The sequence below is a fragment of the Chelonia mydas genome, chromosome 6 (assembly GCF_015237465.2).
Source record: "Chelonia mydas isolate rCheMyd1 chromosome 6, rCheMyd1.pri.v2, whole genome shotgun sequence".
NCBI classification, from domain to species: domain Eukaryota; kingdom Metazoa; phylum Chordata; order Testudines; family Cheloniidae; genus Chelonia; species Chelonia mydas.
In genome coordinates, this window is record NC_051246.2 from 52,962,570 (window position 1) to 53,019,937 (window position 57,368).

At 40.1% G+C, this 57,368-nt stretch overlaps 1 protein-coding gene across 2 annotated transcripts; it reads left to right on the forward strand.

The window, feature by feature from the left end:
• The first annotated feature begins 269 nt into the window (after nucleotides 1-269).
• EHF (ETS homologous factor) lies at nucleotides 270-39,529 on the forward strand. Of its 2 annotated transcripts, XM_007067967.4 has the most exons (9): nucleotides 270-384; nucleotides 18,664-18,763; nucleotides 24,366-24,611; nucleotides 26,173-26,232; nucleotides 28,707-28,775; nucleotides 28,867-28,935; nucleotides 32,683-32,742; nucleotides 34,103-34,298; nucleotides 35,159-39,529. In XM_007067967.4, the coding sequence occupies exons 2-9, from the start codon at nucleotides 18,667-18,669 to the stop codon at nucleotides 35,256-35,258; spliced, it is 897 nt and encodes a 298-aa protein (XP_007068029.2). In that variant the 5' UTR covers nucleotides 270-384; nucleotides 18,664-18,666; the 3' UTR covers nucleotides 35,259-39,529. The 2 variants fall into 2 exon arrangements, with proteins under 2 accessions (XP_007068029.2, XP_037755941.1); XM_037900013.2 differs by lacking the exons at nucleotides 270-384; nucleotides 28,707-28,775 and having other exon boundaries at nucleotides 18,478-18,763.
• Nucleotides 39,530-57,368: the final 17,839 nt, after the last annotated feature.

Genomic DNA, 57,368 nt, shown 5'->3' on the forward strand with positions numbered 1-57,368 from the left:
AAGACCTCGTCCATTGACTGGTTTCTTTTTTGTTCTTGACATACATGTGTAACCTGGTTAGACCTGTTTTGTTTGAACACTAAGGTGTGAGTTGGCTGTATGCAAATGTTTGCAGTGTTTCTTTTTTTTCCTCTCTCTCTCTCTTTTTATTGCTGCAGACCCAATCAAAAGAACAGGAAACGACGTAAGGAATTCCCCCATTGGCTGATTAAATGTTCTGCAAAATGTTTTAAAATTAATATCACATTCATTTATCATCACTCGTGTGAGGCTTTTGAAGTGCTAACCTAGCACCTGTGTTTACTTAACACCTGCCATTCTCTAGACAGCCTTCTCATTGCCTCTGCTAAAGGATTTCCCCTTCAGAAACAGCAGCTAAATGAGGTAAGTTTTATTTAACTTCCTTTTAAACGAACACCACTGAAGATAAAAGAGTGCAGAAGTGTGCACTGGAATCACTCCCATTCAACACCCATCTCAGCCCCTTTCCCCCCACTTTGAAACTGCAACTAACCTCTTTTAATCAAAAGTTTTTGAGCATTAAAATAATAAACGCTTTTACTCTCCTGGTTTGAACCTGCGTCCTGCCCTTGCTTGTGTTTAAGAACACGCACCTACTATTTGTATTTCCTTAGGGACAAATCAGCCAGCCTTACTAACTTTGAATAGTCCCATTGATTTCAATGGGGCTACTCATGCGAGTAAAGTTCTATACTCATGGCGAGTAAGGTGGTCAGCAACTGCCCCTTAGTTTTATGAGCGTGGTTTTTATAATAATGTATTTAATGATGTTTTGGGGCCTAATTGTGTCACCTTTACTGACATTAATAATACTTTTATCCCCTGAGTAACTGCAGTCAAATCACTGGGGCTAGTTATTTAATAAAGTACCATTCAATGTGAGCAAGGGTAGTGGAAGCAGACCCTTTAAAATTGACGGTGAAATTGGCATGGAGTCTCCTTAGTGTCGCAGCATGTGTGGGCACTATACAGATAAAATGATCTTGCTGGTTTTGTAGTAGTGATGGTGATAATTATGAGGATGATAGAAAATCCTACCTGACTTACTTTTTGCTCAGTCCTTGCTCAACTAAAACTCCCACTGGTTTCAGTTGGGGCTGTATCCTAAAGTCCTTAGCCCCTTCACAGTTAAAACTCTTCACTGTAGAGTCAATGCATGTTCTGTGTGAGTAAGGACTGAATAAAATCTCAGTAAAAGCTTTAAGAATTCGTCTCTCAGAGTTTTGCCTGTTGTACTCCCATTGACTTCAATGGTAGTTTTACTTGAATAAATACAGTGTATGGTCTTTAAGGTTTAGCCCATTCCAAATAACAGTATCTACTAAAGTCTTGTTGTAATATTTTAGTAGAAGAGATTGCACTGATTTTTACAGCAGGGCTGATCAGGAAATGACACTGAAAGTATAAAGTAGCAGTAATACATTTACTAGTATTTCACTGCTTGAGAGATTTAAAATATTATTTGTAGACCTCCTGGATATATATGTATATATATTTGCTTGTGTCTATACCATATGTTTGAATTATTTTTACCTAAAAAAGACATATCACATTGTCTTTCCATCTAAGTTTAAAGTGCATCCAGCTTCTTCGTTTTGTTCATGGGCTTTGGAAAACAGAAACCAGTTCATAATGATAAGAGCTATACCATAGCCAACTATAAAGTAAAACTGGTTTACTTAACACTATTGTTCTAGCTTTCGGTATATGTGCTTATCTTCAGTGTGTCTATCTTCCAGCAATATTTCTTTTAATCTGTGAATAGTCCTGGTGGGACAATGGATCTGTTCTGAGTGCTTTTTGCTGGTAAATTTGCTGGTAGCAGTTTAAGTCAGTTTTCTGATGTAAACTTTGCATTTTATAGTTACCAGAGTTGGAGAACAGAAAAGACCTATTGTTAAAATAAGTCTGACAGCCAAAGAAAACAATTGCAATTAAAGTCTTCAGACAAATATGACAAAGATGTTAAGCAACAAATCTCACCATAAAATGTCAATTTCAGCCTAGAGTTTCAATAGGCTGTAGCAGAGCAGACTAATCCTTTATTTTTCCCACATTGGGACATCATGACAAAGTAGGCAGTTGTGACTCAGCCCTTGTCAGTGTTAAAAAGCTTTGAGAGAGAAACAGCATTTCACAGCTAGTTAGAGGGTGGCAAGAGTTCATATTATTCCAGTTGTGGTAGGATCTTGTAATAGAACATGGTCCAGTGAGCACTGGAAATAATAGTTTACCTCTGTGTAGGAACAATCTGGTGTCATCCCAGTCAATTAAGACATTATCGTAACATCAGATATTTTCTCATCACTGAGTTTTTATGAGTGAAAAGAAAGTTCTGTGTCCAGTTCTGGTCACCCCACCTCAAAAAGGATATAGTGGAACTGAAAAAAGATTCAGAGAAGGGCAACAAAGATAATCAAGGGTAAGGAAATGCTCCCATACAAGGAGAGACTAAAAAGATTAGGGCTGTTCATTTTAGAAAAGAGACGACTAAGGGGGATATGATAGAGGTCTATAAAATCATGAATGGTATGGAAAAAGTGAATAGAGAAATGTTATTTACCTTTTCACACAATAAAAAAACAACAGGTGTCACCTGACAAAAATTAATAGGCAGCAGGTTTAGTACAAACAAGAGGATGTACTTTTTCACACAACACGCAACTAACCTGTGGAACTCATTGTCATAAGATGTTGTGATGGCCAAAAGTAAAACTGGGTTGAAAAAAGAATTGGAGAAGTTCATAGAGGATAGGTCCATCAATGTCTACTAGCCATGGTGGTCAGGGATAGAACCCCATGCTCATGAAGATCCTAAAATTATGATTTATGGATGCCAGGAGTGGAAGATGAGTGAATCGCTTCATAATTATCCTGTTCTATACACTCATTCTGAAGCTCTGGTATGGGCCACTATCAGAAACAGGATACTGGACAAGATAGACCATGGTCTGACCTAGCATTGTAGTTCTTATGCTCTTATGGACAGATAATTAGATATAGGAATTAGTGGAGAACTGTGAGATGACAAATTCAACTCTAAAATCGTTCAGATAACTGTAGAGCCTCTTTCAGCTGCTTTCATTCCCAATGAATACTCATCTAAACACTGGTACTCATTGTGTCTGGTGATATAGGAAGAGGAATTTAGGATGGAGATAAAATAGTAAAAACAAAACATCCAAAATCATAGATTAACAGCGATTAGAGACAGAAAAGCTCTGTCACTTTAGGTGATCCATTCTATCTCCTGCTCAGGCAGAATTGTTTGCTAGAGTATGTTACCCCATCCCATTTCAAATTATACAGTCAAAACTATGAGGACACAAAATAAAGAACATAACATAAATTAGGTGGGTTTTCCCTCCTAAAATCACACTTGTCATGCAGAAGTGAGCATCAAGTCGTTAATCTCAAAGCCGAGGACTACAGGCAATATCTGAAGGAAGTCTTTCAAGACAGTGGAGATATTAACACTGCACACATATGCACACATATTTGAGTCTGATCATGGAAACTCTTCCAGACTCAGTTCTTTACATTCACCATGCATCTTCATGCTCTCCCTATTAAAATATCCAGACCAAGGTAAGAGCCACAAATTATATTGATGCATTCAACTTTTCTGCTGATGATCCTGATCATTGTGATGTTTAGGGTCTCAGACAGATCTAATCGGTGCTTGAGCTCCTGAAGTAATTTAAGTGGAATGTGGTCTTTTTGAATCATGCTGGTTACACACAATGCTACATAGTCTCTGATGTGCCTTGGTTTGCAAGGTGGATGGCACAGAACACAACTGGCTGACTTAATATTGGTCAATGTGCCAAGACTGAGATGTAATTGAACAGCTGACCACTAACCAATGTATTTCTGATGATAACAACGTGATTCCCCTCAGTGTGATTCCCTCAGATCTTGCATTGCTCAACTTCTCTTCATGCTGCATACAGCTGAGGATTAGATTTTCAGTTGTTGGTGAGAAGAGCATACAAGGAAAGGAATCACAGGCAGAATTTTCAATCATGAATTTTATAAATGGTTTGCTGAAAAGAAGGTCGGGACATATTAAGTTAAGATGTACTTGGTGCTAAAAAGAAGTATTAGTGACTTTAATACCTGTGCAGCTTGCAATACTGCTGTAAAATTAAATCTGGGTCCAGTAACAGAACTTTGGGACAAAAAATGTATCGGATTTTGTTACTAATTTTAAAGACAGTGCAGTATTATTTGTAAACCTACTGTTAGCAGAGTAGAAGGCTAACAGCACCAGTGGCAAAGCCCAATGCTTTCAACTGCTCAGTGATCCTGGAGCTTAAGAACTCTCAAAAAACAGTAACACCAAAAGTATGTTCTTCTTTCTTCTTGTCTCTGAGTTAAGCCGGTGAACTGACATGGCAGCCTGCATATACCAAGGACCTGATCCAGTTTCTATTAATCTCAATTGTTTGAGGACATCAAGATGTCAATGAGAGGAGTTGTGACAAGTAGCTGCGAGAACTTTTGTTGTCCAAAAAATGCAGACGTGGGTAGACACTGTGTGAATTCATGTTGAATTTGCCAAATTGTTTGGATTAAAAAAAAATCCCCTGAAAAAAAAAACATTTTGTTCTGACATTTTGGAAACTAAATGCTTCATTTTTTAAATTTCAAATGACTCTTTGTTTTGAAATATATTTCAATTTACTTAAAAAGATTAAAAACTTTTTTGAAACTTGGAAAATAAAACGATTTTATTTTTGACTTTTGGGTCACCAATTTTTGTTTTGACTTTTTCAGAATGGAGTTATTTGCACAGCTCTAGTGATAAGTACATGAATGCCTATAAAGATTTAGTAAAGAAATATTTTTGGCGGTAGTGGCACTGGGACAAGAAGAAGAAGAAAGGCCCAAAACTAAAAAAGGGAATTGGTTAAGGGCTAATTCAGCTTCCATTGAAGTCAGTGGGAGTCCCTCAATTTACTTTCATGGGAGTTGAATTGAGCCTTATTAGGGATGAGCCCTGTACGAAATGCAATGATCTGAATACCCTTAAACATTGCTTTGCAGTAGTGGTATAGTCATGATAGTCCCTGAAGAGCTCTGTGTAGCTCAAAAGCTTTTATCTTCCCCCCAACAGAAGTAGGTCCAATACAATATATTACCTCACCTACCTTGTCTCTTTAAAACTTTGGGGAGTTTGGACTTGTGACTACTGAAAGGTCTATCCCTATAAATCAACAGGAAACAGTTTGCAACAATAGGGTTAATTAGTCAATGCAACTTTTCCCCATTGTGAGTCATTCCATGAGAAAGAGATTACATCATGAGCCCCCAAGCAAATTCCCCCAACATTACAGATGGCATTCACTGTGTGTTTTTCTGATGGCCCAGTGGAATGGACTGTGCAGGTCCCAGTAGGAGAACCTTTGGAATAACATACTATAGGGTACCATGCAATCACTATTAACGCCAATATTCAAATCAATATTACCCAGGGCAGTAAAAAAGTATTACCATGCAGCAATGGAAAGAGAACCTTTCCTAATAGCTATAAATCCACAAAAGAAATGTAAAGTCCCTGCCCACTATGCAGAAGATACAGACAGTGCTGTATGATCACTCCTGAGCTGTTTGCTGTAATAATCAGCTCAGATGCAATCAGAAAAGGCTCGGAGCCTAGAAACGTTTGTAAAGATTCATAAGCTATATGAAAAGTCCCCTTTTGTAGAGTGAGAACAACAAAAATAATCATTTTCTGTTTTTAGATATTGCCCTACACTTCTCTGCACTTGACATTCAATAAGTGATTATTTATATCACTGTATAATTACTTTCCTATTTAACAAAGCCACGTAAAATTGGCCAAGATGTTGTAGTTAGAAAATCAATGACTAGATGCATGATATATTTATCCCTCCCAAATTGTCCTAATGATTTTTACCAAAACACATAATTATTATTACACAGCAGTATGAAAGGAGCCTGCCTGTTGTGTCTCTGTGATGTATTATCAAAGGATATCTGTTTCTGCAATTGACCAATAGATTGGAATGACTGTGAAGGAGCATCACTGGTGTGTCAGGTACTGGGACATACTATTGGGATATTTTCATCTTTTGCAGAGAGATTACTGTTTGCAACACCCATACCCTGCAACGATACTACTCATAACATTTGCAAGACATCAAATAAAAATATATCCGTTAGTGTTGAAAATTCCCACCAAACTCCTATTGCACAAAAGCAAAATGGTTGTGAAAGTCTGAATGAATGATGGGTCTGGTCTCTAGATAAATGATTTATCATTATAAAACTGACCAAAACCAGGATGTCCAGAATGAAGACAGACACCATTCATCCTTCACTTAGTGACTTCTAGCTTTTTTGTTTTTGGACTGGACCCGTTTTATTTTGCTGATCTGATTGAATCATTCATTATGAGTCCATGAAAAAGTGCTTAGCTAGTCATTTTGCAATGTACTGCACTGGTATGTCTGACTCATGTTGCTCTGTAATGGAAGAATGGATATAGGAACTTTTACGACTTCCAGGAGCAGAAGGAAGATTACTCTACTTAGGTGCTACAAGACATTGGTTCTGGACCCAGCTTCCCGGTTGTAAAGGATTTATATAGTCACTGTGCCTATTTCTACAACACATAGCTTTACTATAGTATTACTCAAGAAGACATTTTATTGGAACACCTCATGTTAGGAAACAGGTATCACTGTAAGTGTGACAGCACAGTGAGGGTAAATCAGTTCTCTGGATTTTCTAGATAATGGCTGCCTGTTTTCAGGATCACTGATAGGTCAATGGCAGCTTGTTCTGATGATGCAATACTTTTACCATGCGTTTGATTGGTTGAGTGTGTTATCATTCAGTACCCTGCTAGGAGTATGATGGCTTTGAGGGGTGGAATGGTGTGAAAGCCAGTCTGAACTGGTTTCTTGTGTAGAGAACATTCCATCCCTCCCTACCTGTAATTTCAGTTAAGCTTGCTAGATAAAGCATAATCTTCCTAACTCACTTCCATACCGTAAATTTAGTGCAGTGATTACGGCATTGGAATGGGAGCCATGAGATCTGAGTTCTGTAAGATCTGCCAACGAGCTCCTGTGTAACTTTAAGCAAGGCACTTTACCTCTATGCTTCCGCTTCACCATTTGTAATATTGAACTAATGATAGTTACCTTCTTTGGTAAAGTGCTTCATGTAGTTATGGAATATTATTCTAAAACATCCCTTATCTCTTAGTAACTCAATGTTCATGCTCTTGGGGTGTCACCATTTCACTTGTTCTCCAGTCATCATAGAGTCTGGATGGGACTTGAGGGTCAGATTTTCAAAAGGAACCTAAAGGATTTAGGCATCCAAATGACAGTGAATTTCAATGGAAATTGGTTGTCTAACTCTCTTGGGCTCCTTTGAGAATCCTAGGCTGATTTTCTAATGTCGGAAGCACGACGAAAAGAGCCCTCCTCTTTTGAAAACAAATCCCCCAAAATTTCAGGTCTTTATCCATTATAAAGAAGAAAGAAAAGGGCGCAAGCTCAATCAGTTTCTTTTTCCAGTCACTTTTAAGTCCATTTTGGCTCATTTGACTTTTCATGGGTTTTGGCTGAGGGAAAAGTACAGGGCCAAATATTTGATTATGGCACTCCTTCTCTTGAAACTGGGTTATTCTGTAGCCAAGGCCTATTATGAAGCAGCAGGGATTCATTCCAGAACTGAAAGCATACATTTATATGAAAAGTAATAGGAAAAGCTCTATCGTCAAACCGGCCCAGGCTGTTGAGGCAGATGCCTTGCTTTGCTCTTTTGTTTATATTCCAACAAATCAAAGCTGACCTGTAGTGTTATCGGAGTAGAGCAGCAGGTGCAAAAAAATAACTCTGCTGCCAACTCAAACGAAAGGGTAGGGCTAATACCCTCTGGGAGGTATAGTGAAGATAACAGAAAGCCATGCCAGCAACTGAATTAACGGCTCTATTTATGGTGGGCTTTACCTCAACAACCTGCTTCCAGCCCTCTGTCACATAAACACTTCATTGTACTGTTTAATTCAGCCAATGGAGAAATAAATGGAAACAGGATGGGGAGCATTCATAGCACCAGCTGAAGAGGAGGAGAGGGGCTGTGTAGGAGCACTGTTCCTCAAAGCCAGGGCTGGCGGGGGGATGGGAGGATGGAGAGAGGAAGCTGCCCTCTTCTTTTTTGCAGAAGGTGGAGAGCTGCTCTTGCTCACCGGTCCCCCTTTCCTTATCCTCAGAAGGAACCACAGAGCCAGACTCTTTAATGAGCCCTGGTGAATGTGCTTCTGGCTGGGCTTGACTGATGCAGGAGCATTTATGAGCTTTGTTGGGGCGTTAAGCTACAGACCTGCATTAAGCAGATACACTGCTGCGCTGCCTCAGGGGAGCACCATGGCATTGTGGCTCAGGAAGGCACCATGCCTCCTGGAGTGGTCTGCCACACTGGGTGAATGCAGCTGCTGTTGCACCCCATGAGAGGGGGAAGCATACGCTTCTGTGCAGCCAGGAGGTGGGATGCCAGGGCTATGCTCCTGCCACTTCCTTGTGTTGTGTCTTTTTGCTCTTTACACTGGAAAAATACCATGAGGAAACCACAGGGGCACAGCTAAGTCCCGAACAGCCATGCTTACTAAAGATATATAAACATGCCAGACCTACCTACATACATACTGCTGCTCTGGCTGGTTTCTGGCAGCTTCTAGAACAGTGGTGCCAAAACTTGTCCTGCCACACCCCCCTTTGCCGGTGAAGGAATCTGTCTGTCCCTGTCCCCCGCCCACTCCAATTACTGCACTTGGCTTAGCAGAGGAGCTTGGGCTGAAGGCGGAGCTGGGGACAGAACTGGGGATGGGGGAGGAGCTGGGACTAGAACTGCCTGGGGGCAGAGAGGGAATGAGGGCACAGCTGGGCTGGGGCCAGGGCTGGGCTGGGGCCAAAGCTGGGAGCCACGGTCAGGAGCTGGGGCTGGGAGCTGGAGTCGGGGTGGGGCCAGGAGCGGAGCTGGGGCTGAGGGCTGGGAGCAGAGCCATGGCTAGCGCCGGAACTGTGGCTGGGGATGGTGGGTGGGGCCGGGAGCTGAGCTGCTGCTGGGGCCAGAGCTGCCTAGTATAAACATACGAGCTATTTTCAACATTTAGCTCCAGATCCAGATTTGGAGATTTTGACCTGCTTCCCAAAATTTGGGAGTGTGCAAGGCTCTGAGATTAAATCTTTTTACATGATGAATAAGATTCTTCCCACCAATAGCAACCATTCCGCTCTGTAAAGGGAAGAGAAAATGAACTTTCTTCCTTTTCCTCATTCTGTCTAATTCTCATTTAGAAATGAACCCAGCAAAGAAGAAACCTCCAAGCAGAAGTTCTTACAGAAAGGGAGACTTGTAAAACAAAACAAAATAAATAAATAAACCCATCCTCATTTTATTTTGGGGGACTTACACTTTAAAAGACAATACAATGACACAATCATCAAAATCACAGAGAGCAGAAAGATATAACGAGAAGAAAGCGGAGAAGATTTAGAACATGATCGTAGATTTTTGTTAGCTTGCTCTTTTCTATCTAATTACAGACACGTGGCCTGTCATGTTTCTAGGGTGGTTTGGGGGACTTTTTTGCTCATCTTTGTTTTAGTTATTTTACATTGTTAGCAAGGGAGTAGCTGAACCCGAGTGTAAATCAGTGGCAGAAGGGTAAGTGAAAGAGAGAGAGTGTTCAAGAGGGGTTTGAAGGAGAGGGAGAAGGTGACTAAGTTCACAGGTGGAGGAGGTTACTCCAGGTAGATATGAGAGGTGTGGAGTTGCAGTGGGAGAAAGAGGCAAAAGGAACATGGTGAGGGGAAAATGGCTTCCCCTATTGTATATCCCATTCTATATCACTCAGACCAGATTGATATATCTGGCTGAAACTACTAAAAATTCTGGGAACACGGTTGACCCAAATTGTCATCAATTCTATCCTGAGACAACATGGGAGCCATATGTGCCAGTGAAAGTCCTGCCTTCATCTCCAGTTATTTTTCCCTGCCTTTCTAGAGCTGGTCAAAATTTTGCCATGGGAATATTTTTTGTGAGAATTTTTTTTTTTGACAAAATGGAAGTTTCCACGAAAAGTGCCCATTTTGGGGGTGGGGGGAAGAAAAAATGTAGGTGAAAATGAAAAAAAATGTTCATTGACATTTTTCACAAGAAATAAAATCATTCCCTGACTGGCTCTAGTCCTTTCCCTTTCAGCTGGAGTACTACAAGTTCTCCTAATGTACAGTGGTCTTGTACACGGAACTCCCTCTCCAGTAGAAGACACCAGCCCTTTCAAATGTGGGACAAATGACAATGTCTTGTATGTTATTAGAAAGCTGTGGAGGTGGGAGGAAGAGAATATCTGAGGAAGGTAACATTATTGCTGGGGGACTGTAGAGGTAAATATTGCAACACTGCAAGCCCTCTCTTGTCTTTGGAAGTTTAGGGCTATATCCTACTGTCTGATACATATACCCTCTGAGAGATCCCTGTCAAGGGCAGTGCTTGTGTTTTCTTCTGATTTAGGCAAAAAAAGTGTTTAAATTCTCTCTAACTACACTAATATACATCTTGAGCTTTAAGGCTGGCTCATATGAAGTGAATGGATTGTGAAAAGGGGATAGAGGAAAATTAGCATATTGGACTATGAGCAAATAATCAAGTAATTTTTCCCTTGCTCTATTAAAGTGAAACTCATGCTGTCTCAGAAAAAGGAGACTGGAGTATGGTTTTGTCTTCAGATTACGTAATCAGTGGTAGAGATAGAGCCAAAGCAAAACCTTAGAACATAGGAGAAGTGGACCAGGATCCTAACTTTCCCACTCAGTCTCATCTTAGTTAAAAGACACATGCAGGATTTTAAAGTCCGCCTGGACATGTTGAAACAACCACCACCTACACTTAGGTGTATCACACTGCATCACAAGAGTCAGGTCTTTAAATTTGGTGGACTCTTTTTATTAGTGATTTGCTTGTGTTTATAACAATCGTATCTGTTACAGTGTAAACATACTTAATGTTCCCCTTCTATTTAGATAGATTTTTTTTGTCTTTACGCTTACCTGCATGTATAAATTTAATAAACATGAAGCTAAAAACAAAAACACCCTAACCCCTTCCATCACACAACACAACCAAGGCTAAATGTTGAAAGAGGTCCCAACATAGCCTTTGAAAACGCCCACTGCTTTTGTTGCACGCACAAACTTGGTTTTGTGCACACAAACAGCAATTCTATACACCAAAGAGGTTGTTAAATGTCTGACAACCGGATTGCTGCATGCAGTTGCACACATAAATATAGGCAAGAAAATTCTGTACTAGAATTGCTGCTATACAACAAACTGTGGGTGCATGTTCAAGGGCATGCCCATCTTGTAATCCTCCTTGCTGGTCAAGCATGGCTCTGGTGAGGCCTACCTCAGTTTCCCCTTCACTCAGGGTCCTTTGAAAAGTCCACACAATCCATTCCATACAGTCAAACACTCCACCTTCCGAGGTCCAATTTATTAGGTCCTGCACAAAAGTCTTTCAAAAGAAAACTCAGACTTACAAAGTCTTCGTCCCTGTTCCAAGCTGGGTACAGCTCCTCTCTGAGGGTCTGTCATCCCTTCAGAGTTCTAACACTCTTCGGTGCCATTTCTAAGCTAGGTACAGTCCTTCCTCCCTGCTGCTCTGTCTTCCTGCTTGCCCAGCACCTCTTGCCTGTAGTTTGGCCTTCTCCACTGGTACCTTCCCCCAGCTGACTCAGGGCCCTGCAGTGTCAACAGCTGCAGCCATTGCTCCTTTGTAAGGCCTAGGTGTCTTCCCTTAAACCCTACTGCGCAACAGGTAACTGGTCAAGTTGCACTGGCTCCTTTAAGAGTCCAGTCACCCTGTGTCAGTGCAATTTTAGAGGCTGCTTTAATAAATTTGGTCCAGTATCAAAAATAATTCCTTGAACATTACGCTCAGAATATAATTTGATAAATATATCTATTACTATGGTGTAAGGCTACATGGGATGTAATCAATACATTGCCTTGAATATGTTACATAAGTAACAGTATTTTGCCCTTCAATGTCATCTTTCATCCAAGGTTGTCAAAGAGCCTTGGAAACAAGGTCATGCAGGATGAGAACCCAGGAAGTACTGGGAATCATATGGATTAAAGTGAAAAAAAAATACTGAGGCTGATTTACCAGGAAAGCAGAAGCTCAAGGTCACACACAAACATGCACTCAAAATTATACACCTAATTTGTGCATGCAGTTACTGTAAATGCATATGTAAAATAGGTGCTTGCATGCAAAACTCCTAATTCGTCATTTGCATGCACGAATACCCAATATGTTCATCTAAGTACAATAACCATGTGTGTAAATTAGGCCTTCTTCCTTTTCTGTGTGTGATGTTGGGCTTCTGACGTTTAGAAAAGCAGACCCGCTTGGTCATGTAGTCCATATCCTGACTCTTAGAAACAGTGTGCAAAATTCAGTCTCTCTTTACGCAGCAGCAATTATTTACAGATGCCATTTTAGTTATATTGATGTTTAAGTACTTGATTGAATTGCCAAATTCAGTCCTTAGATGTCCAAATTGCCCTACTCACTCCTGCTGTTACTTTATTGCATATATAACATACAGTTCCAGGTGAAACCTACACTTGCAGTTCAGCCATGATAGTAAAAGGGAAAAAATGGGGAATGATCCCATGTATATCAGCTATCTCAAATGAAGCAAAAGAAAGGCTTCTCCCTTTTGGCCAAACCAGGAGGAGCTGCACTGAGCTTGTCTCAGCTGGAAGCAGAGGTGCTGAAACAATTTGTATAGTGACAGTGCTGAGAGCCATTGAACCAAACTATAAACCCTGTATATGATGGAAACCACTTCAAGCCAGGGGGTGCTGAAACACCTAGTTCCAGCACCTACGGCTGGAAGCCACTTTTAGACTTTGCACAGTTTGGAATTTCTGAACATTATAGATGACAATTTCCTAACTCAAAATGTGTTTCAGCCAGCACTGGGGAATACCATATGAGACCTTGTCATGGGGGGGAGGGATAACTCAGTGGTTTGAGCATTGGCCTGCTAAACCCAGGGTTGTGAGTTCAATCCTTGAGGGGGCCAGTTAGGGATCAGGGCAAAAATTGGGGATTGGTCCTGCTTTGAGCAGGTGGTTGGACTAGATGACCTCCTGAGGTCCCTTGCAACCCTGATATTCTATGATTCTATGATAACACACATAGAGGAACTGACCACAGAACTAATAGTTATGATAGGGAGGGTACAAGTGCTCATAACTGGATTACATTTATAATGTGCAAGCAGAATAAAGTCCAGAGTAGTAATATATGTACTTGATGCTTTAATTTCACAAAGCTGAAAACAATTATGAACCAAATCAGCTGGGAGGAAGAATTTAAACAGAAAAATGTGAATGATAATTGGGAATCATTTAAGAACACCTTACTACATACCCAAAAAGCCACAATTCCACAACTGACAAAGAAGGCTGTGCTCATTAAAAAACTGACCTGTTGTAAAAAATTAAACAAAAATATAATAAATGGAAGAAAGGGGAAATGGATAGTAATTAATATAAATCAGAAGTTAGGAATTGTAGAAAATTGATAAGGGAAGCCAAGGGACACAAGGATAAATCTATGGCCAGCAGAGTTAAGGACAATAAGAAGGAGTTTTAAAAAATATATTAGGGACAAAAAGAATCCTGATAATGGTATTGGTTCATTGCTAGATGGAAATGGTAGAATTATCAGTAATAATGCAGAAAAGGCAGATGTGACCAATAATATTTCTGTTCTATATTTGGGGGAAAAAAGATAATACAGTCTCATCATATGATGATTACATTCTTTCCATTCCACTAGTAGCTCTGATGGATGTTAAACAGAAGCTACTAAAGTTAGACATTTTACATCAGCTAGTCCACATAACTTGCCACCAAGAGTTTTAAAAGAGCTGGCTAAGGAGCTCACTTAACCATTACTTTTGATTTTCAATGAGTCTTGGAGCACTGGGGAAGTTCCAGAAGACTGGAAGACAGCTAATATTGTGTCAATATTTTAAAAGGTAAACAGGATGACCCAGGTAATTATAGGATTGTCAGCCTGACATTGGTCCTGGGCAAGGTAATAGAGCAGCTGATACAGGACTCAACTAATAATGAACTAAAGAAGAGTAATGTAAGTAATGCAAATCAACATAAGTTTATGGAAAATAAAACCTGTCAAACTAATGTGATATCTTTTTTACAAGTTTGGTTGATAACAGTAATAGCGTTGATGTAATATATATAGACTTCTGTAAGGAGTTTGACTTGGTGCCACATGACATTTTGATCAAAAAACTAGAGTAATATAAAATTAACATGGTGCACATTAAATGGATTAAAAACTGACTAAATGATAGGTGTGAAAATGTAACTGTAAATTGGGAATCATTATTGAGCTGGTCTGTTTCCAGTGGGGTCTTGTAGGGAGTGATTTGTGGCCCTACACTATTTAACATCTTTAGCAATGACCTGAAAGAAAACAAAATAATCCCTGATAAAGTTTGCAGATGACAGAAAAATTGCAGAAGTGGTAAATAATGAAGAGGACAGGTCACTCAGAGTGATCTGGATTGCTTGGTAAACTGAGCACAAGCAAACCTTGTGCATTTTAATATGACTAAATGAACGTGTATACACTTGAGAACAAATAATGTAGAATGTGGGACTATATCCTGGGAAACAGAGACTCTGAAAAACATTTGGAGGTGGTGAATAATCAGCTGAACATGAGCTATCAGTGGAACACTGTGGCCAAAAGAGCTAATGCAATCCTGGAATTCATAAACCAGGGAATCTCAAGTAGGAGTAGAGAGGTTATTTTACTACTGCATTTGGCATTGATGTGACCGCTGCTGGATTACTGTATCCAGTTCTGGCGCTCACAATTCAAGAAGGATGTTGATAAATTGGAGAGGGTTCAGAGAAGAGCCACAAGAATGATTAAAGGATTAGAAAACCTGCCTTAAAGTGATAGACCAGAGGAGATCAATCTATTTAGTTTAACAAATAAACAATTAAGGTGTGACTTGATTACAGTACCTCCTTATAAGTACCTCCATGGGAAACAAACATTTAAATAAAGGGCTCTTCCTTGTAGCAGAGAAAAATACAACCCAATCCAATGGCTGGAAGTTGCAGGCAGACAAATTCAGACTGGAAATAAGGCATGCATTTCTGACAGTGAGGTTAATTAGCCATTGAAACAATTTACCAAGGGTCTTTGTGGATTCTCCATCACTGACAAGTTTTAAATCAAGATTGGATGCTTTTCTAAAAGCTATGCTCTAGGAAATATGTTGGGGGAAATTCTATGGCCTGTGCTCTACAGGAGATCAGACTAGATGATCATATGGTCCCTTCTGGCCCTAGAATCTATGAATAGCTTACAAGTAGAGTCATAGTTTAATAGTTTCTGTCTAATTTTGCTTAGTTTTGTTTTATTTGTCTTTTGCAGAGGGCATATGGTTAAACAAACAGAAAGCAGTGTGCCTCCTCCCCCTTAGGGCTTCATACCCTCTGATACTTGCTGTTTGCACATAAATTGCATGGTTTACCCCTGACTTATCTCAACTTTGCAACCCTCGCATCCCTACAAAAGGATTTCAGAACCACCACATGGATTAGAATAATTTGAAATTTGCTCATTTTTTTCCTGTGCTACTCTCTTCCCCATCGCACTATTTTTCAGCATTATCAATGACACCATTCAGGTCCAAAATTATGAGGACAGTTCCAGATTCAGGTCCAAACTTATGAGGACAGTTCACCATCTAGATCTGCAGATTCATTGGAACAAAATGTGAAAATGGGGATCAGAGTCATTCAGATTCAGAGCACAGCTGTTGTATAAAGAAGTAATTTGCATATGGTATGCTCTACAAGACTCAGTGGTTCTTTGTAAATGTGTTTTTCTGAAATGCTGGATCTTATCCATGGTCAGGCAACGACTGGTTAAAACTAAATTACAAACATCAGCTTGGAGTGGTCATATGGTCAAGAAAGAAAAGGAGATTTTAGCAAACTAATTCCTTTAGCACCAAGTGCTGAAGTTGAAAACACTTACTGAAGTCAATAGGACTTTTGACCAAGTAAGTCCTTAGGCTTTGGCCTTTAGACTGCACCTGATCCTCCAACTGTGGGTGAAACCAATATTCTGAATCCAAACACCAGAAGCTTTGGGAGAGTTTGGATTAGGTTAGAATCCAGACCCATACCTGTCCAGTCTATCTCCAGTGTTCTCTCCCATGTATAATTGTATTCCACAGATAATGTTAGAAAGATGATGCAATTGTTTTGTTTGAAGTAACCCTGTACTGGTGCTACTGTGAAAGCATAGCTTTAAGAAGGTATATATATTGGTTTGGTTAATTTGAAAAGCAAAATGCTTGCCAATCTCCATACGTTTTAATCTGCACACAAAGTCTGGTGCTCCTGCCTCAACTCTCATAAAATACTTGGTGCTGTAATGAGGTCTGATGTTACTCAGACTTCACTCATACAATGTTTAATGACTACGAAATATTTTCATAAATAATTAAAAATAAGATGACAAAGAACGATGCAGCGGCATTACTCAGTCAATATGCTCTCAGAGATACGTGCATATATGGATAAATGAATGCATAGCATGTGCTACATAAACCAATCAGTGCTTAAAAGAAACTCCAGATTTTCAGTGTTACATAAGATGAAATACTGCATGGGTGGCAAATTATTTTATAGTCAATTTAATTAAAAGAAAACCTTTCTCCCCCAGGGTAGCAGATAATGTGGCACTGGTGTGTCTTGAGAATCTGAGGCCAAAACCTGTCCTAACTTACTCCGTGCATAAACCTATTGGCTTCAGTGAAGCTGCATGGGGAATAAATCTAGACAAAATTTATTCCATTATTTGGCAGAGGTGTGATATTAGAAGTGTATTATCCAAATCCTGCAGATGTCGTAGATGCAAAGTTCCCTTTATGCAAGATAAAGTCTGACATGTGGATGGTTATAGAACTGCAGATTCACAGGAAACAGAAATGGAAAGCAATTATTATATTATCCAGGGTCCATTCCAGCAGTCCCTTATTCATACAAGTAAGGGCCTTAGTCCACCTCCTATCAGGGTAGGATTGTTCTCTATATTACATTTCCTAAGGCTTTGGTATTTAATACAAAATACCAGCAATATTTTACATTATACATATATGTGTTCTTATTGCTCCTGTAATATGTGTATTGGTAATTTTCTAATAAGGATTGTTATCTCATTCAATATACCCACAGTTGAGATACTGTGCAGTGTACTGGACTTTCAATGTTTAGTTTCCTGTTTCAATTATTTATAATGCAAAACTGCAGTGCACTTAATCATATTCACATGCTTATGTGACTTTTAAAGTTATAGTTCTAAAAGACAATGGGGCTCTAAAATCAGAAGACAATTTAGAATAACAAATCAGACCATATTTAACAATATATTTAACTAACTTGATAGAAATCAGCTGCCTTTATAAATCCTTAATATGCTGCTATAAAACTCCTCCAAAACATTACAGAATATATGTTTATGAAACAAACTTTTATGCTTTGCATCTTCCAGCCTGAGGTATATAATGTACCATATTAAGAACGCATATCAATGGAGAATTTCCTTACATTCACCATGTGTTCAAATGAATAGCATGTTTTTATATGTTATTACAAAGGGAACATTGCACAACAAATTTATAGCAGACATGAAAGACGCGGTTTTGTATAGCTGCTACAGGCTAGATTCAATTTTTTTTAAAAAAAGTCTGTGTGACTCCTTAATAAAATGATATTTTAGAATGGTGTTTTTAAGTAACTCTCTGTCCATGGATAATGGCACCTTTCTCTTTCCATTTCTATTATGTGTCCACCAATTGCTCAAGAGCTTTTAACCTGGACTTCTGAGTTTGCTGTGGTCTGAATCTTATCGTCTGCACATCTGTCAGATAAAAGTGGCTTAAAAATACTACCAACATAGGTTAGACAAGAACCTATGCCACGGTGACAAAAACATCCATATACCATTACCTCGTAGGGCTTTATGAATGAAGGATTTTCTGTGCATGTGTCTCTGGAAGTCTGTTACATTCATGGTTGCAAGTATCAGTTATTCTGAAGTCCAAAATAAAATAGAAAACTAGGTGTTTTTTAAAAATGACAGCAGTCAGAGTTTACCTTGTGAAATTTCATTTAAATAAAAAGAAACCGCTTTGTATTTCACTTCACAAAGCTTGGAGCTCTTCCAGCATTGCTCTGTCAGAAGCCGTGCATTTTCATTCTACTCCATTCCTGATCAGAGATTATTCATTTATGGATGGGTGGCTGTAAAAACTTGCCTCATGCATATGAAAATGGTAATGTTTACCACAAGGAGATTTCATTGCAGCCGAAAAGGGGTTGTGGCAACAAGTTCCTTAGCTGGGCTGTGTCTTCTACAAATGGACTTGGAATTGCTCACTTCACTCTCAATGGAATTTTTTGCCACTTGCCTTGTGGCATATACACCACTAGCTAAGCAAGCTGTTCGATTCACTTACAGATCATGATTTTGGAAGGAACTGGCAGAATGAGTATCAATTCCAGCAGCAATCTACTCCACCAGCAGCCTTCTTGGACAGATGGATATCCCACATGTAATGGTAGGAGGAATTCAACAATGGTGTATTGTCTATATTTTGGGAAGTGTGTGTGTGTGGGGGGGAGGCGGGGGGCGGGGACGGGGGTATTATGCCTTTAAATATACGTAGATATGATTTTTGACCTCTGCACTATCCAAACTCCTTTATACTCTATTGGAATTTCACCAGGAGGACGGTGTGCCTAGAAATGATAATAATTTGTGGTTTATTACTGGTTCTTTTTCTTAAAGTGAATTGAGTGCTGATGAAAAGTGCTGGATTGACAGCCCCAAAGTTCCCTCTTCACAGAAGAAGTACAACACAGGCAGCAGCACTGCAAGCTTCACACACACACTGCTCAGACATTATTCTTTGACCTTGACCTGCAGGGACCACTTGAGAAGGGAGTTCAGTTTTCCTGCTCTGGCACAGTATTTGCCTTCTCAGCTCAGACTACTAAAAAGACAGACTGACACTGAGGGTTATTGCCAGTGATAGGGATTTTTTGTGATATGGAAACCTGTTCAATTCATAATGGACAGAGCTGTCCAGTTCCATTTCACATAAGCCACTAAACAGCCATCCTATGGTGAGGGCTTTGGGTCAGTACCAACCCAAGTTCAAGCCTAAGCAGTGACTTAGAGCTATACCTCCTGTGCCATTATTTTCTGAATTCTGGATGGTGGTAGAACTGTGCACCTATATATTATATTAGATACACCTTTTAAGATCTTTCACCCAATACAATGTCACAGTAGCAGCAGTAAACCTTAAAATCAAGCCAGGCAAGCACCCTATATCACACACTAATCACAGTCCTGTAAAATGCTATAACAAAATGTACAGTGAAGATTCTCTCATTCAGAACTTAAAGGAGCTCTGTTTCTTTTCTCTGTGTGATTCCTAAATACCTTATAATATATAATAGTGCCCTTGATAAACACACAGGGTTGCCTTTCATTTTGTCTACTAGGATTCATGGTATGGTAAGGATTCATACCATGGTAGGATTCAATTCATGTTTGATTGAGAAGCGCTAGTTTCAGTTTACATGGGATTTTGCAAGCCTAAACTGGTGGGTTTTATTTTCAGGGATTTTTACCTTTGCAATCATTCAGGATTCACTTCCAGTTTTGAATTCACATGAGTCTGAAATTCCAAGTCAACCTGTATCTTCCTCTCTGCAATTCCCTCCACATGCCCACTCTCCTCTCTCAACAAGAACCCCCCTTTAACCTTTCAAGTCGTCTGGTTTGAGAACTGGTGGCCTACAAATGTCCTCTTCCCCTTTCTAAGACTGCAGCCTGCAGGGAAACAGGCCAACCACCTTTCTTAGGTCCTTCAGAGGGTGCCCAGTGGCTTCTAAATCCCATTGTTACTTTCTGAAGCCCCCTACATAGCAATTAATTCCCCACAATCCTGCAACTGCAAGCTGCAAATGGTTCTGCACCCACAGCAATCTGCTCCTGAGATACCCCTTGTTCCCTGGTAGCAGTAGCTAGGGAAACTTGGGGATTGTATTACTAACATTTCTCACAACCATGTTGGATATTCTTGTTTTTGGCTAGAATATGCAATACTGTATCAGTGCCTGGGATGGAAGGCTCATACAGTAAAGCTGGTTCTTGACAATTTTTTGACTTGCAGAGCAGGAGCTTGAAAATTCCCCCTGCGTTCCCACCGATCAGTCAAATATAGAGCTGGAATTTTAAAACATGGATGACATCTCAAATTTTAAAAATTTGAATTTAAAATTTTAGAAAAAAAAATCACTCAATTTCCCCCCCTCATCTCTCATGACCTCCAGAGTCCAGGACTGAGATGTGTGGGGGCTGAAATATGTTGTCCTTAGTATCACCTATTGGCACATCATTCCACTTGGTTTAGCTCAGTATGGCCGGGGCGAACCTTTATTAAGATGGGAGAAGGGGGATTCTCTGTGGGACCTTCTGGCCAATTTAATAATTCTAGCTAACACATAAGCCTTATCTGATTAATAAGCCATCTTTATATAGTGCTGCTTTGCTTTGCCTACACAGAGCTTTTTCATCGAGGTGGCTAAGCAGCCTTGCTCTGGTCCCTTTTTGACTATATATTTGTTTTTGTAGTGTTTTCACCAACATTTCAATTTTTAGAAATATATGTAAAAACATCAGGGGCCTGCACCACCATTTCGTGGGCCTTAAAGTTAGGATTCCCATTCTGTGCTATTATCAGAAATATCTGGTTTTGCTGTGAAATTCTGATAAAGTAAAAAAAGAGCATTTTGCCCACCTTCAGACAGAATTAGAGTTTTATTATTTTCAATCTGAAACTGGCAAAATTTCACACCCCCCCTTTTGGGGATTATTTTTTAACCAGATATAATTTATTCTTATTATAGAAAGCGAATAGAAAGGTATAGTATGTGCTTCTTATATCTTAGCTTTAGATTTTAAGCTTTTTGGAGCAAGGAACTTGACCTCCTCTATTTATGCAAAGTATCTAGCACACTCTTGGTGTTAAATAAATATAAATAATATAAATAGTAATATTTAGTTAAGCAATGAGAATACTGTATCAATGTTGTACATAGACACTGCCACATTTTCAAAGACAGAAACAAACAGATTAATAGAATTCAAGGTCATAAGGGATGACTATGATCACCGAGTCTGCCCTTGGGTACAACACAGGGCATAGAATTTCACCCATTAATTGCTGCATTAAGCCCATATCTTGTAGATGAGCTAGACCAGTGGTTCCCAAACTTGTCCCACTGCTTGTTCAGGGAAGCCCCTGGCGGGCTGGGCCGATTTGTTTACCTGCCATGTCCGGCGGAACAAGTTTGGGAACCACTGACCTAGAGCAATCTGGCCTTTCCTTATGCCCCCATCCTCCCCTGCTAAAACCTTATTCATATCCTAATGAACTTGACTGCTGAAATCCACACCTACTTGGCATCCCTGCTTCTCAGATTTTTGCCACTCGAGTATTCAAATTATTGCTGCTAAAGTCATCTTCCTCTCCTATTGCTCTGGCCATATGATCCCTCTCTTTGGAGCCCTCTTTTTGGTTTCCTGCTCCTTACTGCATCAAATTCAGATTCCCTATCCTCATCTCTAAGGCCCTATCTGCATCTGTTCTCATTTCCCACTACTTCCCCTGTGCCCTTTCCAATAATAGTTTGTCTCCTTTCCCCAAGTTTCACCTCATGCCTTTTTTCATACTATAGACTATGTCTGGAACCATCTCATTGTCCTCGTTTTCCAAGCACCCTCTCTCTCCTGCTTCAAATTCTTCCTTCAACCCCACCTCTTCAAGCAGTCCTGTTTTTGTTCTTTTCCGCACGAACAATCCAGACATATCATCCCCTCTCCTGCCTTGTGTGTGCTTGTCCTGGCTTATCTAGGTTGTAAACTCTTTAGGGCAGGAAATATTTCTCTTTCTCAGGGCCAGACTCTGATATGTTTATTCACTGAGTAGTCCCTGACACTGTGAATAGTCTCATTTACAGAAGAGGTTACTGGTCAATGTGAATAAGGTCTGGTGTGTGTGTGTGTATAAAGTGCTGTGCAAATTTACAACACTGCATACATATTAATACTAATATTTGTTATTACATATTAGGTGTATTACTATACATAATATAGTTAATATTTTCACCACTACATTGTGCACACTAACTTTTGCACACACAAGTCTCAGGATTCCCAAGCTGCCAGATGTAGAAATCAGGCTATGAGTTACATTGAATTACTTTCCATTCCAGTCCTTCTGCCGGAGATTAGACAGCCCACAAGTGGTCAAGTCCGTGCAGGATTGTTGCTCTCCTCCCCGTACCACATGCAGTACTCCCAACAATCACTTGTGGTGCTTGCGCTCGCCTTGGTAAATTAGGACATAGAATCATAGAATCATAGGACTGGAAGGGACCTCAAGAGGTCATCTAGGCACTCAAGGCAGAACTAAGTATTATCTAGACCATCCCTGACAGGTATTTTTCTAACCTGCTCTTAAAAATCCCCAGTGATGGAGATTCCACAACCTCCCTGGGCAATTTATTCCAGTGCTTAACCACCCTGATAGTTAGGAAGTTTTTCCCAATGTCCAGCCTAAACCGCCCTTGCTGCAATTTAAGCCCATTGCTTCTTGTCCTATCCTCAGAGGTTAAAAAGAACAATTTTTTCTCCCTCCTCCTTGTAAAAATCTTTTATATACTTGAAAACTGTTATCCTGTTCCCCCCTCAGTCTTTTCTTCTCCAGACTAAACAAACCCATTTTTTTCAATCTTCCCTCATAGGTCATGTTTTATAGACCTTTAATCGTTTTTGTTGCTCTTCTCTGGACTTTTTCCAATTTGTCCACATCTTTCCTGCGATGTGGCGCCCAGAACTGGACACAATACTCTAGTTGAGGCCTAAGCGTGGAGCAGAGCGGAAGAATTACTTCTCGTGTCTTGCTTACAACACTCCTGCTAATACATCCCAGAATGATGTTTGCTTTTTTTGCAACAGTGTTACACTGTTGACTCGTATTTAGCTTGTGATCCACTATGACCCCCAGATCCCTTTCTGCAGTACTCCTTCCTAGGCAGTCATTTCCCATTTTGTATGTGTGCAACTGATTACTCCTTCCTAAGTGGAGTACTTTGAATTTGTACTTATTGAATTTCATCCTGTTTACTTCAGACTATTTCTCCAGTTTGTCCAGATCATTTTGAATTTTAATCCTATCCTCCAAAGCTCTTGCAATCCCTCTCAGCTTGGTATCGTCCGTAAATATTGACATCTCATTACCCCATTGGCAGGCACAAATCCTTTTTGCGTACTCAGATTCTAGCATTTTTAATGCAAATTATTGTCATGAAAGAACATAATAGAGGCTGTTCTGGAGGATTTGGCCAATCAACAAAGAATTTAGATATTCAGTAAAACCTCTGAGGAACAAATTAGGGAGCCTTGCATATTAAGAGATCTCTTTGAGGTATCTCCAAACACAAGGCATGATTTGTTTCTCTGCCTTGGATGCCAGCTCTGCTATACAGCTGATGTTTGTTGGTGGTTATATATGATAGATTTTACTACGTAATAATATACCTTTAAATATACATTTATTTGATCATTATTGGGCTAAATACTGAAGTTCATATTCAGCATTTATTCAGTACTTATTCAAGCCAAACTCCCACTCATCTCAAAGGGAGTTTTGCCCAAACAAGAACTGCAGGATTTGGCCCATCATTATTATACATACTTCAAAGGTGCCTTTTCCCACGTGGGCGTCAATACATCTATGCTCTAATATTTTTCCCACTGGTAGAGCCTTCCACCCAAGAATTTGAAAGCATGTTACAAACATGAATGAATTAATCCCCACAATACCCCAGTAACCTACGTTAGTTTGATTCTTTCCATTTTACAGATCGAGAAGCTGAGTCAAAGAGCACTGAAGTGACTTGCTCAAGGACAATCAGCAAGTTAGTGTTAGGGACTGGGAAGAGAATTAAGATCTGCTGGCTTCCAGTGATGTGCTTTAAGGACTAGACCACGCTTTCTTTCCTGTACACGGTACATAGATATTCTATCTCGGTATTACTGTTGTGTTAACAGATACAGTAAATTCGTAACATTTCTCTTTCCAGTGCCTGGCAGTTTCTATGGAACTCAGTGGCATGAGATACACCCTCAATACTGGACCAAGTACCAAGTGTGGGAGTGGCTACAGCATTTCCTGGATACCAACCAGCTGGATGCCAACTGCATACCTTTCCAGGACTTTGACATCGATGGCGAACATCTATGCAGCATGACTTTGCACGAATTCACCCAGGCAGCTGGGAGAGCCGGCCAACTTCTTTACAGCAACCTTCAGCACCTAAAATGGAATGGTAAACATACACTAGCGCATGGACAGGACTGCAACCACAATTTTGTGAATTCTGGGTTGATCTAAGGCCACTTATGTTCCTCAGCCTTGCAGTGACTGAAGCTCTGCTTGTGAGGGGTTTAAGAGTTTCCCAAGAGTGCAACTTCATTGCTGCTGAGCTCCTAAGAGACACAGGACTGAAACTCCTGGTTATCCCCCACTTTACTAAGGTCTTACCTGATCTACAAGACATTAGTCAATTTAGCAGTACTGGGGAAAGACCATGAAAACAGATGGGATGTTTGATCAATAAAGACAAAGTTTTTCTTTATTAACAAGTAGCCCACATTCTTATATTACAGAAAGGAGCTCTGTAACCCACTGATTCTCAGGAGATTCATAGGTGTGCAGAAATGTAGAACTCCCTTCCATGCTTTTGAGGCCTCATGTAGCAAGAAGGCAACTCATTCTGTTAAATGACTGAAATAGATGTATGCAGGGTAGTTGTAGCTGTGTCGGTCCCAAGACATTAGAGAGGGTGAAGTAATATCTTTCATTGGACCAACTTCCATTGGTGAGAGAGAAATACATCAACTTAAAGCGGCACCAGTCCCTTCCAGAACAACAGATGCAAATCCTGTAGACATATCTCCGCTCTACAATGATCAACACCCCCCACAATACACCTTTCAAGATCCATGGATCCTACACATTCCATATCACAACATGCCGCGTACCTCATCCAGTGCACTAAATGCCCCAATAACAACTATGTGGGTGAAACCAGACAATCACTACCCTCTCGAATGAAATGACACAGGAAAATGATAAAAGACAAAAACACCCTATTACCTGTGGGTGAACAAGTCACAAAACACTCACTCTATATCTGACCTATGAGTCCTCATCCATAAAGGAAACCTGCACAACACTTTCAAAAGATGAGCTTGGGAGCTTAACTTCATAATTCTGCTAGACACTAAAAATCATGAACTGAACAGAGACACTGGATTTATGGTTTATTACAACAATCTATAACCCACTAACCCCTCTTTTTGTCCTATGACTTCTGGGGTGTTAATGGGCCACTCTACCTTGACTGGTCCTTTAGAATACGTGCTAACTACTTATGCCAGACAATCTGTTCCACCTTGCATTTAGCTGTGATGCTCAGAGTACCTTTCCCAGAGCTGAAGAAGAGCTCTGTGTGCCTCGAAGGCTTGTCTCTCTCACCAACAGAAGTTGGTCCCATAAAAGATATTACCTCACCCGTCTTGTCTCTGAAATAGACGTAGTAAGATAAAAATGACAGACTCTTCCTTCCTTTCTTCTATCCACCCACCTGACACTTCCCATTTCCAGTCATAGCATAGTAATTTAACAGATTCACACTAAGAAGTTAAATGAGGAGTTCACAGGGTGTGGGCGGAGGATGTATGTGTGCGTATGTATGTGTGTCCGTGTGTGTCCTCATGTCTTTTAAAAATTAGCCCTTTGGTATTGATCCCTGCTTGAAGCCCTATCTTTCCTTTGTGTGCCGTGTGCATAATTACACCTCCCCTCTCCCATGCAATCTCTTGCAGGTCAGTGTGGCAGTGAAATGTACCCATCACATAATGTCGTTGTTAAAACAGAACAAACAGGTGAGTAATAGCAATTGTTATGGTGTACCAGGTAACTTGACTTTACTTGGGTGTCAATGATCAAGGAAAATAGCTGCTAAGATAAAGTTCATAGTGGATGTTTTAGCAACAGCTTCACTTAAATACCAAAACAAGTCTGTTTTCCAGAGAAGAGGTCATTAAATAATGGAAATGAAATTAAAACTGAGCTTTTAAAAATGTCAGTAAATTCTCTTTACTGAATCTCTGAGGTCTCACATGGTACCAGAAGCACTAGATTGCATAGGGTTACTCAGTTAGGAGACCTTTAAAATGTCACATGTCCAGTGTCTTCATCACCTTCCTCCAAAGACAGTTTGCACAATTTGTAGTGGCTCATAACTTCCTCCCTTGGGCTTGGTTTCATTGTTAAAAAGAATTACAATGGAACAACACAAAATCAAGCTCAAGTTTTCTCCTCAACTTTGGCCATTTTCAGGGTTCCTTTCCAAGAATGGCTCAGCTCACATTCCAGATCTTCTCTCTACAGAGCCACTCTCAAGTCCCTTATATGTGGGTGTGTTAATGAGCCACTGGCATACCCACTTACTATTTCCCAGAAGAATCAACACCAGCTTATAGCGTGGAGTGTTTCAGACAAACACTGACAGCCTATTTCATTCATCGGTCTATTGCCTGTTCCCTGTGGCACAGAATACAGCTAGGCACAGATCAAGGCAGGAATTTAGGGTCTTTGGTATATGTTCCCCTTGGTCAGAGCTGGGTCAGACAGAACAATGAGACACAGAGGTAGAGTAGCAGGTAACCGTCCTGTGTATAGCTACAGGTTGGCTTTCTGCTGGAGGGGAGTTGACTGTATTTGAGATGGAGAAAGGAAAGGTCTTCTATATGAGAAAGAAAAAATCTCTGAGGAGGAATCCCCAATATCGTTGTGGATCTTGGCCTGATTAAGTCTTAATCCACCCCTCAGTAGAGATACACAAGGCCTTCACAAAGTATTCATCTACAGACTGTGCAAATTTTAAAGCCTTGTGTGTTCCCTTTTTTTTTATGGTGGCCACTTCTCCACTATTAAAAACTACTGCTGGATTGGGGCTGGTGCAGTGGGGCTGTGGTGATGCTCTACTCATTGCCACATGAAAAGCCCAGGTTCAATTATCCAGGCACAGTCAGTATGTCCATGAGCTGGCAGGGGCTGGGCGTGCTACTTTCTTGAGGATGGGAGAACTTGATATGGCTACACGCCAGCTCCTTGTGATGAGATAGAAATGAAGTTGGTGGGTTCAGAGGGGAATCCTATCTGGTCCTACTAAGTCAAGGAAGGTTGCCTCAGTGTGGATGCTGGCATAGCTGTAAGCATGAGGCCAAATAATCCCCACAAGCTTTAGCAACAGTCGGTGGATCAGATGTCCAGACAAGAAAAGGGTGTGTGCTACTGTAAGAACATGGGCTCAGGATGCCCCAACATGTAGCTATAAGTTTGAATGCCTGCTAAATTCCCATGTCATAAATGTTAATGCAGCCAAACAAGATGATTTAGCTAGTGACTCATTTTCAGTTTCCAATTGCATTAACTTGAAAAAATAAATAAATCCCAAATTTGAGTCTTATGCTTCATTGCCTTTGATTTGGAAAGAGAAAGAAAGACAAACTTAACTTCTCTGGCCTGAAAAGTTGTAATGCAAAAAGCATTATGATTTCACCAGCTGCTGACAAGAAAATCAAATGTATGCAGATTATGAGTCTGCTATTATAACATTCCATTGAATTTTCCTTGTATTGTATGGAGCACTATGAGTCTAAGGGTGGCTTTAAAAATCTTCCATATTCATGGGTTATGCATTTGGTGCCCAATAAAATGTCCTTTAGGTTAAGGATATATGTAAGTTTAGCAACAGGCCCTCAGTATGATCCTCAATAGAGATTCTGCATTGGTTTCTAATAATATAAAATGGGACCCACAAAGAAGATTGAACTTTCAGTTATATCATGTTTTTTTCACTGAACTGATATGTCACCTAACCAAAGGGAGCCCTGGCCTCAGTGAGGGCTTCTGGGAACCACCATAATACAAACAAAGAATAAACCTTAATTTCTTCAATTCTACTAGAATGCTGAATTGTTGAGGATGCAATCATTTCTATAGCAACAAAGCATAACATCACACACTTCACTGCTGGGTCAGGAAGAGGAGCTGATCTTCCATTGGAACACACATAGTTGAAATATTACCTGAGAGAATAGAAAAATTCAGGCCAAGACAAAGTATTTTTAAAAAATAAATATTCTGTATTAACAAATTTGCCCTAGTGTACAAATGACATGGGTGAATGTAATAGTCTATGGTGTAGCAACTTGCATGTTTTTTTCCCCATGGTCTTTTATTTGTCACCTTTCTCTTATTCCTACTGGTTCAGTGTCTCATTGTTACTCACCTCACTGCTGGATAGTATTCTTTTACTGATACAGACTTTCCTTTTGGTCCCTATCTTCAGATCCGTCTTTAATGGCCTCCTGGAAAGAAGAGAATTATTTGTATGACAGTGGTTATGGTAGCACAGTAGGTAACTAACATCACAATGCTTCAGGCATTTATAAAGTGTTTTATTGTGGTAAGAGGATGTTAACGTTAAACTTTTTCTTTTTAATCTCCAGAGTTATTGGACAGTAAAACTTTCTGTCGTGAACAGATTTCCACGACTACTACCAGTCACCAGCCTCTTGGTAAGAAGCTCTTAATTCTATTGCTGATCATTTGTGTCACACACCCTAGAATTACTGCTATATAAAAGTCTTCTGTTGCAGGTCTGAGTGTAGGTATCCAGTAGTTTTAAACCAAGCAATATTGATGTTGATATTAGTTACTTTAGCGATCCTAACTAAATAGTTATTTGAAAGGTGCACGGCTCTCCTCTCTTTGTCAAGAAAAAAGAACTTCAGATAATCAGTAACCTCAGGGTGACTCCCCATATCTTTTCAAGTGACTGACTCAAGGTGGAAGAGACAGTGTTAGAAAGATAAGATGTCCCTATCCTGTCATAACCTGTTGTGTAGTGTGGCTGTGCACAACTTCAGAAGTGCATTTCAGTGGTGAGCAAAGTGATTCATATACAGGTATCAATGGCCAGATATGGTGTTACATCAGCACAGAGCGGCCATAGGGCAGGCATAAGTCTCCCCTACTGAACTGCCCCAGAGCAGCGGGTGTTCCCGGACATACTTCCCAGGCAGCTTTCCCACAGCTTCAGCGGATCACCTACTCCAGCCCTATGGCACCTCTGCACATCATGTCCACAGCGTGCCATTTTACCCCTTTGATTGCCTCTTTGCACCTCCTGAGCAGTATAAAGAGGATGTAACAAGAATATAATCTGCCTTTTTGTAGGCAAGTGTGATAGTGGGTGAGTGACAGGTGCGTGGGGAGTAGAGATGGTAAAAGCATAAATGGGTGATGGACACATGAAAATGTGGCAAGCATGATTTAGAGGATGGTGTCTTAGTGGCAGCTGTGGGCTGGAAGTGAGGAAAGAGAAGAGAGAGAACTGATGAGAAGAGAAGAAAGGAAGAGTGATTAGAGAATTGGTAGAAGAAGGGAAAGAAGAGAGAGAAGGAAGGAGAAAGATGAGAAGAAGAAGTCGATATAGACAAGAAGCAAGGACTCTTGAGGGAACATGGGGAAGAAGGAGAGAAAACATAAGGAAAGAAAAGGGGGAAAAGAGAAAGTAATCCAAAGAGAAACAAATACTGAAAAAGAATCAAAGGTAGAAAACTATCAGGGTGAGAGAGAGAAAGAGAGAAAAGAAAGGTGAAAGAACCGGATATCGGGAAGAGATAGAAAGAAGACATGCAATGGGACTACACTCCTCCCACTGCCTCCGCAGCTCCCCACTGAGACTCATGCTGGGTGCTATCCAGTTCATTTGCCCACTGGGCCCTCGTCCTTAAATTCACCTGACACAATTAAAGGGCAGATTACAGTAACAGTATCTGCATAAAGAACAGGAGGACTTGTGGCACCTTAGAGACTAACTAATTTATTAGAGCATAAGCGTGGCCCTCACCTAGAAGCACAGCAAGGCTCGCCAAGGTGATGTGCAGTTTAAACAAATGTATTCAGCAATAAATGTTAAAAAACCCCACCAAATCCAATTGCTCTTTTTCTTGCCAATGCCCATTCTCATAAAATGGCTGCCAGCTCTTCAGAGCTTTCTGACAGTGCTGGGAATCAGCAAGATTCTTGGCTTGGTGTGTTTATACGCTGACTTGTTGAGCCTACAGCTAGGGTGTCTCGCCAAGGGCACAGCCTGTTGTAAAAACTAAATTTGTATATCCCGTAAAGAAGTAGCTCATTCTGAATCATATGCAAATAATGTGAAATCTTTTGTCACAAGTTTTGCAAGGTTGAAACTGCATCATAATTCTTTTCATCTGTCAAGCACCAGCCTTTTAATGGTGTGTCCTCAGAACAGGGCGCCGTGGAAGAGTAAAGGCAGAATGGGAGGCTGTTTACACAGGTGTAATAAGGAATAAATCACTAAGTAGAAGGCAACTGACTTTCATTGAATAAATTACCAGCTAAGTCGAGCACACTAAAGCCATTTTAAGGTAATTTAGGGGATTCTAAAATCAAGTGTTTTTTTTAATAATCGTATTTTTAGGTAAAACTACCCACAAATTAAGGACCTGACCCTGCAGTCCTTAAACAAGACAAAAGTCCCACTGACTTTTGATATACAGTTGACAAGCTCAGTGACTTCGATCAGTGGCTGGTGCTCTCTGAAAGTGGGCAGGATATATAAAATGAGCCCAGAGCTGATTTGCAGCTGTAGGTCAAGACCATGCTATATCAGACTTAAAACAGGGTAGGCAGGGACTGTCCTCTCTTCCCTGAGTAGAGCTGAGCAAAAGCTTGGATGAAAAAAATGTTTCACACATACAAAAATGCAAAATTGGGTTAACCGAAACCATTCACAAATTTAGACCCATTTTGGCAAATTGTTTTGGTCAGAATGTTTTTTTCCAGAAATGTCAGAAAGGGTTCATTTCAGCATTTATGAAATGAAACATTTTGACTTTGTTTTGGGAAATTTTAAAAATAATTTAAAATGTATTAAAAATACTCAACATTGAAATTAATTTTTTTGAACATTTTGGTTCACTAAAAATTTCACAACACTTTCATCCAGGCTGACCTGAAATGATTTCTTTTTCAATTTTTCAGGCCTGCACCCAGACCTAATATTCAGTTTTTTGGAGAATCCTACTTTTGAGTTCATATTTCCAATTGATGTAGAGTACAGTATGTCTGTAAATATTTTTGCACCCATTTTTTTACATGCAATTATTGCAGATGCATGTGCAAATTAGGCAAGATTTTATGCAAATAGATATTTACATTAAGTCATTTGCACATGTAAATTCCTGCTTTCCATGCAAAATTATGGTAATTGTGAATACTTAGCCACTGGAAAAACATGCATGGGTCTTAAGCATTTACTTTATGGAATTCAGGCACTAAATATCCTGTAGAGCAAGCACAAGAGGGACTTATAATTAAAATTGTCTCATAGACCTTGTGAAAGTTCTCAGCCTGATTATAAGAAACCTTTTGTGTTAATGTCAGTAATAGATTCAGATTTTGTTAATTTCCAAGAAGGTGACTACTAAACACAGAAATATCATCTTCTAGCTAGGTGATAAGAAATGAATAAATATGACTTCTTTATTTTTAGTTTCTGAGGAATGGCTTGAGCTAGAAATCTGATGCCTTTTAAGAGTGTTTACAGGCAAAAATGTTGCACTGATGAGAAGCAGCATATTCTTGTGGCTTATAGCTGTAAAAATAAAATATATGTGCCCAGCTGTCAAAAATTCCTAACAACACTGGCTTGAGTTCTGGGACTACTCGGCTTGTATTTATTTTCTTAAGAACAATGCCTTGTCAGATAATTCTGCATTTAGGCAGGTGGGTGTACATTACATTTGTACCAGTGCATACAATTCACATTAGATCATCTATAGAACAAACAAACAAACAAACAAACAAACAAACAAACAAACAAACAAACAAAAAAGCCCCCAAAGTAACATGCTACAGCAAAGTCTGGGCCATAATGGGAGAATTCTGGATTGCTTTTATAGATATGATCCTCTTATTTTTCACTCTGACATACATGGTGCAAGGGACATGTGGTGAGGTATTTGTTAATCTAATTAACATTTCCAGAGTCAACTGTATACCTCTGTATTTGTCTTTTATTCATCAATGATCTCTTTGTGACGTGTAGCCTGGCTGATTAAAATATAACTCAGAACGCAAAAATATCCCCCTGGATTACTCATTTACTTTTTGAAAGCTGATTATCTTTAAAACAGGCACTTATTCATTTTTGAGGTTATGTTTTAATCTGCTAGTCTACAGAAAACCTTTAGCCAAATTTATTAGAATGGTTTCATTTTCATCCTCTGCAGAGTCTTCAGATGAGAAAAAAACACAAGATCATCCCCCAAAGTCCCACACCAAGAAGCACAGTAAGTCAACTGCTTATGGCAACACTGGTGGCTTGATTAACGGCCCAGAGACAGTATAAGCTTAGGTTCAAGTTTTGGGAAGGAAGGAAGCAATAAAAAAAAAAAAAAGCCCAGTTTCAAAGCATATGGGTCAAATGGAGCTACATTGATTTACACCAGCTGAGGATCTGACCAACTGTTTCTCTCTGTTATACTTTGCTCCCATTGTTTGAGTTGGCTTTGTCCAGGGTACAGTAGAGGTTCGAAATAATGCTCTAATCAATAAGGACCTTTCAGAAACACAGAATTAGATGAATGTTTATTGTGTCCTCCTTTAAGACATGATTGCTGTGTTGAAAAGAAGTTAGAAGATGCCTTGGCCACCAGAACGAACTCCTCTCTGAGAAATTCAATCCTTGCAATGCCCTGGGCTTGTCCCTCCACTAAGGAAGGATTCATTATCCACATCCATTATGGAGATTTAAGGGAAGGTTACACCATGGGTGTGCAAATATTTCCATCCAAATATTTTGGCAAATGAGTCATGAAAATCTCCTTCTTAGTCTTTAGTAGGGGAGAACGCCACAGCTTTCTGGGCAAATCACTCCAAGTGCTTTTCCTTCCTTCCTTATAAGTGCCAAAAGTCATGGTGTAGAAGGATTAAGCAACAGAGCAGTGGTCTGAGGTATGTGGCTTCAACAGGGTACACACTTGATAGGATTAATGCAAAGAGCTGAGCTTTGAAATATGAAATAAAGACTGGCTTAGGCGCCATTTCTCTGTGTTGCATGCAAGTTTCTGAGGGTGAGTTGGTGCAGTATTTTGCTGCAACCTTACTGAGATATGCAAATCTGTGAGTAGCTATTCTGAAGATAACCTCAATTTGAGAAATGTCAAGATTACTGCTTTATGCAGTGTAGTTGTAGCTGTGTTGGTCCCTGAATATGAGAGACACAAGGTGGGTGAGGTACAATCTTTTTGGGACCAACTTCTGTTGGTGACAGAGACAAGCTTTCTACCTTGAATGGTCCCTTAGACTATGTGCTAAGTACTTATGCTAAACAATCTGTCCCACCTTGCATTTAGCTGAGACGCTTAGAGTACCTTTCCCAGACCTGAAGAAGAGCTCTGAGTGGCTCGAAAGCTTGCCTCTCTCACTATCAGAAGTTGGTCAAATAAAAGATATTACCTCACCCACCTTGTCTCTTAGATTACTGCTTTACACATCTCAGACAACATACATGGAAGTCTGGAGGCATAGTCAGATTATGGTTTCTTTGCAGACAAGTCATTTTCTGTGAGCAACCTACCATACCAAAATAAAACAAAAACAAAAAAATACCCCAGAGAAAGTCTTTCTGTTTCTTCCATCTTCTTGCAGATCCTCGAGGAACTCACCTCTGGGAATTTATCAGAGATATTCTCCTGAATTCAGAGAAGAACCCAGGATTAATAAAGTGGGAAGACCGATCTGAAGGTGTCTTCAGGTTCTTAAAATCTGAGGCGGTGGCTCAGCTCTGGGGAAAGAAGAAAAACAATAGCAGCATGACTTATGAGAAACTCAGCCGGGCCATGAGGTAGCATGAGTTGAGAAAACATGAATCCTGGAATAATTAAAGAGATATTGCATCCATCTGGAATTTTGTTTATTTTAAAAAATTAGTTAAAAGTAGTTTCATTGGCTACACCTGCCATCTGAGTTCCCTTATTGATTTTGAGGCAGTTATAAATACATTTTCTTATTTTTTAAAGTATTTTTGTCTCCCTTGTTGCTGTGTGAACAAGCCACACAAACAGGTGAAACTAACTGATATAGAAGGTAAAACACAAAAGGTAAAACTCACCCCTCTGCAAAGGAACCAGCTCAAGGACTTGTCACTGCTAAACCCAAAGGGTTTAATTTGGGCCTAAGCAATGCCTAAGCAGTATTGCCAACCTGAACATAAGTCAAGCCCACCAAAATAATAAGACTGGCTTAAGAATCATGGGATCCTTTTGATTTTCACATTTTCAAGCTTTTCTTCACACCCAGTAGGGCTAGAAACTTCTTTTTTGTTTTAAATGAAAGCTGAGATTCTTACCTGATCATGGGATTCCAGAAGCTGGCACTTTTACAGAAACGTCAAATATCATGAAACTTGCAATACAATTACAAGAGTTGGCAACACTGAATAAGCTATGAGCTGGTGTTCTGAAAAGTGGCAGAGTCTGCAAGGTGCAGTCAAATGTATAAACTAAAACAAAGTAAAATAAAAAAGAGATAAGATGTTTTCTCTAATCTCTTTCAATCACAATAACGTTAGATATTATTTGTAATAATAGTAGGTAAAACATGTTCAGTTACAAGTGTGATTTCTTAGTTGACAGTGTCCCTTAAAGACTATTCTTAACTCCAATGTCTAGTATCAAATCTATTTCTGTGTTTTTCTTTTGACAGATACTATTACAAAAGAGAAATACTGGAGCGTGTGGATGGCCGGAGATTAGTCTATAAATTTGGAAAGAATGCCGGTGGCTGGAGAGAAAATGAGAATTGAAGATGTCAACAAAAACAGCAGCAAAATCTTCTGGATGTAAATATTTCAAAGACTGTTCCCTTCTATTTATGTACCAAAATGGGGGAAAAAAAACTACTTCTAACAGGAAGAAGGAACACTATCATTGGTGTCAAAATTATTTTAGTCGAAGTATGTCCTTTATGGGGAAAAAATGTACACAGTTTTCTGTGATATATGGTAACTATGATTGTGATTAATTTTCCCATTTTATGAAGTTTTTTTTTATATAGTGTAGGAGTAATGTGATTTATGACAATGCTGTGAGTCATGCAGATAAAGGGGGGAATCATGGGGCATTACGTATTTTTATGAGTAAAATAATTTAAAATAAGGCAGCCTGTGAAAAATAATGATTTCCAATGTTGCTTATCTTTGTAAGAGGACTCCCGGGTGATTGTTCAGTTCAGATCATATTATTTCAACTGTGGATACCTGTGGAGTATGAAGTAACATACGACAGCATGCCTCATGTAGCTATCCCACAACAGCTGCACATGCTGGAGCATGTTAGTACACTTAGAAAGTGAACTTTGAGTGGATAACATAGTAAGCATCTCTGAGCCATGCGGTGGTTTTAATAGATTCCTAGGCCAGAAGGGACCTTTGTGATCACCTAGTCTGACCTCCTGTATAACACAGGCCATAAAACTTCCCCAAAATAATTCTTAGAGCAGATCTTTTAGAGAAATACCCAATCTTGATTTAAAAATTGTCAGTGATGGAAAATCCACCACAACCCTTGGTAAATTATTCTAGTGGTTAATTACACTCACTGTTAAAAATGTACACCTTATTTCCAGTCTGAATTTGTCTAGCTTCAATTTCCAGACACTGGATTCTGTTATACTTTCCCTTTATTAAATGTTTGTTCCTTGTGGAGGTACTTATAGAAGCAAATGTTCCATAATCACCTGGGTTGTAATTTTGTTGTCCAATAACAAGTGTTCCATCTCTCCTATCAATTTCTGAGTACCTTAACATTCGGCTGGCCTCCCTTTGCTTCAGTTACTTCAGATGCTGGGTTATTCTTCAGTTAGTTTATGACAGTAACAGTAGTGAACTGCAGGGAAAGCATTGTGTGACTATGAGCATTTCTTTGGAGAACTTGTAATAGCTCTTATATTGGTTAGGACTGGATCCTGCAAGGTGCTAAAGTACTTCCTGCCTGGTGCTGAATGCCCTCTATCTTCATTAACGCCAGCGAGCACGCAGCATGTCCCATGATAAGGGCCCTAGATTTTTTTCCTACTTTGAGGTGGACTGCTAGGCTGACATAGCCTCAAGGATCAAAAGCCATAAAAAAAAGACACATCTAACAGGCAAACTTATTTAAAGGAAACAACTGTTCAAATTGCAGATGCGTCAAAGGTTACCGTATCCAAGTAGAAATAGAGAAAAATGTTTTCCAGTGGTGGTTTAAAACATTTGAGAGCATATGGGAGAAACTGGAGAGGGATTAGACAAGCATTGAGGGTGGGCTGGTGGGAACAGTGCAAGGCAGGAAAGCTAACTTGGTGGTGAATGAGTGCAGGGAGGGAGTCCTAATTTCTTCAAATGAAGGCCCGCTGTTCCCTCTGGCAGGCAAAAGTTCACCTGAGAAGGAGCTTCCAGAACACTGCCAAGGAATGCAAAGCACCATTGCACTTACTCTATGATTTCACCCAGTACTTCCCAAACACTGCTAGCAAGGGAGCGTCTACTTTTTTGTAATATCTGTCACTTCTTCCTGTGATTCTCAGTTGGATGAAAAACTCTCTCTACACATTGTAATAATCAGAAACTAGCTCATACCAATCATATTCAGACTGGGGAAGTTCAGGTCTGGGTCTTCTGGCCCTTCTCTCGTGGCAATCATGCCATACAGGGAGTGAGCATGCACTTCTAGCTCTCATTTGCTCTTGGTTAAAATCTCTTCCTTAACACATCAAACATTTCAGAATGCAGGGAAGTAAAAAATATGGAGGCAGCCCTGTATCATGGCATTGGGAACAGAAGGGATGCTGAAGATCAGGATTTTGTAAAAGGGTGAGGTTAGGATCCAATCTGAGATGATGATGGAGGAAGTAAGAAACTGAGATAGATTCTAATTAACGTTTTTTTAGGGGTGGGGATATTGCAAAAAAAAAAAAAAAAAAAAAAAGTCAACGATGAGAGTCATACAAAGCGTGCAGAGGCTGGACAAAAAAACATAACAAAACAAAAAACAGTGAGACAAGAATGCTACCACAGCTGTGTTAATGTAGAAGCAAGAGCTATCGGGAAAATAGCAGGAAAATTATTAAGGTTACATCTGCCCGGGCAATATCTGTCTCCCTGGGCATCCATTGGGTCCAAATCCAAACATGCTTGAAACCCAACAGGGTTGAGCCTCAGGTACTAGTTCTGCAGGTTTCTAGTTTGAAGGGAAGAAGGCTGTAAAAGAATATAGAGTTGAAACCCAGAGTTAAGGGAGGATCAATAGAAAAGGCACTAAAATGTGCTTACCAACACCCTACAGAAAACACAAGAGCCCAGTTTGTTACCTGTATGCACAGGATACATCAAACCATTACACCACCTCCTGCACAGTGCATGCCAGAGCTGTCAATATCAATTATCTGTACATGGCAATTTTTACTTTTCATTAGTTGGGTGGAGAGAAGTTCGTCTTATTTACAAAATTGGGTCATAAAACTTCAAAGCAATTTTTTTCTAAACATATTTTTTTTTTTCTAACTGGGCATTTCTCCTAGCATTGTTTGCTTTTGCTCAGTTCATTCATTTCCTCTTTGTTTTTTAGCTTGATTGGTTGCATTCTGTCCTCTTTATCATCATATGTGGTCTGAATAGCTATAGATATTAGGCTATCAAATCAGAATGATACCTTCAGTGTATAAAACGCGTGTGCCAGAAACCTTCAATGTTACTTTCTGCCATCTCCTTCATGCTTTTTGTCCTCCATGTCTCCAATGCAATCTTTAGACAAGAGACACTTTGGGTGAAAACCTGACCACACTGAAGTCAATGGTATAATTACTATTGACTTTCGGGGGTGGGGGGGTCAGGATTTCATTCATTTTGGAGGCATAAAGAAGTGGTAGGTGAGGTGTTGGTAGCAATATAATTATTGTTCTCTGCCTCAGGTTAACATAGATCTCATGGCAACCGAATGTAATAATATCCTGTAGTAATGCTGCTTTGCACCAGACCTGAAGGGAAACAACAATGAGATTGCAATATACATTTGTCACCCCTTCCATGGCACTGAATTTATTATTTAGCAGCAGCTAAACCTATCTGGGGAGTCTTTAGGGTTCTATATAGCAAAACACATGAACTATTAAAATAAAACAAATATTTTAAAAAGCTGACCTTTGCTTGGAGGTGTATTGTATAAAATTTAGGGAGCGATTTCTCCTGAGCTGCAATCTAGTCCTCCATTGGAATATTTACCAATAGGTGAGAATCATGCAAGCAAAATTTTCCACTGTTAAACTTGTCATTTGAGAGTGGAAACTTGTCATTTGACTTTGTAACTGCACAGATTTAGAAAGGAAGCCATCTGACACTTGCTGTTTTACAAATGTCAGCCTTTGCCTAACACAGATAAAGTGGATTTCTTAAGACTGATTCCTGCCATGTACAAATGCAGCCACGCAAAGGTGAACCATTTTAAGCAGTCCTAACCAAAGCAAGATAATGAAGATATGAATGTTTATATAAATTGCTATTTAAAGAAAAAGCATTTCTGAGATTGCTCTTTTTACTTTGTATTGCAAAGAGCTGAGCAGTCACTTTTTAAAAAGATGTATATTTTAGGTTAGCAGCAGCAGCAGAACTGCTAACACCATATGTATAGATTTTTATTGTATCATAATTTTTCATATGTACAAAACTCTATAGGAAAAAGTAATTATACTATATTTATATAGTTGCATGCCAATCAGTAATGTCAAAAGTGGTGTTATCAACAACAATCACTCTTAGGATATATTTTCTGTAGATAAGTAGAGCAAGTTTCTTAAAGAAACATCCTGAGAGCTGTATGTATGTTGGTGAAATATATAGACATGACAATGCTTAGTTAAATTTTCATCTCTCTCTTCATCAAATTGCATAATCTCAGCTTCCCTTTCATTCCATCTTCAGTGTTTAAATATGGAAAAATATATGTTATCAGGTATTTTGGTGTTTCTATTCATATTATACGTAGCATAGAAGTGCCACACAGTTCTAAACACTTTCTATGTTAAATGGATGTTATCAAATAAAAAAACTGAAACAAGTTTGCAGATGAATGTTTATTTCAGTGCTTTTTGAACTTTGAGAATAAGTAAAAATAATACAAAATTTCCCACTAACAGTGAAAGAAGTGATATAGTCAGTGTCTGAAATTTACAAAGATCATGGCTCCATCTACAATAGTGCATTCTTTATTAAGTCATATGTTTTCAAACTGTGGTCCATATCCCATACTAATCTCTGGAGCACTTGCTGCTGATCTGAGGAAAGCCAGTTGCTTACATTGGACTGCTTCTCCTTGTGTTCAGCTGCTAAACTTCACTCAGGCCCCAGTTCAGTACAGATCTTAAGCATATGGTTAACTTTATGTGTCATTAGGATTTTGCAAAATGCTTAAGTGCTTGGCTGAATAAGGATGAGATTACTCATAAGCATGTCCTTAACATTAAGCATACATACTTTGCTGAATCAAGAGAACTAAAACATATTAAATACTTTCCTCATATTATTTTTCCATTTAATAACTGTGATGGCTGCAAGAATATGTAAAACTTGTATTTCAAGCAGGAAAAGCAGTTTCCTACCACATTAGTGATGTCATGATTGATCCACAGCCAATACAGCACCTCTCATGCTTGTTGTTTGCACTTCTCAATTCCTAAATGATTCTTGTGGATCTTCCATAGCATTTCTTTTCAGAGGCTCATTGGAATAAAAACCTTATTTCCCTTGAAAAATCACCCCATCTATCGCAATAAGTTCATGTCTGCATTTCCAGTAGTCTCTTATACTTGGACAGCAACTGCTTATTTCTTCAGGCCACCCTTTAATTATCACTTCTTTAAGGATCCCCAATGATTCATCTTTCTCCATTACCTTTCTTATTTGTTGCAGTTTCCTGTTAGCTACGGGAATAGACTTCACAATCAGATCTACATAGGCTTGCATCTCTGTCTCTAAAGTCTTCTCTAGTTTTGTGAGAGCCCCTGCTCTGGAAAGAATATCTGCAATGAATATGAATTTACCGGGTGTGTAGGTCACAACCAAATCATACTTTTGCAACTTTATCATCATTCTTTGAATCCTTAAAATACAGTTGTTCAGCAGTTTCCTAAATAACGCTATCAGGGGCTTGTGGTCTCTTTCAACTTCCACTGTCTGGCCATAAATATACTGTTTGAATCTCCCAGGCAAACAATATTCCTAAAAGCTCTTTCTCAATCTGTGTGTATCTGGTTTCTGCCTCAGTCAGTGATTTGGATGCATATGCCACTGGTTTACAACAATCTTCATGCTTCTGTAAAATCACTGCACCTAAACAAGACGGTGAAGCATCTCCTAAGATTATAATAGGCCTTCCTGATACATAAAACTTCAACACTGGCTCTAATAGTTGCTGTTTTAAACCCTCCCATGATTTCTCCTGTTCTGTACCCCAATACCATTCATTTTTATTCTCTAGCAGTTTTTTGAAAGCTGCTGCTTTGGTAGATAGATTAGATATGAATTTTCCAAGGTAATTAACCATTACCAGGAATTGTTGAACATCATTCTTGGACTGGGGACATGGCATCATTTAAAGGGCAAAATCTTCCTCTTATCATGTTTTACACCTTCATTGGAAATAATGTCCATAACAAAAGTCAGTTCTGTAACCCCTAAAACACATTTCTCCCTATTTAGTTTGATGTTTGCAGCTTTAGTTGCACACAGGACTTCCCAGAGTCTATGACCATGCTCCTCTTTCGTTGAGCCCCAGATGATGATGTCATCTATTGAGGTGTCAACACCATTAATATGTTCATGCATCATACGTATGGTTTTGCGGTACACTTCTGGTGCTGAAGCTATGCGGAAGGGTAAGCGTAAGTGTGACGTTCCCCTGTGGTGTTATCTGGATCGGTGATCTGCTAGGCCACTCCAATCCTTGACTCTGGGAGCCAGCCTTACCCTGCTCGGCTGTGAAAACCCCCACTCCCTGGCTGTTCACGCACAGCCTCTGGCATGTAAGCTGCTCCCAGCTACTTACAAGCGAATGACACTAGCCAATATCTCCGGTCCCAGAAACAACCCTAGAACCTCCATCTTGCAGTGTCCAGTTATGCCTGCTGGACGCTGCAAGCTAATATGAGTTCGTCAATTTAACAAAGAAATTGACATGTACCAGGCTTGTTATCCCAAGGAGAGCCTCTGACCCTCTTCAAACCAAACACACTGCATCAGGGAGAATAAACAAACAGATTTATTAACTATAAAGATGGATTTTAAGTGATTACAAGTCAAAATATAACAAGTCAGAGTGGTTACCAAAATAAAATAAAATATAAGCATGCAGTCTAAACTCTCAACCCTATTAGACTGGGCAGAAACTAGATTAAGCAGTTTTTCTCACGTCACTGGATATTGCAGTCCTTAATATACAAGTTTGTTCCTTAAACTCGGGCCAATCTCCTGTGTTGGAGTCTTTTCTTCTCAGTGTCCTGGTTGCTTGCAGCAGAGGTGGGGGCAGGAGAAGGGCCCAGTATGTGTCCACTCTGCCTGTTTTATACTCTCAGTCTATGTGCTTGTAGAATACAAGTCCAGGCATGTCTGGGGGGTATTGCTGAGTCTCTCCAAGCAAGGTTGAGCAATTCCCCTGGTGTGGCCTCATTCAGGTGAGTCATCGCATTGTAGCTCCCTTGCTGGACAATGGCTGTTGATGGGTTGACACCCAGATGTTGGTTACTTTCCTTGCTGTTGCCTCTGGGGAGCTAATATGTGGCTGATTCCCCAATTTACAGCATGTTTTTGTGACCACCATAGAACACAATTCTCATATCTTCATATGCATTAATGATATACATATATGGATAGAGAAATGACTTTCAGCAGATCATGACCTTTCCCCTGATACCTTACAAGGCATGCTTTATATGTAAGATCACGATTATTTGAAAATGAGGAATATGGGGGTTACAGTACGCTCTCCCAAGGCACAGAATGTCACAGTAAGAATCTGTGTCTTCCAGATGGGGTATTAAACTTTGAGCTTTCTTCAGCTAATTTTAGCTGCCAAAAGCCTGAGGATGCATCCAATTTACTGAAATAGCGAGCATTTGCAAATTGAGCCGTAATTTCTTCTCTGGCTGGTAGTTTGAAATGTTCTCTTTTTTTATAGCCGTTTTGAGTTCTCTGGGATCTAAGCATATGCGTAGCTGGCCGTTACTTTTCTCCATAATGACTAGGGAGCTTACCCATTCTGTTGGTTCCTCAGTTTTTTGTATTACTTGCATTGCTTCCATCCTTGCAAGTTCAGCCTTAAAGTTATCATGGAGTGCAATGGCACCTTTCCACTGGATGGATAACTGGAGGGATCTGCTTGTTTAGCCGGATTGTGTGGTCACCCTGCAAGCAACCCAACCCCTGAAACAGCTCATGATATTCCCAGAAGTGTGCCTTATAGCCAGGTGCAGAATGTTCACGTAGTGAGAGTACCCGTTTTACCAGATTGAGTTTCTCACATGCAGCCAGGCTTAAAATGGTGTCACCTCCGAAAGGGAGCCAGTACGTGGTTGATGCTAGCAACACACTCTCCTTCACTGGTATATTTGTTCCAGAATAATCAGTTACTTTTATTTTTGTTCATCCTAGTTTTAGTCTTATTTTCAATCTCTTATAATCTTGTTCACACAGAATATTAACCTGAGCTCCTGTGGCCAGTTTCAGTGGAATAATTGTTCCATTCACTGTCATCGGCAGTATCCAGTCCCTCTCATCAGGCTTGCTAGATTGCAGTAAGTCTATGAAAAAGTCCTCAACTAGATTGTCTTTAACTGAATGTACTTGACTTTACTGCATTTGGGATCTGCAGCATTTTGCAAAATGATTATTTCCCCAATATTTATGACAAAATTTCCCAAAGGCAACACACTGTTTGGGGCCAGACTGTGAACCGCACCTTCCACATGACTGTCTGTAACCAGTGGTTTTCATAGCGAGTGGTTCCACTCATTGATTTAACCTATTCTGGCTATATTCTTTTGTACTTAGTACATGGATAACTCCTTCTGGTGAATTCAGCTCTTTGACTTGTGCTTTCACAGTTTCTGCTGCCTTGCTTATTTGGAGAGATTTTTCTAAAATCTCCTTCAAAAGCAGTCTCTCTTAACACATTTTCTTTAATACCACAAACGATTCTATCTCTGACCAGAGACTCTGTCAGCTCACCAAAGTCACATGTTTTACTGAGTTTCCTTAATTCCGAGACATATTCCTCTATAGTGACATCAGTTTTTTTGCATGCATGTAAAGATTTTGTCTCTCTCAAAGATTGCATGCCACAAAGGAATGAAATGTCCCTCAAATTTAGTCAATATTTTAGTTAACTTCATGCTTTCACCTTCTTCAAACTTAAAGTTGTTATAAATATCCAATGCTTTCTCCCCAACAGCATGCAAAAAGATTGATTTCACTTTATCATTTTTCTAGGGCTGTCAAGCGATTAAAAAAAATTAACTGTGATTAATCACACAATTAAAAAAAATCTTGATTAATCGCAAGGTTAATTGCACTGTTAAACAATAATAGAATACCATTTATTTAAATATTTTTGGATGTTTTCTACATTTTCAAATATATTGATTTCAATTACTACACAGAATACAAAGTATACAGTGCTCACTTTATATTTATTTTTATTACAAATATTTGCACTGTAAAAAACAAAAGAAATAGTATTTTTCAATTCACCTAATATAAGTACTGTAGTGCAATCCCTTTATCATGAAAGTTGAACTTACAAATGTAGAATTATGGACCAAAAAAACCTGCATTCAAAAATAAAACAAACAATGTAAAACTTTAGAGCTTACAAGTCCACTCGATCCTACTTCAGCCAATCACTCAGACAGATAAGTTTGGTTACAACTTGCGGGAGATGCTGCTGCCCACTTCTTGTTTACAATATCACCTGAAAGTGAGAATAGGCGTTCGCATGGCACTGTTGTAGCAAGATATTTATGTGCCAGATGCGCTAAAGATTCATATGCCCCTTCATGCTTCGACCACCATTCCAGAGTAAGTGCTTCCATGCTGATGACACTCATTAAAACGTGTTAATTAAATTTGTGACTGAATCCTTGGGGGAGATTTGTATGTCTCCTGTTCTGTTTTACCCACATTCTGCCATATATTTCATGTTATAGCTGTCTCAGATGATAACTCAGCACATGTTCATTTTAAGAACACTTTTACAGCAGATTTGACAAAATGCAAAGAAGGTACCAATGTCAGATTTCTAAAAATAGCTACAGCACTTGACCCAAAGTGCTGTCCAAAATCTGAGCAGGACGAGGTGTGGAGCATGCTTTCAGAAGTCTTAAAAGAGCAATATTCAGATGTGGAAACTACAGAACCCAAACCACCAAAAACGAAAATCAACCTTCTGCTGGTGGCATCTGACTCAAATGTTTAAAATGAACATGCATCAGTCCACTCTGCTTTGGATCGTTATCGAGCAGAACCCGTCATCAGCATGGACGCATGTCTTCCGGAATGGTGGTTACAGCATGAAGGGACAAATGAATCTTTAGCACATACGGCACGGAACTATCTTGGGACGCTGGCTACAACAGTGCCATGCGAACGCCTGTTCTCACTTTCAGGTGATACTGTAAATAAGAAGCAGGCAGCAGTATCTCTCATAAACATAAACAAACTTGTTTGTCTTAGTGACTGGCTGAACAATAAGTAGCACTGAGTGGACTTGTAGGCACTAAAGTTTTACATTATTTTGTTTTTGAGTGCAGTTATGCAACAACAACAAAAATCTGCATTTCTAAGTTACACTTTGACAATAAAGAGATTTCAGAGTAGCAGCCGTGTTAATCTGTATTCGCAAAAAGAAAAGGAGTACTTGTGGCATCTTAGAGACTAACCAATTTATTTGAGCATAAGCTTTTGTGAGCTACAGCTCACTTCATCGGATGCATAAAGTGGAAAACGCAGTGAGGATGTTTTATACACACAGACCATGAAAAAATGGGTGTTTATCACTTCAAAAGGTTTTCTCTCCCCCCACCCCACTCTCCTGCTGGTAATAGCTTATCTAAAGTGATCACTCTCCTTACAATGTGTATGATAATCAAGGTGGGCCATTTCCAGCACAATTCCAGGGTTGGAACAAAAACGTCTGAGGAACAGTGGGGCGGGGAGGGGGGGGTAGGAAAAACCACGGGGAAAAAGGTTACCTTGCATAATGACTTAACCATTCCCAGTCTCTATTCAAGCCTAAGTTAATTGTATCCGATTTGCAAATAAATTCCAATTCAGCAGTCTCTCGTTGGAGTCTGGTTTTGAAGTTTTTCTGTTGTAATATCGCAACTTTCATGTCTGTAATCGCGTGACCAGAGAGATTGAAGTGTTCTCCGACTGGTTTATGAATGTTATAATTCTTGACATCTGATTTGTGTCCATTTATTCTTTTACGTAGAGACTGTCCAGTTTGACCTATGTACATGGCAGAGGGGCATTGCTTGCACATGATGGCATATACGTAAAAAAATAAATGGACACAAATCAGATGTCAAGAATTATAACATTCATAAACCAGTCGGAGAACACTTCAATCTCTCTGGTCACGCGATTACAGACATGAAAGTTGCGATATTACAACAGAAAAACTTTCCACTCCTGAATGCCAGCCCTGCAACTTGCGACATCCGCTAAACCCATCCCGCTATCCGCTGGGGGTCATGACACCCAGTTCAGAAAAACTGAACCCGGAAAATATCTAGATGAATTGATGTACTCCCGTAAGACTTCTGTGTACCCCGGAAGACCTCTGTGTACTCCCAGGGGTATGCATAGCCCTGGTTGAGAACCACTGGCTTAAGAGATATACTGCTTGCTGCAGCTTTATGTCAATGTAACTTGCATCAACCAAAGTTTGTAGTATAGACAAGACCTCAGTATGGATAGGGACGTGACAGATTTAACAGTTTTAATGGAACTATTAATGATCCATTAACTAAAGCATTCATCAAAGAGGCTTTGGCTTAATGAGGATTTGAACCCATGAGAAGCCTCTAAAGAAAACAGGCTGTCCAAAGGAGGCTTCAATGGAATCACGCTGAAACAACCGAACTCTCCACTACTTCACTTGTTTAAGATCCCGCTCCACCCGATGGACTTTCTTCATAAATCCTTGAAACCCCATGAAAATAATCTGCTTTCATTTTTCATTACCAGCACAGAGCTCAGCTGAGATTCACTGAAACATTTCCTCAGGCTCAAGAATCTTCCAAGGGAACAGAGATCAAGCGAGGAGGCTTTTTATGTTGAAACCAATGACACAGGAATCCTCCAACATCAGCACTGAGGAAGACAGCCATGAGGCTGCCTCCCAAGGATCACTTTGCAAGCCTTGGTGTAGGGGGTGTAACAGGGGCAGGGCTGGGAGTGGAAGGGGCATGCCAAAGGCATGGCTGCATCAAGCAGTGCTGTGGCTCATAGGGCAGGCTGGGGAGGATGCTGTAATTTAGGCTCCCAGAGCTGCCTAAGTTAGGGTGAGGGCTTCTCCAGCCCTTGGAGCACCTCGGGATCTGGAGGTCACAAAGGTAGTTAAAAGCCACCATAGACTCCCCCCTCCTCCTGAGCTGCAAGTTTGGTGCTGCACCTTTTAGAAGTGCCAGCAAGAACCTTGCCCATGATTTCTAATATGCTGTGAAATGAGTTTTGTTGTCTCGGTCCAGTTTCCTGTGGAGAAGAGCCCAATCCACAAAGAACGCTACCACAGTTGGCACTCCTTGACTAGCTCAGCAGAGACGTCACGGGCTTAATGAGGCCATGGAATCTGGACTGTTCTTGCATCTATGGCGGTGATTCCTCCAGGCAGGATGAGGCACTATTGTAGCTTTAAAGACATAACCCTACACTGGGGCAACATGAAACACAATGCTGCAGCTGGAGTTCTGCAGTGTGCACTCCTCCACAAGCTTTGCCACTTTACTGGTTAGCGTAGGGGTGTGTCAAACCCTGACTCCACTTCTTCACACTACTTCCTTCCCCCTTTGGGGTGGGTAGGAACCCTAGCAGTTCTTGCAAAGAAAGCAGTTGCTTTCAAGGACTGTTGCTTGCCCTCTGCAGCTAACCCCTTGTGTCACCTTTCAGGGGCTAGGCACAATCTAGCCTTTTAGTTTTATTCTAGCTCTGCAAGGGGCAAAGCAGTCTGGTTTGGGCTTTGAATTTGCAACACCTCATTAGGCAGGTTTAGGTTTACAAACCATAACCAAAACCTGAGGCTGTTCAGATAAAGTTTGGAGTAAAGGGATGATTGGACAAAAGGTTCTGTTTTTGTCCTACCTCTGTTAAGAATCCATTACTTGTCTCCTGCATATGAAGAGATGAGACACCTGTGGAGTGCATGCTCTATTTTCAATTACCCCCAAAATCCAATATCAAAGTGCTAGAAGGAACAAGATGATGGTCATGCCATCACACATACACTGCAGACTGTGTTATTTATACTCTCCCAAACCCTTCCTTTTCACATAAAGCCATAAACAGAAAGTTCTATTATTTTGGAAAGGGGAAAAAAACGTCTTTGAATTTCAAATCCCAGTGTTACAGCTAAACAGCCTCGGCCAAGTGTTATGAATCTGGTCAGTTCATGATTTCCTGTTTTAGTAGTACATAAATTCTACTCTATCAGTGATGTGAGGCAATCTCTCAGCCTTCAAGTATCTTTCTAGGGATCCATTATCATCTCTGTCTCCAAATAATCCTCTTCTTTCCTTGTGCAGATTTGGAAGATGCCTGCATCACCAATCAGAGGCAATTACATCTGTCTGATATCAATGTTCTCATGCAAAACCTGAGTTCAACATATTGGAATAATCTCACTACACAAAACAATTACAAATCCAGATGATTAGCCTGTTAGTCATGCCAGATTATTTCAGAATTCATGCATAAAACATTACAGTATATCCAGATTGAAATCTGAAATTGATGTAGCTGATAGGAAAGTGCATTCTACCCAGACATACATGGAATGTTCAGCAGCAGGCAAGCACCTCAGTGAGGCTAATTGCTACCCGTTCCCATCTCTTTTCTGGTGATTTAGATGATGCTTTCAAGGGAAATTGGTTACAAAAGAAGATTGGCAGTATGGAATGCAGGAGGTTTCCTCTGTTTAGTCTTAAAAGAGAGATAGCAAGGGTGGGCACTGTAAAATTTCCCTACCCATGTAGTGCCATCTTACTTCTAGGGCATGGAGTCATTTGCACCTTAGTCTCTCTGTTGATGTTGGCAAGAAGGCCACCAGATAAGACCAATTTCAAGGAGATAGTGTATCAACTATCTATATTGTCTGGAAGTGTATTATGACTATGTACAGCCAACTACATGTAAGGTTGGCAATACAACACATAAGGGGATATCTGCCCACATGTGTCTGAGGTGTGTAAAACATCAAAAAGGGAAAGGCTTTATTTAGGGTGTTTCCAACAGGTACAAATAGGAGTATGGAGATTAAATTAAGGCAAGGAAAACGATGAAGAGTGAATATTGGGAATGACTTCCAGACAGTGAAATCTATTATATCAGCTCTTCTCAAATTCTGGTAGGTGTACTGCTGGTGGTACATGGGCTACAATCATATTGCACGCAGGCTGGTTTACACTATATTCCAGGGATCGGCAACCTTTGGCATGCGGCCCATCAGGAAAATCCGCTGGCGGGCCAGGACAGTTTGTTTACCTGCAGCATCCACAGGTTCGCCCGATCGCAGCTCCCACTTGCTGCAGTTCGTCGTTCCAGGCTAATGGGGGCTGCGGGAAGCGACGCAGGCCAAGGGATGTGCTGGCCACCGCTTCCCACAGCCCCCATTGGCCTGGAACGGTGAACCGCGGCTAGTGTGCCAAAGGTTGCAGATCCCTGCCATATTATCAGCCATTATAACTGCAAGAATTGAAATTACCGGGGTGGTATGCCTAGGTTATGAGTTTTAGATGGTGCACACTAGGTCTTAAAGTCTGAGAATTGCCAAGAAAAGTAAAGGAGATCCTATTATTAAAGACAAATAGGCAATTGCAGACTCCACTAAGGTCAATGGGAGCTGTGATTACTAAGCACCTCTGAAAATCAGGTTGGAAAAAGCACTAGCAAATATAGTGTAAGTAACAATCTCGCACTAGCAGAGTAACAGATTAGATATGACTTAATAGGTTTTTCCCATCTCTACAATATATGGTCATGAATGAACATGTTCACTTGATTTTCTGGTTTTCTGAATTGGCCTGTGGTCAACCCACTTGACAACAATCTCTAGTCCCTCATCTATCAAAGAGCTTGCTTGAAAAAGCAAAGAAACCATGAGCAGAATGGATAATCGCAACACTCCGTAACATCTAGGTTATATCAAAGACAATTTCCCCTCACATTTATGTCATGTTTTAAGGCAATTGTCTAATCAGCTTATTAAAATGGGAACTTCGGTGAGTCACTGGAATCCTTTATTGAATCTTGGGTGTTGATAACCAACACTGGCAGTAATTCACCGGTTTCATACACAGCTGTCTGCCTTGTCAGGGAAAGGGTTCTTAGATTTTGAAAATGTTGCAGATTTTTTCCTGTGCACTGACTGATTACAGTCTACATACTGTAGTGCTGAATGCAAGAAAGGAACCAGCTAGAAGAAAAACCTCTCTTTTTGCTATGTTAGTGTTGTGTAAACCCTGGAGATTTTATCCTATTAATTATCAGAGTGGTAGCCATGTTAGACTCCTTGCTGTTTTTGTGGATACAGACTGGTGGCACCTTAAAGACTAACAGATTTATTTGGGCTTAAGCTTTCATGGGTAAAAAACCCACTTCTTCGTGCATCAGAAGAAGTGGGTTTTTTACCCACGAAAGTTTATGCCGAAATAAATCTGTTAGTCTTTAAGTTGCCACCAGACTCCTCATCCCATTAATGTGGAAATCATGGCATCTAGAAATGGTGTTAGTGCCGAATACTTATTTTAACTTCATGGAGGCAGCATTTCCTCTCTGGGTAACAATAACTGTGTATCTTGTTGAGTCCCTACTTTGCAGTTCCCTAGACAGTGGTTTGCACAGAACAATGACTTTTCTTTCTGGAAAGAGACACTGGATTCATTGTGTGTGTAATGTTCTTGGTGCCTGATCTAAAAACCCTTGCCATCAATAAGAGTTTTGCCACTGACTTCAGTGGGAGCAGGATCCAGCCCATAATCTCTTATTTACTAGAACATCTTGCTGCTGCTATCGACAGGGTAAATTTTCATAGTCAAAGTAGGTGGATTTATGAAAACATAGAAGCCATCCTATATATAGACAGAGACACATATTTAGTACACACACCAATCACCACACATTTTTGTTTACTTAGTATTTGAAAAAATGTTCATCAGAGTTAATCTGAAATTGTTTGTGTGTTCAGGTACTGTGAGAAAAATTTGCTTGACTGACACCAGATGAGATTCTAGTATTGGCTTCTTACCCTTGCTTGTGTGTTTTCTTCTGTTTATCTCTTTTACTTTTGCTGTCTCTCTCTCTCCTTTTGCTTCAGTGATTAAAGAGAGAACAGAAAAATTTCAGTCAGTATAGTATATAATATAATTGATGTCCAAATTAACTACTATGCAATTTTTAGATATCTGCACAGCCATTTAGTTCTACACTGTTGCTGTCAAAATAAAGCCCCTAATGTAAACATAATTCATGCAATCAGGAATGAACATGAGAAAGGCACTATTTAACTGCTCTAAAGCATATGCATGTCATTGAATGTCAAGATGAAGTGAAAAGGAAAGTGAAGGTGACTGTCTACCCCTCCTGCTGGCTGCACAGTAGGCTTGATTTCATTCTTCTCAAAGCATCCCAACTGTCAAGTCTAGCCTTGCATCTTTGCAGTGATGGGGATTAAACAGCTTCCCTTAGCAGCTTGTTTTATTGTCTGATTACACTTAGAGGTTTATGTTTTACAGTATTTAATCAAACTATCCCTTTCTTTAGCTTAAAATTATACCTTCTTGCTCTATTCCTGTTACCTAGTGAACGCTACTGCCACCTCTTTCCACATTACAACGACCACCTTCTCCCTGTGTAACACTTTGCTATGTATGTTCTGGTAACCCGTTACCATTGGTCTTTAATTGTCATTTTCCTAAGCTAAATTCTATGGGTAGTCACACACGTGCCAAACCAGAGTAACTCCTGTGACTAGCCTGAGTTCAGATTCTGACCCAACATCTTGTAACCTCTTCTAACAGGTTATTTTTTTCATGAGATATCTCACAGTGAGCTTCACAACCCACCCACCATCACCACACACACACACCAGGACAAGTGGGTAGAATAGCTGTGTGAATCCAGCACACTTTGAAGTCAATGAGAGTTTTGTCTCAGTTTACAGATCTGAAGAGGAGAGGCCAAAACCAAACTAACAGAAAACAAACAAACAGTCCCCTTTAAGAAGGCCTCCAAATCAACCCCAGCCAGCAGAGTTCCTAGTTCTCTAATTGTTCTAGGAGGCAGACAGGTTTTCTCCCTTTCCCTTAAGCATCAGGTCAGGGAAGGAGCAGCTTAATCTAGTTCATAAGGTCCCTGCCTCAGATCCTTGAGTCAAACCAATCAAATTATAGTCAGAAAACAGTTTTTAAGACTCAGGCCAGACTAGTGTCCTAGGGCCTGCAACCCATAGCAGCCAGCATGGCCTCTAGTCCCTTCTTGCTCAGCTTCCTTTTCCAGACAGGGGCTGGGTGCACCTTCATTGCACCCAGGCTGTTTTGGCCATAAGATGTCCCTTAAAGGGGTAATATGCTCCACCACAGTAAGTAAACTGCAGCATCAGGCCCTTTACCAATTAGTGCAAGTTTACTGAGGTTTCACACGCATGAAAGAGGTGCAAAGGTGATATCTAATTCCTATGGGCTAGATTGTCCCCTGGTCTTATTCATACAAAGGAGTGAGGAAGAGTCAGTCTTCCCACATCTCCTCTTTGGCCAAATAGGGTCCAGGAGTGGTGCACAGTGCCAGGTCATCGTCTCTATGGGCTCCCTCCTACAAACCAGTGGGGAGACTGAGGGGCAAGAAAAGGTGATGAGCCTTCATTGTGCCCCTCCCAATGCCTGACTGGCAAATGGAGCAGGGTCAGTGGAAATGGGGAAGTGAGCTGCCCTCTTTTGAGAGATACAGTAAGTTACTTCTTTCCAGGAAGAGGGAAGGAAATATCACTCAGACTCAGTTCCTTCACAGGGCTCCTTCTGAGATCCAGCAGCAACAAACAACCCCTTGCTCAACAACCCCTTTTGGTCTAGCCCTACATATGCAGCAAAGGGCTTTGGCTCTATATTACCTGAAAGATGTTGAGCTATCTCAACTGCAGCATGTTACCCTAGGCCACGTAGTAAAAATATTCATTATTCTATAGCTGCCCTCCGTTGCAGCTAAACAGGCAGCTGCACTGATGATGCATTGCAACGGGAGAAGCAGCACTAGAAGAGTTAAGTCTCTTATGTTAACACAGAATTTATCAGAGCAATTATCCCATTTACCAGTTACAACAAAAGCATAAATCATAACCATGAACTGGATCATTATCAGTATGTCAGAAAGCAGCCATGTGCCTGTACATGCTAATAGTTTCCCAGAGAAAGGCTGTTGCCTTCCCTGTAGTATACAGAATTATCTATCAGTGCAGTCCAGCATGGGTGTTCTGAAATTCTTCTATTTTCCCAATGTCAGTACTGCCTGTTATGCTTTTATTAGCTGGATTTAGACAATAAACTGAAAGTGGAAGGTTTCATTCCTTGCCATTACTGGATTTGCATGCGAACAATTTCTGAATAGATCCTGCTTCTGGCAGACAGGGTGGTACATTACTGACCAATGGGTGTGTCTTTGTACCTCTTTGGGGTGTGTTATGTTGATTCCTCTTATGAAATGTTATGTTGATATCTGGGGTGTTAAGTACACAGGAATCTATTTACCGTACAAGATGAGACAGCTGGTATGTATCTGGCAGGGACCAACACCTGATACTTCAGTGGAAGGAGAATCGCCCACCCCACAAGCAACTCTTCCATTGCACAATGTTATACAACAGCAAGAAAGCTTTCTTGTCCCGTGAACTGAATTTACAATTTGCCAGGACATGTGAAATGTGAGGAATACATGCATAGGTGATGCCATGTTTTACATTCCCCCATCTCTCTCTCAAGTATAGTTTCCTGAAGCTGATACTGAGATAGACGGAGAGCCCCTACCTCACACTGAACGTAATATCTTACTTCACAAGTACCCCACTGAAATCAATGGCATGACTTGCTGTATAAGGTGCTACTCAGCATGAGTGAAGCTATCACACTCTGGTCTGCCATATTGACCTGTTACAATGCAATAGGTTAGCAATATTGTTAAGCATATTGATATCTAAGCAACCAGAACTCAGAAGAGGTTGTTACAGCATCTACACATCTGTAATTGCCTGGTGGAAGACGCTATTCTGTATGCGTGCTGTACAGCTCAGAAGGAATGCCATAGCATGAGTGTCACTAAACTGTTATATGTAGATATCTAGCTGTGATTCTCATGGTGAAGGTTTAAACAACACATCTTCCATGAGGATTAGTATCTCAGCCCTTTTTGGGTATAGTAAATTTACAGGGATTATCATTGCAGTCTCTTTAAACTATAACCGATTCTCACTTTTCTATTTTATTATATAGAATTATTTTCTTTTACATTCTGCACTAGTAAAGATGAAGTTAAACCTTTATGAAAGAGGACACATATAACCAAAGAACTAGATAGCTCAGGGTGTGGGTAATGGGTTATGAAGCTACCAACCAGTTCCAATTTGGGGCCAGCTGATAGTGAAAATCATTATCATTTCATAGTGCATGTGAAATAGTTTTACAGTTTTGGGATTGAAGGAGTAGAGTGACTGAATTGCCCATTTAGCCCTAAGGGTTAGACCTGTTAGCAGGATAGGAAAATTGTTGCTCCTGCTAGGTTTTCCTTCCGGTGCATGTGGCCTTAAACTAAACAAGGAAAAGATAAAAAATAAACGTTAGTCTTTTTAAAAGGTAACCTGTATCTTTTATAGATAATATGCTGTAAGTAGAGCTGGCCAGAGAACAATTCTGTTTCATGATAAATTGTGAGATTTTGAATTTTGTTTTATATTGGCATGGAAACAAAACCTTTCAAATGTTTTTGCAAAGTAGAATTGTATTGAAACATCAGTTTTCAGATCCAAAAGGCCAGGTTTTCAGTTCACATCTCTCTCTCTGACCAGAGAGTCCACCCTGGATCTCAGAAACCTTCCCCTCAAAAATTTCATTGGAATGGACATGTTTCCAACAAAACAGCATATTTTGATGAAAAAAGTTTCATCAAAATGTTCCAACCAGCTCTAGCTATACCTTTTTACAATTGCAAGTACACTATTGTGCTTTGAGCTCACGTGCATTTTCAAGTACTTGGCTTTAATCTTTGTGAAAAGCTCATGAGTCTGTTTTCACTGTACACTTTTTAAAGCACTCTGGCATCCTGATGGGTCTATGCCATTTAAATGATAGTATGTGCAAAAGCCAAAAGGGATTATGGAGGAAGAAATGGAGACTCAGTCATATGGACCTACATTTGGATTTGTTTGTGCTAAACAAGCCCATCTCACCTGTTTGATTAACATTTTTTGTTTACTGTCTCACTAACATAGGTGATAAAAATAGATCAATGCTTTTAAAATAAACTAATTGGAGCTGTGATTAACACTTGAAGCTGATGGGAACTATAGTACATCAGGCAGTACCTCCACCCTCAGGAGGTCATCCACTGCAAATACCAGCTGCTCTAACTGTTGGAGGCTAGAAAGAAGCTTTTCCTAGCTATGCCTCCACTTACAGTAGTATCTGTGCACCTCACAATCTTTAGTGCATTCATCTTCACAACACCACTGAGGTAGGGAAGTTCTACCACCCCCAATTGCAGATGGGCAACTAAGGCACAGAGAAGCTAAGTGACTTGCCCAAGGTCACAAAGTATGTAGCAGAGCAGGAACTTGACTCTAGGTCTTCCACATTCTAGGCTAGTGCCTAACTATTGGCCCATCCTTCCTTTCCTTTCCCTGTGGGCCTGGTATTTAAAAAAAACAAACAAACCAACCATCTAATGCAGAGTGTCTCACCACAGCTGGTCAGCAAATGTGTGAAAGATATCCATAAAAGCAAAAGAAAAGTTTTCATCTTTATCAAAAGCATTTCTTCAGAAATTTTTATTTTTAGTGAAAAGCTACAAAAATCCTGGGTATTGGTTTTAGCAACTGAAAAATTTCAGCTGGATACCAACCAGGAATTTGGTCTTTGGGTTTTCAGGTTCACAACAAAACCCTGAAAAATGTTGTAAAAAAATAGACGTATTTTACAGACATTTGTTTTAAAAATATTTTTCAATCAAAAAAACGTTTAAAATAAAATCAGACCAGCTCTATTCCTCACATCTGCCTCTGCCAGTGAGAGTTGTTGGCAAGAGGATATTGGACTAGACGAACCACAGGTCTGACATGGATTAGCAATTCCTATCTCAGTTATCAGCACAGACATTCTCAGGGTGACTGGTGAAAGCTGCAGGGCACTGCTGTAGCATGTCCACTCAAAGGGACTGTAGTAGAGTACTCAGCTCACAAGGCCCCCAGGCAGCTCCACATGCTTCCCCTCACCTCAGCTTCCCTTCTTGGATCCCCAAAAACTCCACAATGGCTTTTGCAGTCCAATAACAGCAGCATCTGATTTACTCGCTTAAAGTTCAAAACTGAATATAAGAATCTTCCTTCCAGCCTTTAGCTAGGTATAGGCCAAACTCCTTTGGTCTGGTCAGAGTCTTTCCTGTTTTAGCAGGCTACTCCTAGCTCAAGCAAGTTCCCTAGCCTCAGAATCTTACCAACAGGAACCCCTCTTTCTCATGCTCTACAATCTTACTAAAACCTCCTGGCCTTTACCTCTACTGTAGCCACCTTCTGCTCTTTATACAAAATTACCTGATTCCCCCTCAGGTGGGGCTCATTCTGCAATCAGGGTTGACTTGGCTCCAGGCTCTCTGGCCCTAGGCTTTCCATCCCCAGGGCAAGCCACCCTCTTATAGGGACATTTCCCCACTGCTGTAAGGAGAATGACACTGATAGACAGAACAGCGCAATACTTCCTGTACACGTTTCAGTGGCAAGGAAAAGGGGATCAGCCAGGGGCAGGAATCATGTAATTTTCCACTGTTTAAAAACTGCCAGAATCTCTGGCACACAAAATATTCCCTGTGGAAGGCTGGACAAACCAGGCAGCAGGGACATAATAAAAATAAATAAAGAGAAGGATTTCAAACAGGACATTATTATATCTCTTGTTGGTGCCATTAGGCATCATGTCTCTTGAAAAACCACTTTTCTGTTTATTTCTCAGAGCTTGTACTCTTCAGTTCATTTTTCAGTAGCTACTGGAAGGAGGGAGTAGAGTGAGGAGTTTTTTTAGTGAACAGAAAGGACATCTTATTTATCTGGACTGATCAGAAATAACACAGCTCTGAAACCAGTTTGCAGACCACTTTGCTGCTCCCACTGAGGCCACTGGATTTATGGTTTATTACAACAATCTGTAACCCACTAATCCGCCTTTTTTGTCCTATGGCTGAGGGGTGCTAATGGACACTTCACCTTGAATGTTCTCTTAGAATATGTGTTAAATACTTAATCTAAACAATCTGGTCCACCTTGTATTTGGCTGTGACATGCTGAATACCTTTCCCAGACCTGGAGAAGAGCTCTGTGTAGCTCAATGGCTTGTCTCTTTCACCAAGAAGTTATATACGATCATA

Coding starts and splice junctions, on each gene's coding strand:
- EHF (XM_007067967.4), top strand. CDS start 18,667: ATGATTTTGGAAGGAACTGGCAGAATGAGTATCAATTCCAGCAGCAAT. Junction 28,776..28,866: donor TGGTTATGGTAGCACAGTAG/GTAACTAACATC, acceptor TTTAATCTCCAG/AGTTATTGGACAGTAAAACT. Junction 28,936..32,682: donor TACCAGTCACCAGCCTCTTG/GTAAGAAGCTCT, acceptor CATCCTCTGCAG/AGTCTTCAGATGAGAAAAAA.